This window comes from Lygodium microphyllum, chromosome 3 (genome assembly GCF_053477565.2).
Source record: "Lygodium microphyllum isolate KBCC chromosome 3, Lygodium_microphyllum_v1.1.10, whole genome shotgun sequence".
In the NCBI taxonomy this organism is placed as follows: domain Eukaryota; kingdom Viridiplantae; phylum Streptophyta; class Polypodiopsida; order Schizaeales; family Lygodiaceae; genus Lygodium; species Lygodium microphyllum.
Window position 1 is genome coordinate 97,966,701 of NC_141137.1, and position 72,089 is coordinate 98,038,789.

The following is a 72,089-nucleotide window of genomic DNA, read 5'->3' on the forward strand; positions in this document are numbered from 1 at the left end:
TGGGTCTTATCCAAATCCATTCTAATATCTTCTTCACATACTATATTGCCATGATACCGAATTCCTTTTTGAAAGAATTCGTCCTAATTTTCTTTCACGTAGAGTTTATGATTGCTAAGCAACTTAAAGACTAAGCAAAGATATTCCCTAAGTTTTTCTTCAAAACAACCATAACTAAGAATATATCATCTAAAAAAAACTTTCTTAGATATGAAAGTAAGATATTATCCATTAAGTGTCATGAACTTTGCAAATTAAACAAGTAGAATCAAAAACTCGAATTGCCAAAACACCACTTTAGGTGCGTTGAGTATGCAAACTCAAACCTAATGACACCTTGACTTGAAGTCAATCTTGTTAGTGTATCATACTCTTTTTAAGTTTTTCCTTCAAAACAACTATAAATAATGATATTTCATCCAAAAACACTTCTTTTCTTAGATATGAAAGCAAGATATTATCCATAAGTGTCATGAATATTGCGCATTAAACACGTAGAATCAAACTCAAATGGCCAAAAGACCTTTTTGGACACATCAATTGTGCAAACCCAAATTTAATGATACCTTGAGGTCAATCTTGTTAGTGTGTCATAGTTGAGCAAACAACTCATTGATACTAGGAAGCAAATACTTCTTTATTGTGATCACATTCAAATCACAATCATCAATCCACATATGCATGAACCCATCCTTCGTCTTCACCAACTATATCAATGAAACCCTTAGAAGAAAACCCGATTAAACCCCCCCCCCCCCTTAATAAAGATTATCCATCCATTGCAAAAAAACTTATTTAAATAAATCCTTGTTGGAGATAATCCCACCATTACTTCTCCACTTTTTCCATTTCAATGAGACTTTGTCAATAAAGTGATCATTGGATGGACGTACAACCAAATGCTTTGTTTTCCATGAGACTCTATCAATAAAGTGATCATTGAATGGATTTACAACAAATCACTTTGTTTTCCATCAAACACAAGTAACTCCTATGGACACAAAGGATAATCTATGCACCAAGCTAACAATGGAGTTTAATCAAGTAGGATCCTTCTCCTCCAGCCACCCATCGATTCAAGATTCATGCAAGTATTCAACAAACAAGTCCAAACTGCATGAACACTCGATGTGAACATGGGTGTCCCTACACATGAAGCACCTTGTGAACTTTGAACCCACAACCTATAAGTTGGGAAGCACAAGTTTTGCTGCTAGACCATCATTTTCAGGACATGATTTGCATGTCATCTTCCACATACATAAGCCACGCATCCAAATCATACCAACATTATGCTTGTACACACAAACAAACCACTTATAAGCATGGCCAACATTCCTCAAATAGACACTCGCAATGAATAAAGCATATATATATTCCTCTACTTGTTTCTTACGAAGGATACATTGTGTCCCGTGATCTTCTAAAAGATGAAGATGTAACTACATTAGAAACAATTTTGCAACTTAATCTTTGTCACTTAGCCCCCTTGTCAAGTAGAAAACATACGACAGATTTAGTAGATTATGTAGATCCAAATAGTGCAATTATATTTAAGACTGCAAGAAACACAAACATACTGTTTTGGTACAAGGCGAGTATGTGATGAGACTACAAAGCCAGCCAAAAAATTACTTTATGTAGACCGTATCCCAATGACGTTGCCTACTTTATGATTGAGCTTAAACTACAATTAAGACTGTTAAAATTAAACAACAATTAGGCTCTCTTGACCATAAGTTCATTTAATTTCTGGGGATATTCTTAAAATTTTACAAAAATAAACTTTTCAATTGATGTTTTCCCCGAATAAATGGACCACAAAATTCATGTGAACAACAAATTGCCATAGAACGATTCTACAATGATGTGAAGCTGTGTGTCACATGCTCTTGCTCCCAAAACCATCAGGTTTCTCTCAAGCATTTGTATGTATATAACATCATGGCAATGGGACTAAAGAACTGTAATCAATTGGCCAAGTGCAGCAATCTCAACTTTAAATCTCTGTTATCCCATTAGCTAAGGATTGTCTTAATCTTCAGATGCACCATACAAACTCCAAATAGAAGATATGTGGACTCTGACAGTGTCCATGTGAACAGGTTACGTTATATATGATTTGGATTTCAGCTACCAACTTTACATCCATTGAATTGATCTTCGGCATTGGAATTCCAATACCTCCAGACTGTATGAATTGCACAATAGAATAAAAACAAACAATTATAGCTCCAAAATGCCAACCAAGCACTTAGAGGAGGGATCATGGGTGATCTCACTACCTAAGTTTGATAACTGCTGGGAGGAGTGCCTTAATATTAGCATTTGTTAAAAACGCTTGAAGAGGAACACTTTGATATATTCATGGTTAAAAATAACTCCCAAACGAATGGACAGCCTCAAATGACAAGTCATTTACTGGATCATGAGTTAAGAGATGCATATCAAAGAAAGGGAGCAAAACCGAAGATCCCACAAACAGTCGTGTTTAAGTTTAAGGTTCCCAAAAATCCTGATTTAAAAAATCAACTTTGGCCACAGGGAACTCCCGTTGCACCGATGGGAGTGCATACAGCTCAACTATCTTGCCCACTTATAACTCACCAATAGGTGCAGCTGTGAACAAGCCATCAACAAGTGACCAAACCCAATGAATAAAACCAGGCCCCCCGAACAAATTGACCAAATCTGTAGGTACAGATGACAATAGACCTAAACATTGAAATGTATGGCCTTGCACAGAAAGATGAGATGTCCAAATTCACCTCTGAAACCTTTAAGCAGACAAAGAAGGACAAGGCCAATTGTAACACTGGGCAAACACATTAGAGCACTTCTGATGATAGTGACATCAAGACTTTGAAGAGAGCTTGCAGATAGTGACATCAAGACTTTGAGGAGAGCTGCAGATGTGGGAGGAATCAAAAGTAAAAGAGGCCTTGATGGTATGGTTATCAAATGGACAACTAAGAATTCCAAATAAAGTTTACTCCAAACTCTTTCACATTAAGGCCAAAATCATGAAACAGACATGAGCATAAAAGTAAATGCCCCAATATTATGCACAAGAACAAATGCATAAATGCTTCATGGAAAGAGAGAATAGGCTGCTAAAAGACTGCTGAGAACAGCAGTAAACTCCTTTGAGATGTGTGCATGTGTCCTAGGAAGAACGTTGACCCTAAATTTTCCAATCTTTAACATATAAAGCTTGTTATAGATGGTCTCGACCACAGCAGCAAAGCCCAAGACAGTTGCATAGAAAACTGTTTTGTAGTTGTTTGGAACATACAAAACATATCAAAACCATTTCAGATGCATCTTTAAAAACACTGAAGAGAACAATGCTCAGCAATAAGACAAAACATCCTTGAAAACAAAAATAGATTAAAATGTTATCCAAGACTATTACAAATGAAAATAAGAAACAACAATTTCATTATAAGTATGCTCCTACACTACAGCTTCCAGAATGAAATGCCCATTTTGCATCTTATCTTGTTTGTTAACTGTTATAGCTATACACATAAACATAATATTAAACTTGTCACTTGCCGATTCTTATTTCATATGAAATTGTTTCCTACGCATGAAACATAAATGAAACCTCGTGATTCTGAAGTTATTACCCCCCTTAATTTGACAGTTCTGATCACACATGCTATCCATCCACTCTAATGTTCAACAGTTATCAAGTGGAACGGAACTAACACTCCAGCAGATCTTCAACAGCATGCCGACGCCAAGAAGATCCAAGTCCTTGGATCACAGATAATCACAGCTGGCTCCAGCCATGCAGAGCTAAGCAGACTTAAACCAACTCACCTAGCTGATGCTGTGCAATGAGGCACAAACATCTAGAGCAAAAGAATGAACAATATCATTACCTCCCATGGACTTTTCTTTGGTTGCATGAAGATATTAGAAACAATAGTTCCTAATGAGTCTCCAATGAGTGGGCTAGAGTCCTCTTGAATCCCTCGTACTCCAAGCAACCAAACCAACTGAGCCAGTGAAACCAGTGCCCTTCTTGTATGTAACTTTCTCATCACTACTGCACAACTGCCATTGTCAAACAAGACTACCAAAAGCCATACACCTTTGCACCCCTTCTTATCACTCACAAGAGGAAGTGAAGCTTGCAGGTGTGGAGACACAGAGTAGTCTGCTTGTCTTAGTTGCCGTGACAGGTAACAGCCACCATTTTCTTTCTGCACTTGGATGTGTTCACGTAACACTAGCAACACATCTTTACACAATGTCCTGCAAGTACATTCACACCTCTGATGCCAGCTATGCCTACATGTCTCAGGGAATGGAACAGATATACACTGCCAATCAAGGATTGTTGCCAGTACCACCTAAGATGGAAAAGAGAACATACACGTAGCAGAAATGCAATCTGAAGAAGACTGGGCTGTGATATAGTCAGACTGCACACCTGCACATCTGTTCGAAGTTAACAACAAGAGAGATAGACACAAGTACTCACAACCATGCAACAGAAGCAAATAGGGAATCAAATATAGACACATCACTGCCTTATGGAGCAGATTGTTCTGGATTTGGGATTCTGAGGTGTCCTCTTCGGAGGACTTTAACTGCTTAAGATAGAGCTTACCGAAAGTGCACCTTATTCTTTACATTCCTATGTTTGTCATTGTTTGCATCATCGAGCTACCTAGCATTTTGAATGAGAGACGAACAGGAAAGGTAGCTCTTTCCTATGATCCGAATGGGCCTTTCCACATTTTTATTATTATGCCTCTAGTGTCCGTCTCTGTCTCTTTCACTAGACTTCATGCAAGGCTTCCTAGCATCTTTAACAACAGTAGAATGAAAAATAATGTGATGTTGACCAGAATCAGAGAATCAATTACAAAGATATGGAAGGAGAAGAGGTGAGGTAGTGCAGAGTAAGTTGCAGAGACAATAAAGCTTCCCTTTTGGTACCTAAATTAGATTTCAGTGTCAAACTCCATTAAAAATGGAAAGAGAAAAGGTTTTTTTTTGTTTATGGGTTGGGGGGAGAGAGAATCAATAAAAAGAAATAAAATGAACTTGAGTGACTCATTATTTGATAGGAAACCTCAAATCCCTTTGTGGTCAATCTAGACTCCATGTGTATCATGACTCACTCTTTACTTAAGCCTCTAAGCAGCTATTCAAGAACAACCAGGATACACAAAGCTCTAAAGCTGGTCACACTGACAATTGTTCTCCTCAGCCACAATCACCTATCCGTAACAAGGAGAAAGGGTCATTGCATTTTTAACACTTGTGCATCACCTAGCCACAACATTGTGCAGCCTGACGACAACCATGTACATGTGGGAATGATGTCGACAATGAAGAATCTGATGATGTACAGCAGTATCAGTGAAACAAAGATCTAGGAGTGAAGAAATCAGTACTCATGAAGTCCTTTTAAAAAAAACACGGCAGATCTGATGTTTGTGCAGCATCCAAAACAGGTCATCTGCTGGTAGAAGGTGAAAACAACTGATGGCCCGTCGGACAGCAGGTGATGACCAAAAAGTCTCTGAAATAGCAGGCAATATCAAGGCTAAGCTGGCAGGTGAAATGCAACAGTAGGATGCCGCATGCAGGCTGGCAACAACAAGAGGTTGGCCACAAACAGGCTGGCAGCAACCTCTAGAGCTGAAGCAGATAGCTGCCAGCTACGGTAGCACCTACAATGATGATGGTTGGAGAAGTTTCATGCATTGTACAAACCTTTTGGGGGCTGTTTAATGAGCTAAAAGAATATGATAATTACGAGGCAAGTTTTGGTAGCTCATCATTTAAGAGTACCATGATCATGTTCCAACCATGTACACCAAATTTGGGCTAGGTTGGTTAAATCTAAAGCTGCAGACTTAATCTTTTCTCTCTCTTTATGATTGTCATGACCATACAATATTTCGAATAAACAAATTAACGAAGAAGATTAGGACTGTCATGACCATAAAATATTTAGAATTAATGAGTTAACTAAGAAGATTAGGATTACGCGAATCATCATATACATTAAATTCAGTCTTCTTTTCAAGCTGCGGTAGTGGTTTGGTCCTCTTTTTTTATGCCCCTGTCCATGCATAAACCTAGAGGTCATACAAACATGGGACAGGGTATGGCCAAAGCCAGGGAACTTTTTTTTGGGAGGACTTTACTATACTAAAATACATAACAAAGCACATTTTAAGCTTTAAAAATATCCATTTTTATTGTATTTATTGGCATGTCGCATAATCAACACAAGACACTCAAATGACAAATGATGAACCATATGGACAAACTTTGAAGATTGCTGTATTACAAAGGAGCATCTGTCCACTGACATGATTCATGTGACATGAAAACTCAAGAGCAAACTAAAAACAAATTTTAAGGGACAAATGTCAAAAAAACTAAACAGTAAAAGTAACTGCTGACAATAGATCATAGCATCTAACATCAAATAGGCATATGATTGTGAGGCTGTAACCAGCCATAAAGCAACATACAAAAGGAAACATCAGCAAGGATCAAGCCCAAATCTAGAGGGCATCATCATCATCAATAGCAAAATGAGCATCTGCAACTCTCAAAGTGCTAGCCTCATTATCATGGGTTCCACGTACAATCTCTATACAACAAGCATGCTCCTCCATCTCCCACTAGGTAAATGGGTCAATCAGTGATGTAACACTTTTGCAAAGCATCCTCAAGTTAGCACTAAAGAAGGCCAAGCCATTTGCCTTTCCCACTCTAAGACGATTCCTTTTCTTTGAACCAATATGACCCTAGGTGCCCTATAATTGCTCAAAGCAAGAGGAGCTCACTGCCTAACTCAAGATGTTCATAGCCAACTTTTGTAACTTTGGCCCATTTGATCCCAAGTCCTCCCACCGCAAAGGTGCCCCAATCTTGCAATGGTCCAACTGAGCGTCATCACAACCATAAGAGCCTCAATTTCTCCTATACATAGCAAGCTGATCTTTGAACTTACACCTAGTATCCACATCAAGCATCATGCACTCTAGAATAAGCATCCAATGTAGATTCACCTCATCATCATTTTCTTGATCCTTGCCCTGAAACTCAAGGTCCACAACAAAGGCAGCCGAATGCAAAGGTGAACTATAGCCATTTCACCTTCCAATACATAAATCATATATCTCCTCATATTTCTCAGCATCAGATATCAAATCTCTAACTTCTCAATCATCCTATCCATTGCTTCGTACACTTTGCGAATGCATGGTTGTATGCCATCAACAAGACTCAACAAGTGTACGATAGAATACACCATTGCATCAGATCTTTTTACATCCTCCCAAAAGTCATTGCTCTCTGACTTTTCCATGCATAGCATACCCATGGTAGTGGCTACTAAGAGAGAAGTACTAAACTCATCGCTGACAAATAATTGTCTCACTACACCCATACACTCTCTAAGGTGTCCCAACATCAAGAAGTTATATACAAAGCATGTATCAGAATACTTTAACAACATCTTTCTTGATCTTTTTGTGAACTCATAGCAAAGAAATTGGTGATTCAAAATAGAAGTCACCATTTGATTTGCATCCTGTATCACTGGTTGAACCCAATCTAACTCACCAATATCCTTCAAAAGGTTGTTCAAACAATGTGTCATGCAATATGAAAACGTGGTGTGCCTATTTGCAGGCTCACACCCACAAATCCAACCATGAGATATGGCCCAACTATCTATCAATGGCAGAGATCCACTCGGTTGCAAGTTGATCTACAGACTTCCCAATCCCTCAAGCATCATGGGGTGACAAAAGATAAATCTCCCCTCGTGAGTAAGCCACAATGCCATGGATAGATCTCTTTCTTGTGTCACTCCATCCATCAGCAATGTGTGACAACATTCTTCTTTCAATCTCTTTTTATGTTTGTTGCAGCTTGCTCCACAATATGCTTCTCCTTCTCAAGCAAGGAAGTGCGTAAAGTCTCGAAAGAGAGGGGCACTTAGTTAGGCCCATACTCTCTAACCTTCTTCAACATTGCCATAAAGTACTCAGACATATGGACATAAAATCATAAATGATAATACGATAAGTGTTGGGTATAAAGTCCCTTTAATCTCCGTGTGTATAAACTTACAGGTGTGAACACGCCCTTATTGGTACCATAACTCAATTGGTACACTTATCTTGGAGTTCTCACTCTCACTCTCAACGCTGCTTCTGCTCCATTTTTGTCTCGCACTCCACTATGCACTTGTCTCAGCAAACTAGTATTAGAGCTCTTGGCAAGAGTGTGCGCACTTCCCAATAGTGCAAGTTAGTTTTGTGCACGCGAAGAAGCCGTTCACCTTTTCTGTCAATCATTGAGAGCAAGCCAGCTATCGTTTTGGCCAAACTGGTCAGGCACGCGCAGTCGGCAACTATCGTGACTTAACAGGTGAGCAAGAAGACCAGCTGCGAGACAGCAAGTGAGCACAGAAACCAGCTGCAAAAACAGACGACAAGTCAGGTAGCTGCGACGTCAAGCAGCAGTCAAGGTTAAACGCGGCAAGTTCGCAAGCAACGGCGACAAGCATGACAACTCACGTGAGGCGGGTCAACAAGTACAACACTTCGACAACCCCATTTTCTTCATTTTTTTAAAATTTATTTCCTATAGATTATTCCTTTCTCATTAACGGGGATTCACATGCATAAGCACAACAGCCAAATTTGTGCATATTTATGTCCGAAAAATTGGGGGTTTTCCTAGATCCGATGCTTTTCATACATAACAGTGACATTGGACCCAAAAATTGCAGAAATTGTGCACATTGGCCTTGAAAATTTTGGGGCTTTTCAAGTACTAGTGAAATTGTGCTCAACTGAGCCAAATTTACTAATATTGGTGCATTTTTGCTAAATTGCATGTTTTATACTCTCAGGAACACATTAATGCAATTGGAGCAGATTGGTGAGTGAAATTTTGGGGGTTTTGCTGAAATTTGTGAATTTTGGCAAAATTAATATGGAATTGTTGCAAGTGTATTTTTTGGTGATATTGCTGAAGTGAGAGCCACTTTGCAATGGTATATGCATGTATTATATGCTGAAATCTCAGTTACATTGTTGAAAGTCATTCCTTCTACTGTTATACATGAACTAGGATGAAATCTTACTCTTATCTCCTGAAAGTTTAGGCTAAAATTAGCTGAATATTCAGCCTATAATATTTATTGACATAAAATACAGCATTGGTACCTGGCACTTTGCTGAACAATAGCCACTAATGCTTCTAGCAGCAATGACACTAAATCCCTTCCTGAAATCAAGAGGTTTGATGGCACTGGCTTTGACTTGTGGGAGGACAAGATGCAAGGCATTTTGTTTTGTGATGATGCTCTCTTGGAAATCAAGCCTACAGCTATGACAGATGAGGATTGGGCTAGACTCAAGAAGAAGGCCATCGCATACATTAAACTGGTTGTATCTGATGATGTACTTACAAACATTAAGCGTCTTGATACGACGTATGCCATATGGAAAAAGTTGATGGACACTTATGAAAATACAACTCCAATAAATCAAGTGCATCTCATGCGCAAGCTTGTAAACATGGAGTTGGATGGGTCTTAGCTAGCATCGAAGCATTTGAGTGCTTTCATTGGGATTTTGAGTCAATTGCAAGACTCTGGTTTACAGCCCTTCAATGATAAATCGAATGCCATTTTCTTGTTGATAACTTTGCCTAATAGTTGAAAATCTTTGGTTGTTTCACTAAGCAACAACCCTGTTTTAACCTTTGACGGTGCTAGGAGCTCTATTCTCAATGAGGAGATTAAGGAAATTCCAATGGAGAAAGCAATAGTTCAGCCTATCATCTCAGAGACAGGTCAAAAAAGAGGGGTAATGCAAGAAATAAAGGCAAAAGCACGAGTAAAAGCAACGGCAAAGAGCAGGATGCTACTTGCTATTAATGTGGGTATAAATGGCATAAAAAGCTCGATTGTCGATACTATAAGAAAGAGCAAGAAAGAAAAAGAAGGATGACAAGAAAGATGATAACATCTCTCCCTCAAAAGAAGTTGCGAAGGCAAATGTTCAATCTAGTGTGGTTATTAAGAAGCTCTCTGACACTGAAGAGATACTTGTTGCAGAAGTGATATGCAAATCACCAAAGAGGAGGTGATTAATGACTTACTTTTAGCTCATGATAGGCAAGCTTTACTTGGGCAACAATTATGCATGTGAAATAGAGGGTGTAGGTGTAGGGCCCTGTTAGGCACGGAGATCGAGATAGATTGTCGTTACGCACAGTGAGAGACAGAGAGAATGAGAAAAAGCAAAGTCGAGAGTGAGCACGTTTTTAGGTACAATGACGAGTGTGTACCCTTAAGTTTTTAGATAGATATATATGTGTAAGTACAAGTGCTAAGGGTGTGTTCACACCCGAGCACATTTAAAAGGTACGAGGCCTTTATTCCTAGCAACCTCCCACCTAAAGGCAATGTGCGTTAAGAGGAGAAAAGAATCAACTAAGTCTAGGTATGTACAAAGCTGAAATACATATATCTATCCAACTCCCATCATCTGTCAACAATGAGCGAACCGCTCTGCTGAAAGACCCTTCGTGAGAAGGTCTACAAGGTTATCATCTGTATGCACTTTGACAAGCTCAATGCTCTTGCTGTTAAGTACATCTCTAATGAAGTGGTACTTCACCTGTATGTGCTTTGTCTTTGCATGAAAGACAAGATTCCGTACTAGCATGATAGCACTCTAACTATCACAATGGAGAACAGGTAACTTTGAGATGCCAAGCTCTCCCACTAGACGTAAAAGCCATAAAGCCTCCTTGCATGCCTCAGAGGCAGCTACATACTCTGCCTCTGTAGTAGACAATGCAACACACTTTTGTAGCCTGGAGATCCAAGAGACCGCTCCTCCTGTGAAAGTAAATACATACCCAAAAGTGGACTTCTTGCAGTCCACATGACCTGCATAGTCTGCATCCGTAAAGCCAACAACAAATGCCTTCTGCGTTCCAAAGCAGATGCACAACTCCTTTGTACCTTTGAGGTATCTCATAATACCTATCTCATAATACATTTCAATGCATCCCAATGCTTCTTGCAAGGGGTTGCCATGTATCTGCTAACCACTCCTAATGCAAAGGCAATGTCAGCACATGTAGCAACCATAGCATACATTAAATTGCCAATAGCTAAAGCATATGGTATCTTGACCATTTCAACCTTCTCATCATCAGATGTAGGGTTGTCCTTTGCACTAAGTTTCACATATGGAGGCAATAGAACCCCAATTGTTTTACTCCCCCCCCCCCCTCCATATTGAAATGTTGCAAAACGTTGGAAATATACTCCTATTGAGATAGATAGAGTAAGTCTTTCGATCTATCTCTGATTCGCATGCCAAGAATGTGATTTGCATCACCAAGATCCTTCATGTCAAAGATGCCATGAAAGCTTTGCTTCAATGAATCAAAGGCATGACTATCCCTGTCAGCAATTAGCATGTCATCAACGTACAAAACCAAGATAATCAGGCTGCCATTTGCTGCCTTCTTGGTGTACAAGCAGTGATCCACTTGACTTCTATGAAAGCCTTGGGACTGCATGAATGTATCAAGCTTATGATACCATTCTCTTGGTGCTTATTTCAGCCCATACAAACTCCTTTTGAGTTTACATACCATTTTTTCTTTCCCTTGTTCAACAAATCCTTCAGGCTGCTGCATATATATATATCTTCATCCAAATCACCATGTAAAAACACAGTCTTTACATCCATCTATATGAGCTTCATATCCTCAACTGCAACCAAGTCCAAAATGGTTCTCAATATAGTCATCTTAACTACAGGAGAGAAAATCTCATCAAAGTCAATTCCATGCTTTTGCTTGTACCCCTTTGCAACCAATCTTCCTTTGTACTTTGGTGAGGAACCAAAAGTGACCATCTTGTAAACCCATTTGCATGGAAGCGTTTTCTACCCTTTAGGCAATTGCACCAAGTCCGAAGTGCCATTTTTCTGAAAAGATTCCATCTTTGGCAACATGGCTTTATACCATTTCTTGCTGTCCTGTCTGTCCATTGCTTCCTTGAAGCAAGACGGTTCACCACAGTCTATCAACATGACATAATAATCAGCCACATTAATTGCACCAAGAACAAACTTGTCAACTTGTCAAGTAGCCCTAGACGATCTCCTAACCCAATGGTCATTGTTTGCTGGTTGTTCCTACAAATTTCCATTTTCAACATTCTGTCCTGGCATTTTAGCCTGCAAATCAGCATTAACAGCTTGCTGTCCTGGCTGTTCCTGCATATGTAATGGCTCATTTTCATGGGCAATAGCTGGCTGATCATTTCCTGCATTTATAGGTTCATTTACAGCAAGTATTTTCTGCTGTACATCGGGCACATTTTGCTGTCCAAAAGGTATTTCTTCTAGGATTACAACTCTACAGACCTCCTTAGTCTTTTCGGGTTGTTTGTGCATGCTGTGCATGCGATCTTCTCGAAAGATAACATCATTGATGCGTACTAATCTCCTTTTCTCCGGATCCCACAATTTATACCCCATTTCACCCTCGTCACCATATCCTACGAAAATACATTTACAGGACTTTGGATCAAGTTTACTACGTTTTTCTTTACGAATGTGCATAAAAGCCTCACAGCCAAACACTTTCATATGAGCATATGAAGGTGGCGTGCTCGACCACGCTTCTTGGAGAACTCCCCCTCCCAAAGACCTATTTGGTAACCGATTAATCAAGTGAACGGCTGTCATAACAACCTCTGCCCAAAAACCATGGGGTAATGCAGCATGAGACAACATCGTACGGACCTTATCCTGTATGGTCCAATTCATATGCTCTGCAACTTCATTTTCGAACGGATTATAAGGGGCAGTGAGCTTCCTCTTTATCCTTTGCTATCACAAAATGCTTGAAAGGCCTTGGATACATATTCCCCACCATTGTAAGAGCGAAGACACTTAAGTGCCTTATCTGTTTGATTTTCAGCCAATGCCAAGAATTTTTTAAACTTGTCAAGCACTTCATCCTTGCTACGAATAGGGTAAACCCATACTTTCCGTGTAGCATCGACAAAGATGACAAAATATTTCTTTCCCCCTAAAGATAATCTTGGCATTTGACATACATCCGAATGTACTGAATCTAGAGGAGAAGATTTCAAAGAAATAGACTTTTTGTGAGACATCTGTGTATGTTTGCCATAAATACAATGATCACAATGCTCAAAATCAGCAAAAGGAAGACAAGGCAAGTAACCCAAACAAGAAAGCACTTTCATTCCTATTTGGCTCATGTGTCCCAACCGGCCATGCCACAAAGAAACGCTTGGCTGCTCGGTCACGGCAACAACATGGTCGTGCACACTGGATACATGAAGTAGATACAAAGTATCCCTCTTGCAACCTCTGGCAATAACCCTAGATTCCTTACAAATCTTCAATTTTCCATCACCAAAGGTGGTATGAAAACCATCATCATCTAGCTGCCCTGTGCTAATCAAGCTCTTCTTGAGCTAAGGTACATGCCGTACATGTTGAAGTGTAAAGACAGAGCCATGCTGAAACTGTAAGTGCACACTGCCAATACCTGAAATGTCACATGCATAGTTGTCCCCAAGATGGACAACACTATGTCGACCCCCTGTATAGGCAGAGAACCACTCACGATGAGGGGTGACATGAAAGGAAGCACCTGAATCGAGAATCCAAGTATGCATGTCATCATCTGTATCTGCAAGTAAAGCATGTGCACCAAAGTGTGAAGAGACAGAGAGTACATCACTCCCACTAGCACTGTCATGAATGACTACATTCACCTCTTCAATTTTTACACTGCTCTTCTTAAGCTAACTGTCCTTCTTCTCTTCCTTGCTATCATCTATCTTCTTGCCTTTTCCTTTTTCTTTCTTCCATTTGTAGCAATCACGTTTAAAGTGACCCTTCTTGCCACAATGATGACATTCAGCATCTTTGCCACGTGATTTACTACGTCCCTTGCTATCATATTTACCATTTTGCTGTGATCTACCCCTAGTATACAAAGCACTAGAAGACTTACTGGATGCATGGTTCTGCCGATTCATCTCTTCCATAAGTAGAGCACTCTCTACATCAGCATACAAAAGGATCACATTAGAATTGCTCATAGCAGTCCTGAAGGTATCACAACTCTCTAGTAGAGTGCAAAGCAAGAAAGTGGCTTTAAATTTCTCATCAATCATGAACTTCAAGGCAACCAACTGGCTGAAAATGGAGTTAAACTCACTCAAGTGAGTAGACATTGTTGTACCCTCTTTCATACGCAAATCCATAAGCTTTTTCAGTCAATACACTTTTGCAGCACTATTTTGTGCATACAGTTCTTCCAGCCTAGTCCATAAAGCATATGCAAAATCCAAACATTCAATGTTGAACAGCAAGGCATCAGAAATCAATAGCTCTATGGTTGAGCCTGCAAGCTCATTCAACTCATCCCAATCATCATGTTCCATGTCCGCGAGCTTTGCCTCTTTGGTTTTGATCGACTTTGCATGCTTCTTTTGCAACAGGATATTGTAGCACTGCTTTTGCCAAACTACAAAGTTATGTGCGCCTTCAAGCTTCTTTATATGCATTAGATTACTACTGTCATTGCTGCCAACCATGATTATCAGCCCAAATGTGACCAAAAAAAAACAGCAAGTGCAGGCCCAAAACTGTCACTCAAGTGACCAAGGTACAAACAAGTACAAATCAGCAATAAATGGCCACGCAACAGCACAGATTTCAGATCTGTAATTAAATTTTCAGAAGCACCAAACCATGTGCTACAACATTCCACAACTGATTACAGCTGTTCCAAGGGCATATGCATCACATTACATGAGAAATCCCAGATTTTAGCTGCAATTTCTGTTGTACATGTACCCACAAGCATGAAATTTGACACAAACGGCCAAAAGCCCCCAAAAATTTTGTGCTCAAAGCATCAAACACACATCTGCATTTTCTCTATCATGCATAGGACAGGCCAATTTTGCCAAAACAGAGCAATTTCAGCAAAACCCCCAAATTTTACCAACTGTTGATGTCCAAATTGCGTGAAATTCAACCTGCATGTATATAAAATGACCAAATGCTGCACAGATTTTGCCCAAACTGCAAAAGCCCCAAATTGCACGGGGTCCAATGTGCATCAATGTCGAGAAATTGGGTAAAATTTCAGCCCAATTTGTGCATGTACATGAAAAGCCCCAAATGTCAAGGATAAAATGTCACAAATTCCTGCAATTTCTGAGACAAATTTGCTTGTCCTGCATCAAATTCCCCAAATCTGGGAAAAGCCCCAAATTTTATGGGCCAAGATTGCACGAATCTGGACTTTGTGTTATGCGCGCCAACCCCGGTTAGAGGGAGGGGTTTCAAAAAAAGATTTTAAAGAAAATAATGTTTTGGATGACGAGTCTGTTGACCCGTCCGAACTTACAACGCCCGTTCAGGCCGCACGGGTCTCGTTAGTTGCTGCGTTCGTCGTCAGCGCGCCTGCCAGTTAGTCGCCGTGCATCAACTGGTCGCCGTGCAGTCACCCGTCGCACAGTAGTTCCCCGTCACGTGGCACCGTTACCTCCAGCCCTGTCGCGTACCTTGCAGCCTGCTTCGTTCGCCTGCATTGGGCCCAAACACCAGTCGTCTGCATCAGCACGCGATTGCCCTGTCCTGAGCCTGGAGCAACTATCGCCAATCCACGACCTGTCGGATGCCGTCTAGCAGTCCATCACTCCTACACGCCCCCATCAATCCTGTCGCCCACGCCTGCAACTCGATGACTTAGACTTCGTCAGTCCTTTCGCCCAACCTGCAACTCCGACTCTGCCGACTGACTCAAGCACAACTGATGGAGCATTCAACACCTGCGCTCTGATACCAGTTTGTAGTGGCGGGTTAGGCACGAAAATCGAGACAAACAATCATTACGTGCAGTGAGAGACAGAAAGAGTGAGATAGGGCAGACTAGAGAGTGAGCACGTTTGTAGGTACAATAATGAGTGTGTACCTTTAGGTTTTTAGATAGATATATATGTGTAAGTACAAGTGCTAAGGGTGTGTTCACACACGAGCACATTTAAAGGCACGAGACCTTTATTCCCAACAGGCTATTTACAGCCAATTTGTGGCACACTCTCAATCATTCACAGGTACTCTCTGCAGTTCGTGGAGATTAGATTGTGATCAGGCCTTGATGTCCTCGAGGTGTGCACGTGGGGTGACATCGTAAAGGACATACGCAAATATATTCTCTGCACCCATGTATATTTTTGCATTCCTATATAGCATACTACACTGCAAATTTTCTGTGTTTCACTATCTCCTCTTTCTCTCTCTTCTCTGTTAGGGGAGTTCAGTTGAGAGTAACAAAAGTTCAAGGAGGAGTGAGTGTAAGAGTGTAACGGCTGGAGAGAGAAAGTTAGAGAGCAGAGTCAAGTGTGATTCAATAAGAGTGTACAAACCATGTGTTGGTACACAAAGAATAAAATGTATTTATACTTAGGGCACGTAAGGATACATTCACAGGTACAATGTGTGTGTACTATACACGAGGGGGTTAAACTGGCCCTTTATTCCAACAACCTCCCACTTAAAGGTCCGATATGAACCTCTAACTAACAAACTCCCACTAGTCGTATGCAATGCTCGTGGTGAGCTTTGCTTAGACTTTTAGTGAGAACATTTGCAGGGTTATCTTGTGTTTTGATCTTGGTCAATGTGAGTTGACCATCTTTCAGAATCTATCTGATGAAATGATATAGCACATCTATATGCTTTGTGTGTGAATGATACATGGCATTCGTAGCCAGATACACAACACTCTGGCTATCACATCCCAAAACTACAGTACCCATAGGCATGTCGAGATCTTCTGCAAGTCTACTCAACCATATAGCTTCCTTAGAAGCTTTAGTAGCTGATATATATTCAGCTTCAGTGGTACTCAATGCAGCGATGTTCTACAACCTGGAACACCAAGAAACAGCTCCATCAGCAACTGTGAAGACATACCTGCCGGTGGACCTACGAGTGTCCAAGTCACCTACCATGTCTGCATCACAATAACCCTGCAAACTAAATGCACCCTACCCATAGCAAATACACTTTCTTTGTGTACCCTTAAGGTATCGAAGAATACACTTGACAACCTCCCAATGTGTTTTGCCAAGATTTGACATGAATCTGCTAATAATTCCCACTGCATGAGCAATGTTTGGACGAGTAGCAACCATAGCATACATAAGAGAGCCACAAGCCGATACATAAGGGACTCCCTTCATCGCATTTGCTTCCACGTTATCTTTTGGGTTGTTTGCTTTACTAAGCCTGAGATAAGGAGGTAAGGGTATCCCAAAAGGCTTAGCTTCACCCATGTTAAATCTGTCCAATAGCTTTTCAATGTATTTTTCTTGAGATAAAAACAGCAATTTCTGCATTCTATCTCTCCAAATCCTTGTGCCCAAAATATGCTCTGCATTCCCCAAATATTTTATGGAGAAGGCTGATTTTAGCTGATTTTTGAGAGCATCCAAGCTAGTCTTTCTTTTCCCAGCTAGCAACATATCATCCACATACAAAACCAAGTATGATGGGGCTGCCATCCGTATCCTTTTTCATGTACAAGCAATGATCTGCATGGCTGCGTGTAAACTCATGAGATAGCATAAAGGTGTCAAATTTTTTGTACGACTGCGGTGGTGCTTGCTTCAACCCATACAGACTCCGTTTTAGTTTACACAACATTTGCTCTTTTCCAGGAACTACAAAGCCCTCAGGTTGTTTCATGTAGATTTCCTCATCAATGTCACCATGCAAGAAAGTTGTTTTTACATCCATTTGATACAGCTCTAAGTCCAATACAGCAATGAGAGCAAAAATCACATGTAGAGTGGTCATCTTCACAACAGGTGAAAAGACCTCTTGGAAGTCAATCCCTTCCTTTTGTGCATACCCTTTGGCAACTAGTCTTGCCTTGTATTTGGGTTTCTTATCAATTGTCTTTACTTTGTACATCCATTTCTTTGGAAGTGGCTTTCTTCCCTTGGATAATGGCACAAGATCCCAAGTATCATTTCATATAGATATTTAATCTCTTCCTGCATAGCAAGCTCCTACTTACTACTGAATTCACATGACTTGGCCTCTTTGAATGTAAGAGGCTCACCCTCATTTGTAAGCATCACATAATGCAAGGAATGATCAAACCTATGTGGTTGTCTTCTTACACGTGTAGACCTGCGTACCCAATAATCAACATTTTCAGGAATTGGGTCTACATCTGGAGATATATTGTTTTCAGCATTTATTCGTTGTTGTAAGTCATTTTCAGCATGTTGTTCATGCTGTACAGCGCCTCCATTTTCATTACCAGCACCTGCATTTTCATTATCAGCAAGCCTATCTTGCTGTCCATGATCTCCTTGTGCTCCTATTTACTGTCCTTCATCATCTGGCTCAAAAATAACCAGCTGATCATGAGTTTCAATCTGTGGTACAGCAGCATGAGGCTCATTTTCTGAATAATAGGTGGTTGCAAACTCTGAAATTTCACTTTTTTCATATCTTCATTAGAGGCTAAAGTACCTTTTAGCAATTTTGTCTCATTAAACACAACATTACAGTTGCGAATAATTTTCTTGGACTGAGGTAACCACACTCTGTAGTCAAATTCACCCTCATCACCATAGCCCATGAAAATGCCTTTGGTGGATTTTGGGTCAAGTTTGTTCCCCAACTCATCCCTAACATGCACAAAAGCATCATGGCCAAATATGTGTAAATGGTCATATGAGACCGATTTGCCAGACCAAACCTCCTCGGGGAAGCCATTATTTAAGGACCGTTTGGAGAGCGGTTGCAAATGTGAACCGCAGTTTTGAGTGCCTCTCCCCAAAATTCATGAGGGAGATTAGCAGTGGACAGCATGCACCACACTCTTTCACATAAAGTCCTGTTATATCTTTCAGCCAACCCATTTGAAGAAGGGTTATAAGGGGCTGTAAGTCACAAAAGGACTTGAATTCACTCGATGTGAACTCACCCCATTATCAATTCTCAAGCATTTCAGCTTTCTACCTATCTAAGTGGTCACAAATGCAAGAAAAGTTTTAAAAACAACAAACACTTCGCTTTTCTTTTTCAGTGAGTATATCCAAATCTTGTTGGAACAGTCATCAATAAACCAGATAAAATATGCAGCACCACCCAATGATTTCACGGGCATACTACATACATCAAAATGCACTAAGTCCAAGACATTGGACTTACGAGAGACACCAAAGTAAAAGGAATTTTTTATTTTCTTTCCAAACTAACACTCGTTACAAAAGTCAAGTTTAGATCCTTTTCCATCAACCCTCTTCAAAGAGGTAAGAACATCAAGTCCTTTTTGGCTCATATGGCCTAATTTCTTACGCCATAACTCCAAGTGGCTGCAAATTTCAGCAAGTGCAAGAAACTTGCCATTTAAGGGTTTACAGTGCAAACAATACAAAGTGCCCTTCTTGGTTTCTTTTGCAATCAACATGCAACCCTTTTTTACTTTCCACAAACCACCATGAAACAATGTGGTGTAGCCATGCAAGTCAAGCTGACCAACAGATAGTAAACTCTTTTTAATACCACGCACATATCTGACATCTTTCAACACAAGCTCTTGGCCATTGTCTAAAGACAAGTGTACAATGCCAATCCAATCAATGCTGCAAGCATGGTTATTTCCAAGATACACATTTCCATAACTGCCTACATTGAACATAGCAAAACACTCTAAGCAAGGATTTACATGGAAAGAGGCACCAGAGTCTACAATCCAAGTCTGAGTGACACCATCATCCACTGACAAAAGTGCATCAATCACATCAGCCTTGGTAATCTGCATATCCTACATGTGGCATACAAGGGCATCATAATCAACTGCACATAATACATCAGCCTTTGTATCTAAAAACTTCTCTATGACCACACTAGAGGCCACATTGGCCTTTTCTTTGACTTTGGTTACCTCAGATGCATCTGTCTTGTCTTCCTTCTTCTTTTTATCTCCTGCATTCTTCTTTCTTTCTTGTTCCTTCTTGTAATACCTGCAATCAAGTTTCTTGTGGCCCTTCCGACCACAATGATAGCAAATAATGTCACTCTTTTCCTTTCCTTTGCTCTTGCTCCTGTTTCTGTATCCTGCATTTGCATTTTTCTTTTCAGCCCTACCTCTTACATTATAAGCTGAATTGTTACCTTCTCCACTAGACATACATCTAATTTCTTCATTCAAGATAGAACCCCTCACCCTATCATATGAGAGATTGGGGTTATTGCTGAGTGAAACCACCAAGGTCTCCCAAGAGTCGAGCAATGTCATGATCAAAAAGATCGCCCTCAACTTCTCATCAAAGTCCAAATTTGCATCTTTGAGCTGATTTAGAATCCCTATAAATGAAATCAAGTGCTCAGCTGCAGACTTTGACTCGTCCAGTCGCATATTCACCAACTTGCGCATTAAATGCACCTGATTAATAAGTGTGGTAATCTCATAAGTAGTTTTCAGCTTCTCCCATATTGCATAACCTGTATTTAAATCCTTAATGTCTGTAAAAATGTTCATCAGTGACACCCATCTTTATGTAAGACACCACCTTTTTATTTACATTGGCCCAACCTACATCAGACATTAGTACGGGTTTATCTTCTGCAAAGCATCCTCACAATCCTTTAGGAACAAAATGCCTTGCATACGGTCTTTCCAAAGGTCAAAGCCATGACCATCAAACCGTTTGATCTCCATCAAACTCTTGATGTCTGAACTGGAAAAAGTTGCAGCCATTTTATCACGAACACGAGTAAATGCACTAATCTGCAGAAGCACAAGCTGAACCAGTACAATACACTCATGTTCTTTCTCAACCAAAAATAAATCCCTCCTATTTGTACATGAAACAACCACCACACGGGCAAAAATGCAAAAATCTATCAAATTCCACACAAATCCCCAAAATTTCAAGTCCAAATTTGCATAAATGTCAATCAATCTGACCCAAATGAGCAAAACTTTGCAAATACATGAAAAGCCCCAAATTTCTAGGATCTAATATTAAGAAATTTTGCTCAAAAGAGCAAAGTTTTGACTAATTTGGTAAAATCCCCAAATTAATTGAGGTCACCACTCGCAATGTCTACAATTTCTGACTCGAAAATCACTGACAGACATAAACGATGTCAAATCTAGAAAAAGCCCAAAATTTTTGAGCTAGATCTGCACAGATCTGTGACCTGTGCCTCCAGTGCATGAACTGCCGTTAAGGGAATGAATTTTCAAAAAAGGATTTGAAAAAAAAGTGAAGATTCTTGATTTTACAAAAAAATGGCGAGTCCGTTGACCCGCCAAGCGGGTCGCATGGCATGTCTACCAACGACCCACGACCGTCACTCCACGTTGCCCCATCGATTTCTCCTTGGTCCCCCCCCCCGCGTGCGCCTACGTCACGAATACTGCCTTGTTGAAGCTCGCCAATGCCCATCAAACGTCGCCTAACTATTGCACTTACACTTGCCTTGTCGTCTGACTGCCTCACGTCCGATTGTTGCCTTTTCCTGCTCATCGACCTGCTGCTGCATGTCACCTGCAACCCACTCAACTGCAAGTCACTCGCTCAGTAGTTGTACATCTGCCTCTTCTCGAGCTGACAATCGCCTATTAGTCAGTGGTCTCGCTAAGCACGCACAGTCTGGCTCTAATACTTGTTGTTGGGAAATGAGCACAGCTGAGTGAGATGGAAGTCGAGTAAGAGGGAGTGAGAGAGTGTGACGGCTAGAGAGCAAGAGTGAGAACAGAGTCAAGTACGATTCGGTTAGAGTGTACCAACAATGTGTTGGTACATAAAGAATAAAATGTATTTATATTTAGGGCACCTAAAGGGTGCATTCACATGTACAATGTGCGTGTACTATACACGGGGGTCTCAACCGGGCCTTTATCCCAACAGAAATTGGTTCTTCATCGCATGCAGTAGCTACAAGTGCACGTGCAACCAAGTTACCCTCTGCATGGCGAGTGGCATGGCGAGTGGCATGGCGAGTGGCTGCTCTAGTTCTACCACGAAGAGGAACGGACTATTTGCTGTCCCATAATGTATCTAACAGCCATCTAGGGACTACATTAGCTTCCCGAACAGCAGCCCTCCCATTGGCCACTTCATAATCAACAATGCCTTGATCAATGGGCTGAAAATCAGGCTGTTGTTCAACATGTGTTTGCTACTAATTTTGCTGCTATAAACCCTCAATAGGTTGCTGAAATCAACCAAAATCAGGTTCACCTTGCTGAAATAAAGGCAACAAATTGTCAAACATGTCCATATGGTCTACATTGAGCTGATTGTTGCAGTCCATGAAGGGCTGACCAGCATGTTTCAACAAATACCACATCTCTACTAACAAAAATCACCTTGGTGAAGGGTTGGTATAAGTGGTACCCTTTACTTTCTGCACTTTAACCAATAAAGATACATCTGACAACCTTGTCTTCCAATTTGTGTGTTCATGGTTGTGGCACTAAAGCATATGCCAAACAACCAAAGACACGGATATGTGACACCACTAGTTTCTAGTCATTCCAAGCCTCATAAGACGTACTATCAGCCAATGCTTTAGTTGGGCTGCAATTCAAGACATACACTGCACACATGATAGCATCAGGCCAAAACTTTGGGGGTAGCTTATTGTGTGATAGCATACAACATGGCATCTCCATCAAAGTGCGATCTTTTCTTTCAATCACACCGCTTTGTTGAGGTGTGTAAGGCATAGTACACTAATGGATAATACCCCTTTCAGCCAAGGAGGAGTTGAACTCTTGTGACATACATTCCCCCCCTCGATTAGTACATAGTGTAAGAATCTTGTATCTATTGCCATTTTCAGCCAAGGCCAACAAAGTTTCAAAGCATACAAACACTTTAGATTTGTGCTTCAAAGCATATGCTCAACAATGACGAGTCATGTCATCAATGAAGGTAACAAAGTACAAGTATCCTTCGATGGATTTGACATGCATGGGCCCACAAACATCACTATGCACAAGCTGTAATTTCTGATCAACACACATAGTATCACCCTTAGGAAACAAAGCAAAATGCATTTTGCCAAATACACAACTTTCACATACATTGTGAGTAGGTGTTTTCAACGGAGGGAGATTGAGCATCATATTTTTGCTTCTTAGACATAGCAAACTGCCATAATTAAGATGACCAAACTAAGCATGCCATAACTCAGTGACATTCACAATGGTGGCATCAAAATGTAATGCATCCTCTAATGCTCCTCTCATATAAATCAAGCTGATAAAGTCCATTCTACAAAGTACCAGTGACAATGAGGGCATCTCCATCACTACAATCATAGACATTGCATCAATCCATGTGAAGTGTAACCACAAAGCCAGCACATGCAATGGCTGAAACTGAAAGCAAGTTTTTCTTTATGCATGGTACATACAAGACCTTTTCAAGCATGATAGTTTTTCCATCCAGTGCAATAATGGAAATCTAACCAATGCCTTAAATAGCATATGAAGCATTGTTGCACATACAATTGATCCCCCCTTTTGTGCATTTGCATTTGATACAAACAAGTCATGAAAGGACATTTAAGTGCTTAGAAGTGCCACTATCAAAATACCACGTGGTGCAATTTTCAACAACTAAAAGAGCATTCTCATGTAAAGAAGGATCATACAAACAACGCATAACAAAAGCATAAGATTGTTTGACCAATGTCCAAGCTTGCCAAATGTGTGGTTGCATCCTTTGCATTTGCTCAATTTTCAACAACACACGTGCCCATTTGTTTCTTTTTTTCACTTGCCATTCTCTTTCATAACATGCTCCTTCTTCCTACAACGATTGCCCCCTTTTCTTAGCAACATCATCCTTGGTTCTTGGGAAGACCATAGAAGAAGTTGTTTTGCCTTTTCCTTTGGAGTTTGAGACTGCCATGACTTCCCTATGTTACAATGGCTGGCTGCAAATGCTTGATTATCCGTACTTATATTAGAGCGATTTAGCCTTGATTGCTCTTCTTGCAACATAGAGATACCAATGCATCAAATGTGTAAGCATTAGCATCTCCCTTTACAAGTAAATGTAGTGTAGTGGCAAAACTCTGATAAGTATCAAGTAGACTAACCAAGACCGTAGATACAAGAGATACATCGGAAATGATTTCATCAATATAAGCAAGCTGCTCCATAATGTCCTTAACATGTATAATGTAAGCATCCACAAAATCACCCTCTGTCATATGCTCTATCTCAAACTGCTTACGCAAATAGATTGCATGAGCCTCATTTCGCACCTCATACAATGAAGCAAGCTTATCCCAAGCATCCTTGGTTGTTGTGCACAACTGAATATGCGGGATAACCTGCCGTTTGCACCAGAGTGCAATCAAAGCACGAGCTTGACATCCCATTTCAACTATATGCTGTGGGAGATGCAAAAGAAGTTGGAGTTGAAGATCCATTGGTGATTGTGGATGAGCTAGAAGAATCTATGGCATTTTGTGTAGCAAGACCTGCACGCCTAACTTCTGAACCACATACATAACCCCAAAGGTGCTTGGCAACAAGTACATGCTTCATCATGTATGCCCACATGGGATAATTAGTGCCATCTAATTTGTCCAAGTCCCCAAACATGTTGAGCAAAATCTTTTGCCCAATCATTGCTCGCTGAAATTTCTGGCTTTTTGTGTGATCAACTCCTCTCCCAAGTACAAATGCAATTGCAACACTAAAATAAAGCAAAGAAAATACCGAAAACTCACAATTTTTTGAAAATTTGATGGCATGGATGGAGAATTTTCAATCAAAAGAGCTCCAATGTGTGAGAATGTCGATGTACAAGGTATAATTGACCTCAATGTCGATGAATTTGAGGAACTTTTGCAAAGCCCAAAATTTAATTTATGAAATTTAGTGAAATTGAAGCTCAAATGTGAAAATCCTGAATTTTAGGACAAGATTGAGCAATTTCTATGCAAAATCCCCAAAATTTTTCGAGATTCAAGGTTTTGAAGCAAAAGTCCTAAAATTTTGTGCTTCATAGGAGCATTGCACGTGAACACGAGAAACTTAAAGTTAATGTTAATTAAGGCTAAAGGCAACAAATATTTTAATAATATTTATGTCGAGCATCAAACAAAAATACAGCACGTGTATTAAATCAATGCATGACAGAACAAGAGCTATCGTAAGTCTGCACAAGCAAGCTATCGGCACCTTTAATGAGGCAAGTGTAATGTGGCAGACTTGTTGGGGCTGACTGGTGTGGCAAAGGTTGCAAACTATGTGGCGTCAAGCAAAGGAGTTGACGACAAGCAACAAGTGAGATGTCGTGCAAGATTGTCAAATGCTAGCTGTGGAGTTTGTGCTGCAAACAAAGTGGCGTGTAGGCCACGAACATGACGAGATAGAGCTACATGAGGGGAAACTATTGTCATGCAAGTTGCACCAGGTTTTGCAAGTAGAGGCAACAACCACGTGCGCAAAGATCTGCAGCTGCACACCTTACTGTCAAGTCTAGTCGACACAATGGCAAGCTCAAACAGAAGGTAGCACGCAAACCAAGAAGAGGGAGACCAGCCAAGCTCAAGGCTCTCAACGCCACCTATGGTGGCATGCAAGTAAAGTGGCAGCTGCTAAGAGAAGGTATACCTTTGATACAACTATCAGGTTAGGGTCAACAACACATGCACACCCACACACTCTGTGGAAACAAGTGAACAATAAGAGAGGAGACTACTAGAACGTCACACCCACTATGTGAGAATGAATGAGAATACAATCCCTAAGGTACTAAGTAATACACTCACTGACGGCTCGTCAGTACCTTGTGTTTTATAACTTTAACCACGGGTGTTCACACGAGGAAAAAAACCCTTCTCCAACTAGAAGATAAAAAGTGGCTGTGAGATGAGGGAGCCTTCACACTAAAACTTGGGAGGAAAAGAAGTGTAACACTCAATGTGCCTTGTATAAGCATGAAAAACTGGATTTCTCGCAACTGCCACCATGGCACTCTCACTGTCAATATAGATGGGAATGGGTGACTACTATCTCACACTAAGATCAACCAAAAGTGTTAAGAGTCATACACATTCCAATATAGCTATAAATGCCCTACCATTCCTAGGCTCCATCAATGCAGAGAGGCAAGCTAGTCGACATGTCACAAATGTGACATGGTTGTGCAAGTATGAATAGGCAATAGGCAAGAGACTAATTTGACAATGAGCAAGTGGGATTGTTTGGTGTAAAGCATGTTGCTCGATAGGCTCGAGCAATTCAAGAGGGTAGTTGACTTGTTATTAACAAAGGACAACAAGGCATTGCACTATCTGCTATCCCTTGAATAAGGATCCGTGTCATCAAACTCCAAGGAAAGACCTAGTGTCTGATCCTATACATCCCCTAGTATAAGATCCAAGAGCGGCGCCACTAAATGTGGGAGAGTGGGCCTCGAGATGATGAGTTGGAGTGGGATCCAAGAAAGTGGCTTTGGACAAATACAACATTTGCCAAAAGCCATAGCGCATCTTGGTCTACACACAATGGATTGGCCAACGTGTTCAAATAGCGGAGGAGATCAACTGGGCACCCTCACACAATAGACACTAGGCATATCACAGTATCACTAATGCTTTTTCGCTCAACATTCTAATGATGTCTATGGATAGGCATCCAAAAAGAGCATCCTACTTCATTTGGCTTCACGCACATGGAAGTCTCACAGTCATGAGTTAGCCCATCTGGCGTAAATGGCATAAAAAGGAATTTGTCATCTTCTTTGTTGTGTGGCGCTCAGTACCAGTCTGCATGACGGCTGGAAGCCTATGCGAAAGACCCAACCCTGTTGCATTCCAAGTCTCCAACAATAGGCAAGAGCTCCTAGAGATCCTAGGATATCTCACCGACAAGTTGGCTGGCAATCCAGCAACGAATCTCAAGCCACTCCTAGATCTCTTGGACGACCCTAAATGCCAATGGTCTAAGGTGCACGATTTAAACTTGAGGTACAATTGGGCTTTAGTCCCTGATCAACAAAAAGAGACGTACCAGAACCTGGAGAATGATAAGCAATCGGACAAAAATAGCTCTGACAACGAATATGAAGACTGTTGTTTCTTCAATGATGAGAGCGAAAGGGAAATAGACACCATAGACTATGACACTGGGGAACGTGTAATCGAATAAATACAAGTTGACTCCAGACCACAAAAACACAACGTCTTTAGGGTAGGGAGAGAAGTCATGTGCATGGACTGTGACCGAACCTGGTTGGAGCACATAGGCACAATTGACTATGAGCGGGCAAGCCTAGCCCAACCAAGCGACACGCCACTACTAAAAACGGACTCTTCTTTTGAGCTGCGCCCACCAGGAGAGACTCCCTCTTCTAGCGAAGATGGAGAGTTCAATTCTAAGTCGGAAGTCAACTCAAATAGTGATCTTGAGATGCCTCGACCTTCCAAGGCTAGACGCATCAAGGGAGACCTACTCGTCCACCTAAGACGTCGACAGTTAAGGGAGGCACGATGGAAGCTGCCTAAGGAAACGCAAATAGAAGAGCAACGGAAACCGCAAGACCTACCAAAGTGATTCACGAAATTCAAAAAAGGAGATGGGGTAGTGATCTTGCTGGGAGCCAAACGACAAGGGCAAGCAAGTGAACCAATCAAAGGACTCGCCAAGATCAAGGAGGTCAATTTAGCCAGAGAAAAGGAGACACCCCAACCTGTCTTTATAGCCAATGACTTAACTGAGGAAGAGGAAGCAAGTCTCACTGCTCTCTTACAAGAGTCTATAGATGTCTTTGCTTGGTTACTAGAGGAGCTCAAGGGGGTAGACCCAAGTTTAGTGACTCACAACATACCCATGACACCTTACGCAACGCGGGTCAAGCAGCAACCATATCCCATGAATCCAAGCCACGCCCATACCGTCAAGGAAGAAATTGACAAGCTAATGACAGCAAAATTCATCTATGAAATTGAGCACACGGACTGGGTTTCACCCATAGTCATTGTATGGGAAGATTAGAGTGTGCATCAATTACAAGAAGGTAAACGCTGCCACGAAGAGAGAGAACTATCCATTGCCGTGCACTGAGCACATGCTCAAAAGGAGTGGCTAGCAAAGAGGCCTACAGCTTTCTGGATGGCTTCTCTAGATACAATCAGGTGCAATTACATCCTAATGATAAGCATAAAACCGCATTCGCCACTAAGTGGGGCATCTTCACCTACATAGTCATGCCTTTCGGGTTGACTAAAGCACCAACTACTTTCCAGCGACTTATGTACATTATATTCAAAGACATGCCTAGAAAGGAGTTAGAAGTCTTCGTAGATGACACGTGTGTTCACTCTACTTAAAGGGAACACTTGGACAAACTCCAAGCGATCTTTGAACGGTGTCGATTATATCATCTCTTGCTGAAACCCTTGAAGTGCTAGTTTTGGGTAAAGCATGGATGCATCTTAGGACACGTAGTATCGAAGAATGGCATTGCCAAAAACTTTTTGAAGATCAACGTCATTATCGATCTTCCACTCCCAACTGATTACAAAGGCGTTCAATGCTTCTTAGGCCATACAAGGTATTATCGGCGGTTTGTGTTGAACTATGCATCGATTGCTAGACCTCTATACAAGCTGTTGATCTCTCACTAAACCCCTTAAAGTGCTAGTTTTGGGTGAAGCAAGGGGTGTATTTTAGGGCACATTGTGTCAAGGAATGAGATAGCTACAAACTCCTCAAAAGTTAGAGTGATTGTAGACCTTCCTCCTCCAACTAGCTTCAAGGGAGTTCAATGCTTCTTAGGCCACACAAGGTGCTACTACTGATGGTTCATGCTGAACTATGCATTGATTGCAAGACCTTTGTACAAGCTATTGATAGTATTCGAGAGGACTGAGGAATGTCAGCAAGCCTATGAAAGGCTTAAATAGGCTCTAACTTCAGCCCCTATCTTAAGAGCCCTAGATTGATTAATTACCTTCCACGTGCATATTAATGCCTCAAAGTTTGCCATGGTGACTATGTTGTACCAACCTAGTGAGCATAACCTCAACTATCCAATGAGTTTTGCTAGCAGACAACTCACTGATACTGAAATGAACTACTCCACAACAGAGATGGAAGGGCTAGCCACGATGTTCGCCATAAAAAAGTTTAGACATTATCTTTTAGTGACACCCTTTACTACATGACACGATCTTCATCATCTAGGCAAGTTCTTGCACTATGGTTTGCCTGGATGTATTGCCAATCCGCTTGGTATTAGAGCCCATGGCAACATGATTAAAGGTTTGGAAGATCATTGGAAGCCTCACAAGGTGGCATATTTAGAAGGCACACTACCAATTGACTTTAGGTGACAAGGGCCTCTCAATTTACACGACCTTGACAAAGCCCTAGGTTTCCATCATCCATTCACTCCCCAACTGTTGAAATCAGCTACAAGGCAAGTCTCAAGACCATTAAGAGCTTCAACAACAATTCTTACTCACATGGCATGGCCACAATTTGTTCTTCATGATACAAGTAGGCATCTAGGTGGTGACCAATGGCTTCTTTCCCCCATATTCCCCAAACCACCTTGTGAGGCTTGCTGTTGATTATTTTCTGATTTTGAGCAAGCTCCAGCTAAACTTTTGAGCACATGTACTTCTTTGTGTAATTCTTCTGAGTAATATGATAAGCAACATTTTTTTAAGTATATGCAGGAACCCTCTCTCTTAAGCTAAATGTAATTGTCATCAAGTTTACCATGTGCAGAAACGAGCAAACCACCAAACACAAAGTCAATGAGGTTGAATACAAGTGCAACAGCACTAGTATGCTCAATGAAAGCAGGAGTAATACAAACACGAGTGAGAGACTGAAAATGCAGAGTTATCAGCATGTAGAGGTGAAGAAAACGTATCATCCTTAAACCTCCAAATGAGGTCACCAACTTGGGCGAACGTTGCGCAGATCAAAGGAAGATTGGCAGCAATATAACAGAAGTTTTTTCTGCCCTTGGAACAATAAACACAGCCTGTGGTAGACCTAGATCAGTAGTAACAGTAGCACAAAATGCCACTAGGACCAAGGGACTGGTTGACTCGTACCGTGTAAGGATGAGAAAGGCAACAGAAGCAATAGAACATATTTGCTAAACACTAAATGAAATAAACAATGAGAAGCAAGAACACAAAACTAGGAGAATGAAGTAAAAGGCCACGAAACCCATGTAGCAAACCATGAGAACAATGAATTACAAACCATACAAATAGAGCTGACCACCAAAGTGCCTCCAACCTCCTCTCACAAGACACGCATGAAATGATGAGATATGATATAGAGAGTGGAGAGGAGCCTCGATAGATGAGCAATAATGGGAGCCACCTTATGATGAAGTAGGCCAACTGTAGGGTGGCCAAAAAGAGGAGCACTCTGAAGATATGCTAGCATTTGAGCACAAAAAACACTCAAGAGTATACGAACACAACTAAAACACAATGAAAACAAACAAGAATGCAAAAGAAAGGTGACTATGTAATGAATGAAAGAATGAATGATAATGATGAAATGAATTGAAAGAATATGATACAAATGGAGCTCGTGGATATGTCCAATAGTCATTGTCTCACATGAGGAAACTTGAGGGAGAGTGCTAGAGGGTCATCAAAAACCAACCTTTCTTGACAGAGAAGGGTGGTGAAACCCTAATTTACTTGTGATTATAGCAAGCAATTTTAATATAAAGAAACAAATTAATTGGAATTCAGCACTTTACAAACTTTTAGCTTGCCCTCAAGAAAGGAGACAAGTTGACATCGATATGCCCCAAAACCTTGGTGCCCCTTCCATTATTTCATTTTAATTAGCTCTAGAAATTGATGAGTTACAACAAGGCCAGAGCTTTGAAATTGGGAAGATCAGGCTGAGAACTCAAAACCCCTCCAAGTTCTATCAATCAAATCTCCCCCAATCTGCAAACCAAGGCTGAATCCCTCACAATTCCAAAACAACTTGCCGTGCCATTGCCTAGACTCAATTTTAAGTCTCCAAAACACTATGAACCTAAAAGTGTTGAAACTTTCCACAAACCTTAGTCCAAGACATTAAAGAATTTAATTCTCTAACCCCCGTGACACCAAAGTCATTCCCAAGGGCTATTCAATGTCATTAGCCAAGATTTATCTCAAGATCCCACTCACACCTATCCCCCATGGCTTCTACCAATGTTCCCCATTGCCCAAATTGGTTTTGTCTGACACCTGACTCCATTTCAACTTAATTCACACGTGCACAACTTAATTGTCCCAAGAGAAATAAGTTAAGATTCATGACCCAGTGACATTGTCCTTCGAGAACGGATCCCAACTGCACCAATACAACAAATTTGGAGTACATGGAATCAATTAGAGTTGAGGGTGATGTGAGACAAGATCATGGGCCAGTCGGTGAAGTCAATGAATGGAAATATGATGTAGAGAACTAAGGACAACAAGGCGGCAGGCCAGATGTTGAAACACATCAATCTCTAGGGCTGGAATGGCATTCCTAGCAATATGCAGTCTGGCGATAGCTCTGGAAGTGTCAAAGGGATGTCGATGACGAAGAATCTAATAAAGAGGGTGTAGAAACAGCAAAATGCAAATCTGTTGATAATGATGTCAGCAAATATAGCATCTCCAACCAAAAACAGAAACTTGAAACTGGTCATCCTGCTGCAGATCAGGTCGCCAAGTCAGAAAATGATGTCACCCAGCTGAATGGAGTAAAGACAATGTTGTAGAAGAGGTCGTAGCAGCTGCAATGGGGCTGGAATACCTTCAGACTGCAGCAGGAGGATGGTGAATGAGTAGAAGATGATGAAATGCAACTGTGGGGAAAGGGATGAAGAGCCATATGCACACCAAGTCCTTTTTATAGAATATGCTGGAGCCAAAAGATCTGTCTAGAGCGTTGTACAACTATCTAGAGTGTTGTACAAAATGGCTACAAAAAGCCTTTTTTGGGCCTGTTTTAATGAGCCGAAAAATGCCATAGAAATATTCAAATTGAGAGGCAAGTTTTAGTTGCTCAACACCTCACAGCCAGAAAAATAGGTCGCCCACATGACTAAGCGTCCACCCCTGCTGCCATAAATGGCGCCCACAAAAATGCCCAATAACAGCCCATAAAACCTATGAAATGCCAATTTCTAACGCCTCATCTTTCATTCTAACTTGATAATAACATGATCTTAGATTTATTTTTTTGAACAATTACACCCTATCTAATTGATCAAAAAGCTCCTCAAGTCCTAGGCATAGCAATTTTATTCTTGGCCATTATCTTATTTAATGCAGGTTTAATAAATCCCTTTTCTATATTCCTTAATTTGCCTTTCTATTTCTTGATGTTGGGTTTCACTATGATTATAAGGTGGTTTTGAAATTTGGTGAGCATCCCTAATCAATCGTATAGGATGGTGACTGGTCAATGTCGCCCCTCTCCAATGGCAAACCACCAAGCAAGTAAATAGGAAACACATGCCTAAATTTACCTTACAATTGTTGTAATACTTTACTGCTTTCACTTTCAAAAGCACAAAAAAAACTATTGACCTAATTCAAATTGGAAAATAATTGTTCAATAGGCAAAGACTCAAGAATATACCTCAGCTTGTTTCCTTTTTTGCATCAACCATTGTAATCCAAGTGAAAAAATAAAAGGAGAGTTCAGCATATCTTGTTCTGCTTGGATTACAACAATTTGACCGTCTTTTTCAAATTCTTGCATATTATGATGAGTACTTTTTTTAAAAGATAGATCGAAACTCCAAATATCCTCTCCCTATGACTACAACTTTACACGGATCAGATCATCTAGTCACACCTCATAATTTGATAGACTTTTTGTTCATTGGAACTAGAAGTCAAGATTATGGTCACTATCCATATTCATTAGTAAAAATTAAGGTTATCCTTATACCCTTGGATCTCTATGTGCAATGTCCCTATGCAAAACCTCTAAAGATTTATATTTTTCATGTCCCTGGATTTCCAAGGTTTAGACTATATGAATTTATTTATCATGAGGGACCCCACAAACAAGTGGACATGCTATACCTATGTACGATGTCCCTATGCAAAAGCTCTAAAGATTAACATTTTTCATGTACCTAGATTTCCAAGGTTTACACTATATGAATTTGCTTATCTTTCTTCCATTCCTTGCAAATCTACAGTAAGAATCTATTTATCTTTATCTTCCTTCTCTTTATCATAAATTTTATATTTCCCCTTTTTTAGGAGAATTCCAAGCAGAGTAATTTAGTGACAATTAATCAAAACACAACTTTTATTTTTCTTGCCTTTTCATAATCTTCTTGGCCTACCTTATGTTTTGTTTCTTAGAAGAAATCGGTGGCTTTTTGTCTTTAGTGAAAGGCTCGATACCATAGCCTTAAACTCAAACTCAATGGGACTCACCTTCTAAAGTCTTAGATACACATCTTCTAACTTTTCGATGGGTTTAGTGCTTGATACCATTGCCTTAAGACTCAAACTTGGTGGGGCTATTGAATGCTATCATGGGGATATGAAATTCTGATCCTTTGCTTAGCATTTGATCAAGTGTTAATCAAACGTGCAAACGAGAGCAAACAAGAGGTGAACATGCGATAAGCAAGTTAGTTATCTCACAATGTTGGGCCAAGGATCCCGAGATATTAGTTAGCGCCAAAGGCAAGAGTTGTAATAAGTTGTACTTAACAGGTACTAGGTGGTGTCAATTTGGACCTAGGACAATTATTTGACCAATAAGTGTGAATGGTGACACTAGGAACTAAGCATTAACTAATATATTCATGCTAGTTCAAGGGTCAAATAATGCATAGAACCACTTGGGGGTCAAAATGGCCTAGCCAATTTAATTGTGGATAGGCACAATTAGTTTTTTGGGCACAAACAAAGGGCTGAATTCTTAAAATTGATTAAATCACTGAAAATTACTGAAAATGGATTAGAAAGGCACTTGGGCAAAACTTTCCCATTCAAGTAGGGAGAAGGCTATTGGAGATTGAAGATAGTTGATTCCAGCCATTCAAAGCTTATTGAAGGCTTTTTCTTCTTTTTTTTTTCGATGGGGGAGAGAGGAGAGAGAGAGAGAGAGAGAGAGAGAACAAGTTGTACTAGCAATTGAGAAGCCATTACCGTCATCAAAGGAGGTGGAAACAGCAAATGACAGCCCAAAAGGCATATAGCAACAAGCAATAGCCTGATGTTAAAACTTGGTAATTTTAGGTAGTGCCCAATATATTTCATGTGGTGTGGATACTTATTCAAGTGTCAATGTAGTGTATGTACCTAGTGGAACTAGAGTAAGGGCCTAACTCCAGTTAGTTTGTGGAAGGCTGGTTAGGTCAACCCATAACCTAAACTACGTCGTACTTTCACTCTTTCAGTTCAATTCGGCAAATACACTTTGCTCACTTGATGCAACTCACTCACTATCACTATCTCATATCTTTCACCTCCATTGTTGGTCCTATTTTCTTACAGTACCATCCGCAACAATAATAGTGACTATCCCAATGCCACATATATAATAACTACTGTTGTTTATATGTGACACGCTTCCTAGCAGCAACCAAATACAAAGAAGTAAACAAGTACGTTGTCATGAGGACATGTATTTTTGAAACCTCACTCAACATGTGGATTGATTTTTAATCACATGATTAAGTAAATGATACACATGTGAGGTGCAATTGGGGTTAAAGTAAATTTACGATCTCGAGACCCAAAGAAATCACAGGATGTCAAAGGCAAAAGTTACTATAAGTTATGCCACACAGGTACTTGGTGGTATCTGGTGCCAGTTGTTGGCCTAGGTCATCCATTTGGCCATAAGTGTTAGTTGGTGACACTAGAGAAGTGGCGTTTAATGGTACCTAACGCCAATCTAATGGTCAAAGATGGCGCAGAGACACTCGGGAATGGAAGTTGCCTGGTCAATTTAATTATTGGCCAATCATATTATTTTTCAGGGCATTGAAATAATTATTAGATTAATTTTTAGTATTTTAAGACTAAAAATTATATTTAATTATGAAAAATGTTGAAAATCCCATTTGGGAAGGCTGCCACTTGTGAAAAATGCCCATGCAAGACTGAAAAACGTTTTTGGAGACTGGAGAGAGGCATTTCTAGAAATTCAGCCTGCAAGAGAGAGGGAGGGGAGGTTGTTGGTCTGATTTGCAGCCATTGGAGGACCTTCTGAGGTAGCCAGGGGCAAAAGAAGACCAATCAACAGTAGGAGACAACATCTACAGGTTGTTGAGGTAGGGCATCAGCAGTAAATGACTGATTTTCTTCAGTTATTTGCATCTACATGCTGTTGTGGCAGAGCAGCAGCTGCACTTGACTAATTTTCAGTCATTCTTCGCGACAAAACTCTGAATTTTCTCTCTCTACAGCTCTCCCTCTCATCTCCCAGCCATATCACAGCCTTGCTCTGAAGATCTCAGCATTTGGATCCTTGGAGGCTGAGAAATTGCAAATTTCTGTGCTGTAAACCCTAATTTACAGCAGAAATTAGGGTTTAGCAACAGCCTTGGGAAGCGTGCCAAAAATTGGAAGCTCCAAGACTTGGATTCAACAAGACTGAAGGTGAATTTCAACTGAATTCGGGTGGAGGACTAGCCAGCCATTGATTTTGGGGCATTTCCATCGTCTATGAAGTGGATGAAGGCCAATTGAGTGCCCGAATCAAGGAGCAAAATAGATTGAAGACTTGTTGGTCACTTTGGACAGCAAGGGGAGTTGAAATACCGAAAGGGATTGGAAGAATCCCATTGTAAGTCAACTTTTTCTTCAATAAAGCTAAAGAAATACCGAAAGGGGCGTCAATTTTGGGGCCAATCGGCTATGCATTGTCCAAGATCAGTAGGTAAATTTGTATTTTCAGATTTGCATTTATTGTTTGCTGCTACAATTAAGTTGTAATCAAGGATTTACCACCCTATCCGAGGAGAAAGGCTGGTTTTGCACGTCTTGGAAGTGATATACTTTGAAGCACCACTGCCAAAATACCATGTTTGCTGCATTTCAGCAACATTAAATGTTGAATCAACCATAGGAGAATCATAACTACGTGTGAGAAATGCATAATCCTCCTCTAGCAACTTGATCTGCTGATTCACTGGTTGATGCCCCTTGGACAATCAAACCGGAGTCTTTCTTGTTCTCCTTGGCCAATCTCTTTCAAAACTCATCAATATAGTGACCAGGCTTCTTGCAATGATGGCATTCTCCCTTCTTTTTAGACTTATCTAAGTCTTGGACAGCCTTGTTTAATGGTTGTCCAACATCACCCTTTTGCTAATTTTTACATTTTGCCTAGCTTTACCCTTGCCTTTAAACTTGGAAAGCATAGCCACATCACCTGAACACAATGCAACATTCTTCCAAGTCTGCTCCTCTTGCAACAAGAGGCCTTCCAACTCCACAAAAGTAAGGGGCTGCTGCATAAATTTTGGTTAGAAGGGCTTCAATGTGCCAATCGTGTATTGAATCATGCACCTACAAAGGCTTTGAAGACAACCACACTGTTTGAAGCTTAGCATGTTCATGGAAAGCTTAATGATAGGGCTGTAAAATGCATATTTATTAGCTACAGTTAAGAAAGCAAAGGCTATCGTATGTATGACCCATGCACAAAGAAGGTGTTTGTCAATAGGCATGTCATGCTTGCTAAAAATGCAGCATTTTCGAATGACCAATTTCAAATGCCAACCACACATGACATTGGTGATGTTTTTTAAGGCCTTTTACCACTTTCTTTGGAGTCTGTGCCTGCCGTAAATGGCAGGACGGACCTATTACAACAAGTTGTTGCTACTACATATACTCCCAAACAACACGATATTGATGAGGGATTGCCACATGCAATGGAGGCAACAGTTCAACGTGAAAGGGCTACTATAAATGCAGCAAAAACAGTCCTAAGATAGCTATTACAAACTCTCCAAGAGAGTAAAAGGGATGCCCCATTACCTCAGCACACTAGAAGGGTTGCCAAGCATGTAGCACATGATGCAAGGGGGCACACTAACTCTACATCGGATCTTGTGGATCTACCACCTAGCAAGAAGGCCATTGGTACTAAGTGTGTTTTCAAACTCAATGGTACAATTAACAAGTACAAGGCACAGTTGGTAGTAAAAGGCTATGCGCAAAAGAAAGGAATAGATTATGAGGAAACTTTTGCTCCTATATCCCGTATAAATACAATGAGATGTGTGATTGCAATAGCTACACGTTATGGTTGGAAAGTACATCAATTGGATATTAAAACAGCATCCTTGAATGGGGATCTGCGTGAGGATGTTTATGTCTCCCAACCTCTAGTGTTTGGGATTAAAGGAAAAGAGCACATGGTATGCAAGCTGCATAAAGCTCTTTATGGTCTTAAATAGGCTCCTCATGCATGGTACTCAAAAATTAATGCATATTTAGCCAACAAAGGATTCAAAAATAGTCCAACTACTCCCACTCTATACATTAAGAATGAAGGGGGAAACTTGATTATTATTATTCTTTACGTGAATGACATGCTTCTCACTAGACCTACAGAGGGAAAATTTGTAAATTTTAAGGCTGAATTAAAACATGCATTTGCTATATTAGACATGGCAAAAACAACCTACAGTGGTTGCCTCATCTTGTGAGGATGAGTACAAGGCAGCCTACACAGCAATAGTGAAATGTACACGTAATCCTATGTTTCATGCTCACACAAAACACACTGAGGTGCATTACCATTATGCCAAAGAGAGATGTTATACAAGAGAGATCAACTTGATGTATGTACCCACACGACAAATACACACGACAATGTTGCAAACATTTTCACCAAAGCATTACCACGAGAGAAGTTTGAGGCTTTTTGAAATTCCTTAAACTTATTACCCTTTGGTGATTGATCACCCTTGTATTTCATGACATTGCACTACAATGGGATGTTAGAATTTGGTAATTCTAGGAAGTACACTATGTATTTCGTGCGGTGTAGACACTTATTCAAGTGTCAATATAGTGTGTGTACCTAGTATCTTTAAACATTAAGTTAGTGACACTAGGAGCTAGAGTAAGTTAGCCCAACTCTAGTTAGTTGGTGGAATGCTAGTTAGGTCAACTCATGACCTAAACTAGATTGTGCTTTCAATTTTTTGCATTGAGTTGAACAAGCACGCACTACTCTCTTGCTACAGCTCACTCACTATCACTGTCTCGTTGCTCTCTCCTCCATTGCTAGTCCTGTTTTCTCACGCCTAGAAGGATTGCCAAGCAGCCAATAACAGCAGCTCGGACTGGCAACGACCATTTTGGAGCTCCCATGAAGTGACAGCATATAGAGCAACTTTCATCAGGGCAACAACTGATTTGAAGGTTTCTAGCAATAAAACTCTCAATTTTCTCTCTCCGCAAAATTCTCTCATTTTCTAGCCTTTCCTTAGAATGTCTCAACAAATCTCAGTCATTCATAGCAGAAATCAGCCAAGTTTGGTGGACAACACAAGTGTTTACTACTGTAAACCCTAATTTACAGCCCTAATTTATAGCAGGGATTAGGGTTTAGCAACCATCTCAGATCCCATGCTCGAAATTGAAGACCTAGTACTTGGAACAAGGCTGAAAATTGTGTAATTTCAGCATTTCCAAGAGGTCAGCCCATCCCAATCAGATTTGGGGCTAGATTTGATCTGCCAATGTCAATTGAAAGTCAATCCCTTGGCGAATCAATGAGCAAACTGATTAGAAGGCTGCTGGCTACTTTTGACAGCAAGAAGCATTGTAAAGCAAAGGAGATTGGGAATTGAGCAAGAAGCGGGTCCCTCTAGGTGACAAGATGATGACTGTAATGTCAAAGTGCAGCAAATGTGGAAGCATATGGACACAACTGAAAGACAATTAACACGAGAGAAGAGGGGAAGAAAAAAGAGACAATAGAACATAGAAATCTGCAGTAAATGAATGCTGAAATGAATAAGACAGATATACAACAGGCTGTCAAAGTATCTCCTCGAGCCAATATCACTTAGCACTTGAAAACACAAGTGTGTTGTGGACTGATTGGGGCTGGGCCTAAATAGCTGAAAAACAGCCATCAAAATGACCACGTCAGCCAGCTAATCTGGCCGACCAGCTACCAAAACTGACCAACTAGCTAAATATAATATTCAGTAAAATGCAATCTGATCAGAGATGCCATGTGGCACTGCAGCCTGCCCATAGACCTGCCCAGAAAAAAAACACCCACTCCTAGTGACTATTGGAAAATGCCCATAACTAACAAGAAATGCTTAACTATGCCCAAGAGAACTATGCCCTAGATGGGGCATAAGACTCAAGGATCTAGAGAGCTATCATAGGACGACCTGAGGAAACACCTTAGTCAACAAATCTGCCAAATTGTCCTCTATCTTGCAATAAACCACATCAATGGTCTCATCCAAGATCTTCTCCCTAATGAAATGGTATTGGATCTCAATGTGCTTTGACCTAGCATGAGACATAGGATTCTTTGCCAAAGCAATGCAACTCTCATTGTCGCAATGAAGTATTGTAGGACTTGTCCGCATGCAACCAAGCTCTCCTAGTAACCTCTAAACCCACATTGTCTCTCACGTGGTAGAAGACACCACTCTATAATCCACCTCAATAGAAGAAAGGGCATCATGGACTGCTTCTTACTTCTCCACAAGATAACACCTGCGGCCCAAGTAAAGCAATCTCTTGCTGTTGACTTCCGTTGATCGACATCTTTGCCCAATTTGAATCCATCCAACATGAAAGAAGCAAAGCCGAATCACCAATACCTGCTAGGTAATGAATAGCAAGATCAAGGGTCCCTCTCACAAACTGCAAAATCCTTGTAGTAGCCTTCCAATGAACGTTCTTGGGTTCACTCATGAACCTTGCAAACAAACCTATAGAAAAGCACAAATCAATCCGAGTGTTAAAAAGCCATATACGACCCAAATCACACCATTGTTGGGAGATAAAAATCCCCCTTAGAGTCTACCAAATCTCATGACCTATAAAGAAGTGGAAAAGGCCCATATCCGTCATCTCGAACACCTCATGTCATGAGGACATGTATTTTTGAAACCTCACTTAACATGTGGATTAATTTTTAATCAAATAATTAAGTAAATGTTGCACATGCGAGGTGCAACTCGGATTGGAGTAAATTTACGAGCCCAAGACCAGAGAAAATCACGGGATGTCAAAGGCAACAGTTGCTATAAGTTATGTTGTACAGGTACTTGGTGGTATATGGTGTCAATTGTTGGCCTAGGTCATTCATTTGGCCATAAGTGTCAGTTGGTGACACTAGAGATGTGGCGTCTAATGGTACCTAACGCCGATCTAATGGTTAAAGATGGCATAGGGACACTCGGTAGTGAAAGATGCCTAGCCAATGTGATTATTGGTCAGTTAGATTATTTTTCTCGACACTGAAATAATTATTAGATTAAATTTCAATCATTGAAGGTTGAAAATTAATATTTAATGATGGATAGTGTTGGAAAAACCATTCGGGAAGGCTGCCACTTGGCAAACTTGCCCATATAGGCTGGTAAAAGGCTGAAGAAGAGGAAAAACGAGATCATTCTTACTATAGCAAATGAGGGAGGGGAGAGCTGTGAGCAGCCATGGCCAGCCAATTTTCAACCATTGCAACCAGCCACGAGTGAGTTTTGAGGAGGCGATTGCAGATTCGGACCTTCGATAGCTGGGCATTGCATCCAAGTACAAGGTGACAGCTAATTTGGATGTCTCAAGGCGACAACATTTAATGCTGTTATGGCAAGGCAACAGTTGTATTTGACTGATTTTTTAGTCGTTCTTCGCGACAAAACTCTGAATTTCTCTCTCATTTCCCACACATTTCACAGCCTTGCTCCGAAGATCTCAACATTTGAACCCTTGGAGGCTAAGAAATTGCACATGTCTATGCTGTAAACCCTAATTTACAGCAGAAATTAGGGTTTAGTAACAACCTCAAGAAGCGTGCCAAAAATTGGAAGCTCCAAGACTTGGATTTTTCAGGGCTGATGTAACCGGCCTGTTCACTGGAAAGGGCCGTAGCGTACAACCAAAATATATAAATGCTTTCACCCAATTTAACAGTCGCCCACTTTACCTAAACTTAAAGACACAGAATCAAGAAGACATACAGGAAGCTAGAATGCTCCTGTTGCAACACATACACCCTGTTGGCCCCTAAGTTAGGCGCCCCTTGCGGTATTTCTTTATTATTAGAAAGAGAAAAAATACAATGGGCCGTCTTTCACCTATTCTGGGTGAAATTTGGCAGCATAACAGTACAATTACTGACCCAAATCAAGTTAACCAGGAGGGGAAACTCTGCCCAAGTCTGAAACTTCTGGTTGGAGTGCAGAATTGACCATTTCAGTCTGCTGTAATTACTGGTTCAGACCTGTTCTAAAACCTGTTTTCAACTCATACTGTTCCCTGTACTGTTCAGCCCACTGTAATTACTGGTTCAGACCTGTTCTGACACCTGTTCTCAGCTCATATTGTTCCCTGCACTGTTCTGCATCATCTGGGCCAAATGCCCCTTGATTCTGGCATCAATTGGGCTCTTAAATAGCCTCTGAACAGTCCAAAAACAGTACTGATTCAGTGTTGTTTCAGACACTTACTTGGTGAGATTACCACCCTCATCTGTCCCTGCTGGGACAGCATACAACTGCTCCTGTTCCTGGAGAAAGGAGGGTCTTGCCTCATGCAAAAACAACATATTCCACACAGTTGTACCTGAATCAGAAGAAAGGCCCTTGATTCTACAGCAAAACCATACTGTCAGGGAGAGAAAAAGAGAGAGTAGGAAGCAAGCTCAAGCCTCTGTGCATCATAGACAAGGTAGACCAGCTCTCAAGAGCTCTCCATCTGCAGCAATCCATCTCCCTTTCACAAAAATTAGTCCCCCCATGCATTGAAACTCGTTTTTGTGCTGCCCTCTCTCTCTCTTTTGGGAATTTATGCCCAAATTGTGACACATGGCATACATGTAACAATTTTCCTGTTTAAACCTTTCGGTCTAAAATTCTCCATCCTCGGTTCAAAATTTGACCTTGGCACAGACCAGAGGATTAATCCTCGTACAAAAACGAAGATAATGACGCGAACAGATTCTAGGGTCCAAAAATAGTAACTCCCTAAATTTTAGGAGTTGCTTCCATTGCATCCCACTAGTCTTCTGACCATCTTTGCAAACTATGGCTACATCCAAATCTGTAATGTAGCTCAACTGAAAGTGAATTTCCACTGATGACCCCGCATGGCCTAATCTCTTGAAGATTTGTCCATCTTCACTTTGAACTAGTCTCTTCCAGGCTAGTTCTTCAACACACTTGTCCATATACACTTTCACAAGTCTCTTCCAGGCTTGTTAATCTACAGTGCCAACAGTCTCTTCCAGACTTATACTGGACCTTAACTGTCCAGTCTTGACTCACTAGACATTCCTGTCCGTTTCACATACTGGCCATGCAACTCAGGCATTTAGATTTCAAGAGGGATCCTTTCAAAAAGAAAAACCAAATAAAATATGGAATAAAGAAATCAACAAAAATGTAATAGTTGTCACAGTCTTGTGACAGCTGAATATGAATTTCAGCTAAATTCAAGTGAAAGACTAGCCAGCCATTGAATTTGGGGCATTTCCATCGCCTATGAAGTGGGTGAAGGCCAATTAAGTGCCTGAATCAAGGGGCAAATCAAATTGAAGACTTGCTGATCACTTTGGACACAGCAAGGGGAGTTTGGATTGCGAAGGGGATTAGGAGAATCCCATTGTAAATCAACTTCTTCTTCAATAAAGCTAAAGAAATACCGAAAGGGGCGCCAATTTTGGGGATAATCAAGTGTGCATTGTCCAAGATTAATAGATAAATTTGTATTTTCAGATTTGCATTTATTGTTTACTGCTGTAATTAAGTTGTGATCAGGGATTTACCACCCATCTACGGAAGGAAGGCTGGCTTCACCTCATGTAGTGTCTCCTTTGCTTGCTTGACCCTCTCAACATGCTTACCTGTCAAGATGAGATCATCCACATTAAGCATGAACAGCGCGTACCCTCTAGCTAAGGTGTGGACATACAACTGGGAATTGAAAGAGATTGTCGTTAACTTAGCTTTCCTTTGAGAAAGGAGCCTACCCTCTCATTCCAAGCACATGGACCCGGTTTGAGGCCGTAAAGAGCCTTCTTCAACCTGTACACCTTGCCATTGGATGAGGAAAAACCAGAAGGTTGCTCAACATAGATCTCCTCCTTCAAATCTCCATTAAGGAAAGCAAACTTCACATCAAGATGATAAGCTAGCCATCTCCCATAGCTCGCTAAGGCAAGAACAGCCTTAATGGTAGCCATCTGAGCGATAGGTGCAAAGGTGTCATGGAAATCCACCCTTGGTTGCTATCCGAAGCCCTTTGCAACAAGCCGCACCTTGTGCTTATCCCAAGTGCTATCACTACGGTACGTAGTCTTAAACACCCATTTGACTACAATCGCCTACTGATGAGCAAGCCAAGGGACAAGATCCCAAGTGCCATTCCCACTTAATCACATCCAACTCTTACTTCATAGCCCTCTTCCAATGCTATGACTACAAATCCTCCTTCATAAAGGTGGGCTCTCTATCCTTCATGGCATGAGACATCAAACAATAGTTAGTATAAACAAGCTTGGCAGAGTGTGTACAATTTCTCCGAGAGCACCACAGGCCATCCTACAATTGCCACTCCTCAAGGACTCCCTCAATCCCTGAATCACGAAGTGTATCACATGCCCAATGAGGCGGAGGTTGATACTCCCCTCACCTCTCTGCCTCTACCAAAGTCTCTGGAGTGCCATCAATGCCGACGACACGCATGAATCCAATGGTGAAGCGATCTCCTCCTCCACCAAAGGTGGAGCCTCAATAGTCAAAGGCTCCAAATGCACTTAAGCAAATACCCAATTGTCGCTTGGATCTCCAAGTACAGGATGTTCAATACCCCTCTCTACAGCTAGAAACTCTAGGAACCAAACATTGCGACTCATGTATACCTCCCCTGAAACAGAATCATAAAGCCTATATCCCTCGAACTACGAGCTTATAACACATGAACACCCATCTTTTGAAACCCAACTCAACCTTATCCCTCTTTTTCTTTGGGATGTAAACGAAAGCATCACACCCAAACACCCGAAAATAAGAGACATCCGACTTTTAACTAAAGTAAGCCTCAAAAGGTGTCATACCAACCACGGCTAATGTAGGGGATCAATTAAGGATGTGGATAGCAATAACCATTGCTTTGGCCCATAGACACTAAGGTATCTGCCAATGCTCCATCATAGTCGGTGCCATCTCAATAACCCTATGATTCTTCCACTCCAATATGCCATTCTCCCTAGGTGTAATGGTGTTGGCAAACTCCTGGTATATGCCACAATCTATACAAAACAAAGTTAGCTAATGGGAGACAAACTCTCCCCTCTTTATCAAAATGCAAGGACTTTAAGTTTCCTAGCAAATCTGTTCTCCTCAACTATCAATCAATTCTTAAAGTGCGAGAATGCTTCTGACTTTGCTCCAAGAAATACGCCTACGTCCTGCTAAAATCATCAATAATTAGCATAAAATACAAGCTTCATTCTCATCAGTCCACATAAGTCTGTCAAAATAAGCTCCAAGGGCATCTCTATGCTACTTGCCACAAATGCAAGATACACATGGCAGGTGGCTCACTGGTAATCAACACACAAGCTGACCATGAGCTGCATTCTGAAGATACTCGTAGTTGAGGTGGCCAAACCGAGCATGCCATAGCTCAATCTAAGTTTGAGAAGAAAAAGAAGAGAAAAAAAGATAGATGAGATCCACATCTTATAGAGTCCATTCTCCTCGTGACATGCACAAAGAATCTGTTGAGATCCTATTCCACATTCACTTTAGACTCCAATATCCGTGACAAATATAAATAAACTACTTGTTGGCCTAATCTTTAATTTAGGGCTTTAACTATTGAACCAGGTAGGGAAGAGAGAGTGTGAGCTGCACAATTCACCTCCCAATCTTAGTATGATACATTTTGAGTGATTAATTACATTAATCCTAGCGAGTGTATGCATGACTGCCTATAGTTGCCAAGAAACCCATTTCATAAGGTTAGAAAACTCATTTCATACCTGGGCATTTCATAAACGCAAGTAACACCTATTTTAAACTTTCACAAATGCCCTAACTTAAATGTCTTGGGACTTTTGTAATCATAGTCTATCATGGATTCATTTAACATGTTGACATGGATACTGGCATTGATTGTTGGAATTTTGTTTTGAGTTGTTGTTCATGATGATTGCATTTACTGATGGCTCCTTTTACAACTAAAGTTCAAGTTGGGCATGGATAGTGGACCGTGATGCTTGCAAATATTGATGCTATGTTGAATGTTCATTTGCATTGTATAAAATAATAAATAATGGCAATCCACATTTTCTGTCACATGAGTTATATAGTATATGTATATAAAACTTTCACACTTTTTTCATCTCCAATGAAACTCGTTTCTAACATTTTACAAAACTCGTATGAAACCTACGAGACCTGTTTCATACCTCCCATTTCAAAAACCCTTGGCAACTATGTGCCTACCACATCACCCACTTACTTGGCTATAGCCCTTGTGCGCACACATTAAGATCCTCATTTTAGATGGCTTGAGCCTTTGGTCACACATGCCACTTATGTGTGATCTTAGGCGGGCAATCCTTGAATACGTACGTATATATTATATGATACATACACAATCAAAACTCCTTACAATATTTCCCTATAGATTTCACATTAATTAATTAGCACTTTAATTTATGTAACAATCTAACTTCTCGAAATTACTAGTCTTGCCATCGTGCACCACAAACACAACAGTGCTTCTATTTTACCTGATCTAGAACAAGACCTAAGAGACCTTTGAAATTGTAAGTCATGACATGTGTGGCCCCATTTATTAGTGTATCCTCTTAATTGGAGAGGCCTCTTAAATCCATAGAAACATGAAAGGGGGAACGGGACGGGGACGGGGACAAGGACGGGAACGCCAAACCTAGAAAATGGGGACGTGGGAACAGGAACGGCATTTAAAAAATCAAAATTCATGAAAAAAAATTAATATTTCACTCATAATCCATGTGGACTCTGGAGTGTTAAAACTTAAAACCAAGGTATATAATCCACAAGGACAAATCATTTTAAGTTTTAACTTTAAGATATCATGTATTATTCTAAAACTACTCATTAGAAATTGAATTGCAACTTACAAGGCTCAAGAGGTAAGCTATTCAATTATAAATAATAAAATCCATGATACGTATGCCAAAAATGATAAAACAATGAACAATGAACTAAACTTGAAAGTCTAAGCTAAAAGAACATGCCTATGATACCATTGCCAAAAAACTTAAAAGATTACAAATATGAAATTGAAGTCTAATCTTTAAAAGAACATGCTCATTGCCCTAAAAAAAACTACAAATATAAAGTCTAATCTCTAGACTGAAGCAAAATGCGGCATGCCAAAATAGCCCAAAGGGCAACTGTAAGACTGCAAGACACAAGTACAAATATAATATCAGCATGGCACAACTGTCAACAGCCCAAGTGTCACACTGTTATCAATGATCATAATATCATATATAATGTAAATGTGTCATGTATCATGAGACTCGTGATAAGTAAACTAAATCAAAGATCATGATCATGATCTGAGGCTGCTCTAGCCACTCCTGAAGTGCTAGCTTCATCATCATGTGTACCATGAATTGTTGCATCTCCCTCAACATCAACATGTGTCTTCTCTTCTTGGTACATCTTCCACTCTGTGAATGGATCAGGCTTTGTTGTCATATTGTTACATAACATCCTCAAATTAGCACTAACGAATACTAGATCATTTGCCCTCTCCACACCAAGACGGTTCCTCTTCTTTGAAGCAATGTGAGCGTATGTACTCCACAATTGCTCCAAACAAGAGGAGCTAACTGACTGACTCAAAATACAAATGGCTAGTTGCTGCAACTCAGGACCATCCGAACCATAGTCCTCCCACCACAAAGCTGCCCCAATCTTACAACGATCCTGCATTCCCACAACCAAAAGAACCCCGAAAGGCCCTATAACATGAAAGCTGATCTCCGATCTTTCGTCTAATGCCATGATCAAGCACTAGACGGGACAATATAAGTCTCCATGCATCCATAACCTCAATGTCATTCTCTTGAACCTTGCCCTAGAACTCAAGATCCACAACAAATGCAGCTGCATGCATGGGTGAGCTATAGAAGTTCCACCTCGTCACAACTAAATGGTGTATTTCCTTATACGCCTCATCATTTGGTGCCAACTCCTGCAACTTTTCATTCAGCCTATCCATAGCCTCATATACCTTGCCAATGCAAGGTTGCATAGCATCCATAACCCTCAATAAAAGTACAATGGGTGATACCATAGCATCTATCTGCTTTACATCATCCCAAAAAGTGGAGTTATTTGCTTTTTCCAACCATAAGATACCTGTAGGAGTATCTGCCAATGTTGATGAGGTAAACTCATCACTAAGAAATAACTACCTCAAGGCACCACTGCATTCTCTTAACCTGCCTAGCATCAAGAAGTTAAAGGCAAAACTGGTATCAGAGTATTTTAAAAGTGTCTTCTTCGACCACAAAGAGAAGTGATGGCGAAGAAACTGATGATTCAAAACAAAGCTAACCATTTGAGCTCCTTGCTCTATGACAAGTGCAATCCATAACAGATTACCAATATCCTTTAGTAGGTTGTTCAAGCAATGAGCCATACAATATGGAACTGTGATATGCGGATAATATCCTTGAATGCACCCGCTGCCCTATTTACGAGCTCTTCATCTGCAACAAATCCCACAACATGCTCTGGGCCAATAAGCTCAACACCTGTAACCCACTCTGCTGCAAGTACATCTGCTGATTTTCCTGTTCCCGATGCATCATGTGAAGATATGAAATATATTTCCCCACGAGAATAAGCAACCATACCATGAATGGATTGCTCGCGTGTATCACTCCAATCATCAGCAATCAAGGAAACTCCATTTTTAGCCCACATGCTCTTTCTAGTCACTGCTGCTTGCTCAACAAGGCGCTTTTCCTTGTCGAGCAAAGTGGTGCGTAAGGTCTCTGATGATGGAGGTACATACGAAGGGCCATACTCACCAATCTTCTTGCACATCAATTAAAATACTCTGACCTGGCTGCACGAAATTGAATGTGATCATGATAAATAAGCGTGTCACTGATGTATCCACCTCTTCCTTCTTCTTGGGATTCCAACTAGCATCAAGTGTGCTTTGTCTACGTGCAACATGTGGCGTTGATGCCATGGCCAATGCAATGCCTGCAGTAGGTGTGGAGGTAGCACTTCCTGATACTGACCCTACTCTAGATACATCTATTGGGAATGGTGTCACAAAAGTTGCAGGGTCAACTGCAACACGTCGTGGTCTAGATGCAAGATAAGTTTGTTGACCTGCTAAACGGTCACGAAGCTCCCTTTGCTTCTCCAAGGTCACATTCGGACAAAATTGCACCTCTGAATTTGGCTCATGTAGGAGATGAGCTCGGACCTGATTATGCATAAATATTAAAATGGAACAAGTAACAATTGGTAGTCCATATTCTAATATTTAAGTGACTTTAAAAAATTAAAATCAATAAAAATTTGAAATACAAATGCTCGGCTCAATGGATTACCTTGTTTGCTCCACTAGTTCGCTTGTATGGACAAAGCTGTCAGAAGTGGAGCAGCGGTGGAAGCATAAACATGTGCTGAAATAAACTGCTGAAACACAAGACAAAAAGAGAAAAGAAAAAAACACGATACAGATGAAAACTCTGATGTATGCACGGGAAATGGAATCCATATATCTGAACACGAGACAGTGCCATACAACAGTGAGTCACTGGCTGCGTGGGCACTGGCACTGGCTCCTCTCTCCACAGAGTCTGCAGATGGTGAAATGAAGTGACTGACTGAGGAGGAGCCACTGAGTATAAATAGGCTGAAAAAGTGGGGAGCAATAATGCTGGTCGGACAGCATTTAATGCTGGCCGACTGGTGCATAAAATGCTCCACTGGCATAAAATGCCACACCAGAAAAATACCTAAAATACCTTTAAAAAATGCCCAGCCCAGATCAAGCTCAGACTCACACATGAGCTGACAAATACTCTGCTAACACTCTCTCTCAGATCATGAGTGATCTGATACAATACAATAGTACAATGAAAAGGGATCAGAAACTATATAACATAGAACCACCAAGTAGAACCATGGATACCCAAGCAGTGGGTGATCAAGCCACCACCAAGGTGCCTCGGAGAGAACCTAATGTCGATGTCGATCGTACCAAACACCTGAAAATAGAGAAGATCATAGCATGTCTCTGTGTCCATCATCAATGTCTCGCAGTAGCATACAAGACCATCCTGTCAAAAATGCCCCTGAACATAGGTGACCATGGATTCCCTGCCTTTGGCCAGACCGCCAAAGTGTCCCCTCATGTGAGCTCCAAACGAAAGCCTCCAGCTCTCTGTCAGATAACCAGCTCAGCATGAACCTGGATGTCAATCCCAGCTCCAGGATTTGATTCCGCCAGACTGAAGTCGATGCGTCAGGGACGTCTCTCTTTGGAACCTGTGCACCTGTATAAAAATATAGATGAGGCGCGGCTGCCCCATCTGAACACCCGCTCACTCCCTCTATGGCACAAGAGAGTCGTGAGGGGTGACCTCATCACCACCACTAGAAAGCAGCCGAGGAAGGGGCCACCAAGCCCTTCCCGCGATCCGAAGAAGAGGATCCCTTCCGACCTTGGACTTCACCTTGGTCGGAGGATCGGAGTCGGAGTTTGATGAAGGAGAGGACTCATCGGTAGAGTCAGCATCTCGCTTCGTCTTCTGCTCCTTCTTCCTGGAAGCCGCTAACTTCTTGCAGTCCTTCCGCAAATGTCCCTTCTTGCCACAGTGGTAACACTGGGCCTTCGACTTCTTCTTCCCGTCACCCCTCTCTGAAGCTACATAAGCCTCACCTCCATAATGTGCCGGAAGCCGCCCCTGTAATCTCAAGGATGCCTCATGCTCAAGAAGCATCGAGGTCATATGTAACTTATCATCAGTGGAAGTGCGCGGAGGAGCCATATGGAGAGGATAAGAAAAGAAGTAGAGAAGAGATAGAATTGAGAGAGGAAACACAGCCAAAACACAAGCACAGACTGCAGAAAATGAGAGTTCACATGCAATATAACCCAAAATCTGATCAATAGAAGACAAAATCTGCTGCAGAAAGTCAAAAAATCAATCAAAAACTGCCAAAAACAGCAAAAACGGCCTGAAGTAACAGTCACCCAGCCACGAGAGATGCTGAATCAGCAAAACGCAGGCTGTAAACTGGAGAAAAACAGGTAGAAAACTGTCGCCAGCAGCTGCAGATGAAAAACGCAGGCAGCAGAGGGTGCGGAGGCAGCAAGCAATGGCAAAACTGCAAAAAACGCAGGCTGAAAACAGCCCCAAAACAGGTCGCCTGGCTGCAACAGCAGTCGTCTGATCAGCAGGGATACAAAACAGTCTTGAAATCAGCAAGAAAACACAGCAGAAACACAAATCCAAAAAACTGATACCATGTCAGAAGTGGAGCAGCGGTGGAAGCATAAACATGTGCTGAAATAAACTGCTGAAACACAAGACAAAAAGAGAAAAGAAAAGAACACGATACAGATGAGAACTCTGATGTATGCACGGGAAATGGAATCCATATATCTGAACACGAGACAGTCGCATACAACAGTGAGTCACTGGCTGCGTGGGCACTGGCACTGGCTCCTCTCTCCACAGAGTCTGCAGATGGTGAAATGAAGTGACTGACTGAGGAGGAGCCACTGAGTATAATAGGCTGAAAAAGTGGGGAGCAATAATGCTGGTCGGACAGCATTTAATGCTGGCCGACTGGTGCATAAAATGCTCCACTGGCATAAAATGCCACACCAGAAAAATACCTAAAATACCTTAAAAAAATGCCCAGCCCAGATCAAGCTCAGACTCACACATGAGCTGACAAATACTCTGCTAACAAAAGCTTGCAAGTCCATGGTCAAGACCCTCCACCACTCAAAGAGCGGTCAGCATTTACTTCTTCCCACCATGACCAATCATCAGACCTTCTTCCTCGACCACCAACCCGATGAGCGAGGCGGGAAGATGAAGCCATTTATGATTTCAGGCTGAAAATTCAAGGCTCAAGAGTCGAGAGAAGGAAAAATTGAAGGCTCGAGAGAAGGGAGAAGGCTCAAGAGTCAAGACTCACTCAAGAGTCGAGAGAGAAGAGAAAGGGAGAGAAGGGAGAAGACGAAGAAAATAGGAGAACTTGGAACTTGGAAAAGAACTTAGAAGGAAGACTCGAGAGAAGAGGAGAAGAAGGAAGAGAAGGAAGACGGTTCAAGGAAGAAGGAAGAAGAGAAGGGAGAAGTGAAGAGAAGGTAGAAGGAAGAAGAGAAGGAAGAGAAGAAAGAGAAAGAAGAGAAAGAAGAAGAACGAAGAGAAGGAAGAGAAGGAAGAGGTTGGAGGTGGGAGGAGAAAGAAGAGAAAGAAGAGAAAGAAGAAGAAGGAAGAGAGGGAAGAGAAGGAAGAGAAGGAAGAGAAAGAAGGTGGCTGGGAGCAAGATACAGGCGGGAGTAGGACATAGGCCAGGACTGGGCGGGAGTAGAACGCAAACTGGGCGCGCAGGCGGGAGTAGGCGAACTGGGCGCAGGCGAGAGCAGAACGCGGTTATAGATCATCCACGCAGGATAAGCGGGCGGCCGGCTGCAGGTAAGTTGTGCCACGTGGCGTTCCCTATCTCAAACGGGACAGGGAACGTTCCATCAATTGGAAACGCAGTCCACGACGGATACGTGCCGGGAACGGCGATTCCACGTGCTGGGGGGCTGTTTCGGCCGTTTCCTGTCACTATGCTTAAATCAATAGAGCATACTTTCCCTTTTATGATGGCCCAAATTCCAAGCTTGAGGAACAATCATAGCTAATTGTCTCTTATCATTTTCAAGCTATGACCATATTGAAGATACATGTGAAGTGTCAAAAATCAAGGACCGAGTTTTGACCCAATTGCAGCTCTTACTTCAAAACTCTCATTTGGCCAGTCAATGTAACCACCATTGGCCTACATCTACTGCTGATTAAACACATGCCCAAGCATCACTCTATACCCTCTAGTCAAGCAAATCCTAAATAAACATAGATCCTAACTCATGTGAGCTTTGGCTTGCACATGAGTAAGAAGAAAAGAACCATCTTATTGATGGAGTCAAGATCTCACTTTAATCCCCACCTCCCACCCCCAAATAAGAACTAGTACATCCACTACCTCAATGGGAAGTTCAACTACACATCATCATCAATTATTACATAGCTTCTATTGCATAATGTCTTAGCGTTCTTATCCAAAATTATAGAGTTCCAAGCTTCACGATGGTCTATTGAGACCTACAATAAAATATGACATGGGATGCGCTACAACATGCCAAGAGTTGACCAAATTGTTTTGAACAAATATGAAAATATGAGTGCATAGCAACACTTAGCTATCAATGTATGTCCAAATTATTTTGAACAAATATGAAAATATGAGTGCATAGCAACACTTAGCTATCAACGTATGTCCAATTTTCTCACCATTGCAATACATGGTGAAAAAAGTCTCAAATTGCTTTATATTGGGCATTTGCTCAATGTTCCCATATTTCCTACGTTAGAAAGATAGAGTCTCCAAGATTGACCACTGGAGGTTTCTATATCTGGAGCTTTTGATTCTGTCTACTTGTCTAGTGGAACCACATAGACCCATGCACAAGGTGTTTCTTAATGTGCTAATTGGTCAACATGTCCCTTGTAGCTTCATTACTCAATCCAAATAGGTAGGAACTGAACTCTCCATACCATTGGTCTTACCTCTACATCCAAACTGCCCACCACATCACAGCACAGTAAACTACCACTCACGTATGTGGCATACCATCACCATAGGTGGCAGATGCACAATTACAGTCATTAGCAAGTCACAAGTTAAAAAACTTGAAATAATTCATGAAGAACAACAGAATTAAGACCAGAAAACATACTTCTTGTGATGAATCACTTACCTTAATATAACTCTCATAATTTTCACAGGTCATCGTTCTTCCCATCCCTCGCATGGCAGTCCTGAATAGCAAGCACACATTTGATAGTACTGTACACATAGACAGCTAAGTAGACGAGGGGGATGACATCTAAGGAAGACACTACATACATGAGAAGTATGGGCAATCGCTAGCCCCTCAATGCAGTTCATGGGCAAAATGGTACCCACTAAAAGATAACGCTTTCCGAAATGTGAATTGAATTTTAGCAAATTCCTGACATTCCAAGAGAGCAAACAATAGATGGATAAAGCAGCAGCTCACAAGTTTCTCTTATAATGGTTAAGCTTACAAATGAGCACTTTCTTCACAACAGCATTCAGCCATGGAACCAGCTCCTAGTCACCCTACCTCTCTTACGCTGCCTTCAACATGGGAATTCCTGATTCATAGCAGACAACCAGTTGAGTTGGTATGGCAGTGCTTTTGAGATCATGTGTTAGAGATCTGTGAGTCCACCCTTGGCTTCTTTGGTGGTACCGGTCCCATGCTTCCACCTTCTGGCTTCCGCTTGATTCCAAGAAAATGTTCCACTTTTTTATCACCAAGCATTGGTGTTAAACTGCCAATAAGTTCTTTTTCCACAGTCGCAAACCCACTTCGAGGATCACTTGTTTGTCCAGGCTTAATGTGCCCACTGATCACAATGTAAGGAAGGTGCATTTTGGCCTGAGCCTCTCTCATTTTCTCCATGGACATCAACGGAGTGTCACCAGAATTCATCTGCTTTAACTTCAGCTCTTCTTGATACTGCTTCATCCGTTTCTCCTGTTTTGATTTGCCTGGCCCTTTACCATGAAACTTGTGTGAAAGCTTCCTGAATGCCTCTTTCGGTGTCATTGTCCTGCCAAACTCATCAACTCTGTCAAGTAAAATTTCTCTATTCCTGAACTTCTCATCTTGATCAACAATGCCAACAAGCTTACTTTTCTTCTTATCCATGTTCCTGCCACCCCATTCTACAGTCTCTTTGAGACTTCCCCTCTCTTTCAGTAGTTGCAAAGCACCAGCTAAGCCTTTTCCAACACACACCTCTTTTATGGGTTCATCAACTTCTGCATCATCCTTCTCCTCATGTTTTGGTATTTCATCTACAACAGCTTCTTCTTTGACTTCCATCCAACCACCATCTAGATTTGGGTGGTCCTCAACAGGATTTTCATTATCTTCTGCTCCAAATGCATCATTTACGGCAGGCCTCTTCATGATGACCTCATCAAGCTGCAGACTTCGGCAAAACTCCTCTGTTTCAGTGAAAACAACCATACCCTTGTCTTTCTCCGAGGCATCATCTGCAGATCCTTTTTCAGATTCCTGCTCATTCAGCTGTTTAATGGCAGAGACAACAGAATGGGGGCCTGTGCTAAAGCTTCCATCCTCAGCTTGTTTTTTCAACGCTGCCTTCCTGGCCCGTTCTAGAGACCTCTCCAGCTCATCATCCTCTTCAGCCCCAAAAACAACAGAATCTTCATTGTCAAGATCCATCTTCTGAACAGTAGTCTGTAGTTGCAACACTTTAGATGCATCTACAGCTTTGGAGTAGGCATTCATATAGGCTGCTTTACGAGCTTCTTCAGCAGCCTTCTCTTCTTCCTGCTTTGCAGCTCTCCTTGCACCTGACATTCTGCTTCCAAGATCACTGGAACCCAAGCCTTCTGCCTTTGCCTCAACTTCCAGTGCATCAATATCAAGAACCTCCTTCTTCCGCAGCTTTTTCTTCTTCTTGGGTTTGTTAAACTGTAACATTTCTTCTGGTGTGTAATATTCTGAAGTAACATTACCAGCTCCCCCCAAAGAAACATGGGCTCTCTCACCTACACCTTGCAGTTTTAACTTCAGCTCTTCCAATCTCTTACGACTTTCCTCACTAAATCCTCCTGTCTCATCCAAAACCATGCCTGCTTCTTTCATCTCCTCATCATACTGCGGAAGTATTGTTCGCACAGCATTGATATCATTCTGGAACTTATCCTCATACATCCCTGTAATTTTCTTTGCTGATTTGTAAGCTTCATCTCGAGCACGTTGCTGTGCTATTTCTAGATTCTCAAGTTCATCTAATTCATCATTCACATCATCCCCAGCAAGAATAGCCCTATCCTTCAAGGTAAGGACTACAGCACCCCCTTCCATCACCTTGTCAATTCCATGAAGGACTTTAAGCCCGGCAAGATCTTTCCCTGTGTGAGCAACTCTGTTCTCATCATCGCCATCAGAATCTTTCCCAGTGTCCTGCTCTGCCAGCATTCTTGCCATGCGAGCCGCCTTGATTCTTTCTTCTATTTTCTTCTGATCTTCCAACTTCCGACTTCTATTGACCCAGTTAGTAATCTCACTGCCAATATCACTCTTCCCTTTTTTGCCATCCTGAGAGGGTTTTCCTTGCTGCCCTTCCTCTTCCATCTTCTCTAATTGATCACCTGATTCCCTTGGCTTTAGTATGTCCTCATTTTCCATATCTCGATCTTTTTCTAGCTCCTTTGTCTTCTCAGGTTCCCTCTCTCTTTCAAGATCCCTTTCCAGGGCCCTATTGTCATATTCTCGATCTTTCATCCTTTCCTTCTCTCTCTCTCTTTCCCTGTCCTTATCCTTATCTTTCTCCTTCTCCATGTCACGCTCTCGCTTATCTTTCCTTCTCTCTTTTCCATAATCAGCATCTCTCTCTCTGTCCATATCGTAATCCTTTCCGCGCTCCTTCTTCTTATCATCCTTTTCTCTATCCTTGGTCCTGGAGGCTTCCTTCTCCTTGTTCTTTTCTCTTTCCCTGTCTTTCTCCCTTTCTCTGTCCTTCAAGACCTCCCTGTCTTTGTCTCTGTCTCGTTCTCTTTCCTTCTCCCGATCGCGAGTGCTCTCCCGTTCTCTATCTTTATCTTTCTCCTTCTCTCGGTCCCTGTCACGATCCTTTGGTCGCTCTTTCTCGGCACGTTCCCTATCTTTGGCCTTCTCCTTCTCCCTGTACTTCTCTCTGTCAGCATCCCTGTCTCTGCCCCTCGGTTTATCCCTGTCTCGATCCTTCTCCTTATCCCCTTCTCTGTCTTTCTTGTCTCTGTCCCGCTCACGCTCGTGAGAATCCCACTCACGATCACGCTCTTTCTCCTTCTCTCTGTCCCGATCTCTGTCTCCCTGCAGACCCCGCTCCCGCTCATGTGAGTCGCGCTCACGATCGCGCTCTTTCTCCTTCTCTCTGTCTCTGTCTCGATCACGCTCCTTATTGTTGTCGCGGTAATCACGAACCTTGTCGCGGTCCCTGTTGCGGTCCCGGTCTTTGTCTCTCCATGGCTCCTCATCATCTCGATCTAGGTCACGCTCGCGGCGATCCTTGTCTTTTCTGCGGCCTTTATGGTGATCCTCGTTTTCAAGCTCGGAACGAACCATGGCAGAGCGTGCAAAGATCTCAGCGAAGCAGACGAGCGCTCAGGGCTAAGCGTTCGCGATACCTTAGCCCAGCGAAAGCTAAAAGCGGTCACAAACAATAGCAATAAGCACTCGTCCTACGCTCCACTGTGCCTGGAAGCTAGGGTATGGGAGCCCGAATCAAGTCATAAGCTTCAGCACATTATTTCTCCTGGCGTTTAAAAGAAAGTCTTGAAACCCAAACGCTTATGCGGTACTGTTCAACGATGACATTAGGTCCTAGGGCAATAATGCTAATTAGGTCACTTAATGGCATTTTTGCTGTCTTAAAGCAGCAAGCGAAGTTATCGTGCATAGCTCAACAATTTATTTCTCATCTTTCTTTTTGTTTTTTATTTTTTAATTCACTCTCTCTCTCTCAAATTTCCCATATTTAATTTTCTCTCTTTCTCTTTGCCTTCTATTTTAGTTTATTTTTTCTTCTTTCCTGGTTTTCTCTCTCTTTTTATTATCTCTTCTCTTTTCCTTCTCTCTCCCTCTCTCCTTTTTTCCTTTTTTTTCTTCTTCTTCTCTCTCTCTCTCTTCTTTCTCTTTTTAAATTTTTTATTCTCTCTTTCTCTCTCTCTTTATTCTTCTTAAAGTGTGTGAAATTTTATGTTTGAAATCTTTTTAATTTAAAAAAATTAAAAATTTTAAATTAAAAAGTTTAATCTAAGAGAAAGACAGAGAGAGAGAAACTTTTGATTTAAAAAGGGAGGGAGAATAGAAAATGAGAGATTACATGTGAGAAAGAGGGAAGGGAAGGAGGTTATGATTGGAAAAGGGGGTAGGTTCAGGAAGCCCTCTGGAGGTTCGGGGCTTTCCGAACCTATAGCAAAAATAATATAGTAGTAAGTCTAGCACACGTATCTCTTTGCCTAGTATCAAAGTCGTGTTTCTTTGTTGTTTAAGCTGCCAAAGATTGTAAGTGACATGAGATTTCTTTACTCTGTCTAGCCTTCTGTACCGTTTGTCATGGCCCGTGTGTAAGGCATGAGGCATTGAGGTGCTAGCCATTTGTACGAATGCATAAATCCTCTCTCATTCCGTAATCCCTACGACTTCTTCAACTCAAGGTGCTTTTACCTCAACTTTCAAGAGCTTGTCTCTAGGGAACTCCATGATTATCATGGATGAAGCTAACCAAAGTGCAAAATGGATTCTTTCATAGATTAGTGTTGCAAATATCTATGGAGAGAATAGTATTTTCAAGTTTTGAGCTTCTACTATGTATGTTGAGGATCAATATATTTTGATTATTGGTGATTCCATCTCAAATGACCAACATGTAAATCTTTTGTCTTTGGTTATGCATAAAATTCAAAAAACCCACCAAAAATATCCTTACCTACATCTTGGATATATAGCAATATGCATCATTCCCTTATTCTGTCGTGGTTTGAATGTATCATGTATGGCTACTGTGTTAGATTCACGACATAAAGAACTTATGGATATGATAGTAGGTGATGCAATTTCTCCTCTCTCTAATGGCCCAGTCTTTTTTGAGCTCCATCCTAACTATGTTATCTCTAATGGCCTAGTCTTTTTTGAGCTCCATCCTAACTATGTTATCTCTACAGAAGATCCCTACCATAGTGACTTACTCATTCTTCCTGTAAGAACTTTTGGATTACATATGAAGACTACATCTACTCATCTAGCAATTCAATATAGGATGGTTTTCCAATGTATGTATTTGGCTATACCTAAAGTGTTGGAAGGTGTAAAAACAATGATAAAGACAAGGGGCAAACAATAATAATGAAGGCTGATGAGAGTACACGGAGATTTCTACTAGAGTGTGTCAAATGGTCTGAAATCACTCTCCCTCAAGAGTGGCAACTAGACATCTAGTTGCTTTAGAAGAAGAAGCTTATTACTCCTAAACCTCTGACAATGAGAAATATAAAGGGAAAAACACTTGTTTTACCCCATGATCCTTCGCTTTCCTCCAAATTACATGACATTCTTGTTTTACCCCAACAACAACCCACTTTGAAGGTTTCTCCTTCACAAAAAGCTAATGCTCTAAAATTCCTTCCTCATGTTCAATGTGCCCATTCTTAGATTACTAATGGCATTTGTTTGCATTCTAAAAAGTTGATTGAAAACACTTCGGTCAAAGTTTTAAATGCACTAAAACTAAATTTGAGCATGAAGGCAACACATATAAGGTTGCTCCTTATCTTCATCCCAAAGATAGCACAACATGGTCTGCATAATTGCAAAGCATGAACTGTGGACACATCTAGCTTTAACTAGTTTAATTGAAAGACTTGAAATGTTGTATACTCTGTGTGAAGCATCTTAGGATGTACTACAAAAGATAGAGCACAAGTTGTTTCTAATAGGACAACAAAGTCAGCCATTCGTTTTGCAGTTAGTCCTAGCAATAGATTTGTCTCTACTTGTTGATTGGACAAACTTTTTTAAAAAAATATTGAAAAAGGGTTGGACTCCCTTGTTTGGAACTCCCACTAGAGGAACTTTATATGTCCACTTTGTAATCCAAAATAATGTTAAAGGCAAAGAAGACACGGAAGAATATGAAATGGATTCCCTTCTTCTAAACATCCAACAAATCTATGTGCCTCAATTACTCACTACTTCTGAAGTGCCTTTGGATTTTGATGATGAAGATATTCTATTACAACTTGCAGTTGTGCATGCAACACATGATTGTGAAGTAGGACCCTCTACAACTCCTACTACATACCTTTTGGCTGCATTGGTAAGGCCAAAAAGATCCCTTTAAGTAACAAATATAATAAATTGGCTGAACACGAATTGGATGAATACATGCAACTAATGTTCAATGATTGGACTATTGAAGACTATCAACAAGCATTTGATGAAGTGGATCACCTTGCATTCAAGATGGTACAAGAGAAAGAGGACCAATTGATTCGTGTCATGCCATTAAAGATTAGTTCTAAACATATGCATAGATAAAGATGACATTGGCAGATATGTCCAAAACAAGTATGATTCTCGCATGATGGGAGAATCTTTGGAGCAAACTCTATCATCATACATCCTTGCTTGGCATATAACGGATAACAATGTTAAGCAAAACAATTAATATATAGTAAGCACCCAACAAAAATCGGCAATTAAAGATTACTCTAGTGGTCTCTCTTTTTCGATGAGTTGGATGTGACGTTTGAGCACATTTCTGGAAAAGATAATGTCATTGTCAATTTACTTTCATGCACTCCAAACATTGCACCCACTTAAGCCTTGTACAATATACCCACTATTTGAACATACGAAACGCCAAGCCGCTTCGCGCTGTTGTGAAATGGCAAGCGAAGTTGTTGTGCTACCCCATGGCTCGACAATCCATTTCTCCTCTCTCTCTCTCTCTCTCTCTCTCTCTCTCTCTCTCTCTCTCTCTCCCCTTTTTGTTTCTTTTCTCTCTCTCACTCTCTTTCCCTATCTTCTCTCTCCTCATTTTTCTTTTCTTTTATCGCTCTTTTGCTTTTCTTTTCTCTCTTATTTTTACTTCTCTCTTCCCATTTTTTCCTCTCCATCCCCCCTCTCTCTTTTCTCCCTCCCCTTCTCTCTCTCTCTCTCTCTCTCTCTCTCTCTCTCTCAATTCCTCCCCCTCTCTCTCCTCGTTTTATTATCATTCTCTCTCTCTCTCTCTATTTTCATTCTCTCTTACTCACTTTCTCTTTCTCTTTTCTCTCTCCCCATTATCTCTCTTTTCTCTCTCCTATTTCAACTCTCTTTCTCTCTCATTCTCTCATTCTCTCTTAGTCTCTATTTTCATTCTCACTTTCTATTTTCATTGCTCTCTCTCTCTTTATTTTCACACACACACATGCAATCTCTCTCTCTATTTTCACACACAAACACACACAGAGTCTCTCTCTCTCTCTCTCTCTCTCTCTCTCTCCATTATCTCTTGTTAGAAGATATTGTTAACCTTTTCTGGAGAAAGGGTGTTAGAATGATGATATGTACTCATATAAACATGTACTCTAGGAAGACCATATCTAGATATTTAGGAGAACTAGATAAGATAGATCTAGAATATGTGAAGGATACTTCACTAAGAGAACCTACCATATCCACACCTTTATTGTATATATGTATGTACTCTCACCTATTCCCATGCAAGTGTGTAAGCAAGTGTGCAATAGAAATATGTGACTCATTCTCCATCTCATTGTCTAATGTCTCTCACTCTTTCTCTCACCATCACTTTCACTATATGGTATTAAAGCACACCAAGCTCCTGAGGGACTAGGTTATTAGTTTCCAGCTTTTGTCTACTCAATTAATCCTTCGATTCATTTATTGCATGCAATACAAATCAATTACTTTGTATGTAGAAAGTACCATTTGAATCCATGTCAAGGTAAACTAACCTTATCCACATGCACCTAATCTTTATTACTCGATCTTATTTTATCATGTCCGCTTACTTTTTATCTATTTTTCACCTACTCTTACCTTCTTCATTATCACCTCTCCTTTATATATATATATAGTTTTCCTCTTAATCATGATTATCATCTTTGAAAACTTATCTACTCCTTCACCAACTCTCTTTCTTTCTTTTTTTTGTCTCACCTACAACCTACTCTCTCCTCATTTAATGCACCCCTAGTCTTGGATCCCCACTCCAAGCATGAGACATTTTTGCATTGACAAAAACATTGTTACTTTGGACAAATGTAGTATAAGTACATATAGATGGTAGGTACAGAGAGGTACAACTTACTAATACCACTTCTCTTCGAGATTGGGGTCTACAACTCTTAGCAAACATCGAGTTTCCTTGACGAGCTTTTCATTGACACTATAGTATGCCTCACCGCACTTGGTTCTATACTCAGAGTCAAAGAGCTATGTTTGTTTATGTTTGATCGATCGTGCTGCCATATCATACTTGTCCTATGCTTGATAATTAGGGACAACATCATTGCATTAGGAAAAAATGCATCAGGAAAAACATTGTTAAGATAGCTTGAAGAACTACCTACCTTCCACATAACATGGGCTAGTGCAATCAATGGTGCCTTGTACCATGTGGGAATGGGCGCCGACTTTTTGTGCACTTGCACCCATGCCTTTGCCTCATCAATTAGCTTGTCAAAAATAGTTACGTGGTCAGCCTGGCCGAGCATCCTTGCTTCACAAACAAGGTCTGGATACAAGGTATGGACAAGCCTCTTTTGTGCCAGCCTGCGTACATTCTATATTAGGATCTCATGAATATGGGTCCATTGCATACCTATTTGTACAAGAAATAGCTAACAAAATATCCCCTTCTACCACACTTGTCACTTTCACAAGGCGACAGTCAATGCACACATGCTGCCTCGCATTATCTGGAAAGGTTGTTGCAAACAATCAATTATGTTAAGGATGATGTAAAATACAAACACATTATAGAATGTTAAGGTCCTACGGTTTAGGTGCATTCACATGTGTGTATCTCATTTATCCATGCTATGAGCCGATGGCTACCATCCCAAATATAAAACATGCAATTTGACAAAAAGGCCCAATTGGTGCCGCTGATTTTTGCCTCGAAGTCCGCATGCTTCTTTGGCCAATGGGGATCCCACTCAGTTCTGATCATATCATCAACCTCCTTGCACTGGTATCTTGGAGTCTCTAATGACACTATGAATATATCCATCCCTCTAACATACTCGTTGCTAAAAAAGGTTTCTAAGAGTTGCTTGTACCTCGATGTGACTTGACTAATTGTAGGCATGGAAACCAAATGACATAGTGGGATGGGTGGCAAAGGGGTTGATGTCCTCATCTGATTGAGATGATAAAGTAATTAATGTCCAATCAACATAAATAAATAAAAACCATAATCTAAATCATGCTGCCATCTCTTACAAGTACTCACCGTCAACGTTTCCAACTAGTCTTCTATGCATGCTTGCACAATACATTTATCACAAGTGACTATGAGAGCCGTCTTGCTAGTCGTTTCATTGGCATCTATCATGCACTTCCTTTTGGTTCTTTCTGTTTGGGTTGCATAGGCCACGCCCTTGTTGTGCACTAAAGGACTCGATGCTTTGATGGTCATTGCTTTCCTTGTCAGTATCACTCTCCGATAGTACAAGCTTTCTCTTGCCCTTCCTTGCCTATGTCATCGAAGTGTGTCCACCTTCTCCTGATATCACTCCTTCCCCACATACAATGGCAACGGTTGCTTGTAGCTCAGTAGAAGTCAATGATTGCATTTGTGTACTCTTCCTCTCACTCTTGGAGGGCGACTCCCCTCTTGTGATTGCATGTTGTTGATGACAATAGCCTATCATCCTATTGTAGATCGTGGAGGCAAGTCAGAGTCCTCGGGAGACTCGTCCGGTCATTGCTCTCTTTCTTGCAAACAATGATTTGAAATAGGATAAGAGGGGGAGATAGAGCAATCGTAACAAAAATCAAGAGAGGATTGTAAAATATTACACGGCGCAGCGAACAGAATCTGAGAAAGAGATAGAGAGTACACAACAGATAAGAGAAGAATCAGTAAATTCTTTAACTCCAAACAACTGATACAAAGATGGCTCTGTCCACCCGTGCGCTTCCACTTTGTGAAGCTTAGATGGCGATCTAGACAGAAGATAGGTGAAGTGTTTAAGGCTAGCTGGAACAACAACTCTGACTGGGTGAAAGATGAGTGAATGATGGCTGTGAAGGGGTTTAGCTTTTATAGCCCGCGAAGGTCCTTAGGTCGGCCTGCTGACCGACCTACCATACGAGCCTCCACTAGTCGGCCAGGGAATATTCCAGGGAATATTCCCTTTACCATCGGGCCGGGGGCGCTGCCCCCGGACCCCCGCCAGGGGGCCGCTGGCCCCCCTGGGACCCCCCAGCCAGGGGCCGCTTCCACAGCCCCCGGACCCCACAATAGGGGCCCCTTTTAACTCCCTTACCACGCAACTCAATGCAATGTGCCTCGAGTTGCTACCAGCTTAACCACTTCGTCTAACCCAAAGATTAGACCCACAACAGTCACCTTTTTGCCATCCGGTCACATAGACCTCATCTGATATACAAGTCAGGACTCAACCAATGTCCGGCCTCACATTTGGCTTCTCCTCATAATGGGGGCCTTACAACTTTGAGCACCATGGATCATTGGTAGCACCTAATGAGGGTGGGGCATTGATCATATCTAACAAGGATATGCTTACCATCTGTTCAATTGGCCATTACACAATTGCATTTTCCTCAACGTCAATCTCAGTATTGCCTTTGCCACGGGCCTTCACACCCCTTTGATGCACAATGGTGATAAGAACTTCCACTCGTCCAGGGAGCAAGCTCGGTGAGGGAAACGTTGTCTGACTAAACCTTCTGCAATTCTTTCATGCGGCTCTCGTAAAGGGTGACATGATCTTGCCTTTTGAAATTAGATTTGGCCATGATAGAGGGGCTTATGTTTACTTCTTATATATATATTGCTTCCTCAATTTCCTGCCAATGAAATACCAATTGTAAGAGAGAGAGAGAGAGAGAGAGAGAGAGAGAGAGAGAGAGAGAGAGAGAGAGAGAGAGAGAGAGAGAGAGAGAGAGAGAGAGAGAGAGAGAGAAGGGGGAAGGAAGAAATGACATTGGAGAGAGAGAAAGAGAGGGGGGGAAGGAAGATATGACATTGGGATAAGAGAGTGAGAGATAAAGAGAGAGAGAGAGAGAGAGTAAGAGGCAAATACATGGAGAGAGAGAGAGAGAGAGAGAGAAGGGGGGAAGGAAGAGATGACATTGGGAGAGAGAGAGAGGGGGAAGGAAGAGATGACATTGGGATAAGAGAGTGAGAGATAAAGAGAGAGAGTGTGAGAGGCAAATACATGGAAAGAGAGCAAGAGTGAGAGCAAGGGAGAGGGAGAGAGACAGAGAGAGGGGGAAGGAAGGAGGAGATAGAGTGTGGGAGGAAGGTGGGGGAGAGAGAGAGAGAGAGAGAGAGAGAGAGTGTGTGTGTGTGTGTGTGTGAGAGAGAGAGAGAGAGAGTGTGTGTGTGTGGGAGGGGGAGAGAGGGAGGGGAGCCTGGGATAGAATGGTGAGATAGAGTATGTGTGACTATGTTAGAGAGAGAGGTGTGGAGAGAGAGAGAGAGGGGAGGGAGAGAGAGACTGAATCGTACTGAGGGTAGGGGACAGAAAATAAGAAGTTGAATTGCAAGGGGAGGGGGTCCTTTTAAAGACAAATGAGAGAGAGTGAGGGAGGGATAGAGAGAGAGAGAGAGAGAGAGAGAGAGAGAGAGAGTCATATACCGAGAGTGGAACGATTTGCAATGTGAAAAGGGGGGATGGGTCCTTTTATAGGTGAAGGAGAGAGAAAATAGGGGAGAGAGAAAGAGTGATGAAAGAGAGGGGGAAAGAGGGAGAGTATGTGATATGTGTAAATTTTTCTCACCAGAAAGGGGTCATCGGTAACCCCTTGTCGGACGATTTATTTTTTTGATGACCCATTCTTGGATAATAAATTTTGGCCCAACAAGATTTGTGGTTTTTTTTGGCCATTAAGGGGCTATTAGCGATCCCTTTTTCGCGAAAAAACAAACCATAGATCCAAGAATATACAGCATGGGCCCGGAGAGTCCACATTATAGAACATGTAAGATACCATGTGAGTTCAAAAGAAAGGGTATATTTATTATGTTGACTTACAATTTTTTAAAAACAGAAGGGGTTTATAAATGTGCTCAATGTAAATTCACATTATGGGTTTTTTTATTTGAAAATTTTTAGAGGCACAATTGGGGGGGAGGGGGGATGTGTCATGAGGGGAGGTGTGGGGTGCGAGAGGGGATGGGTGGGGGAAAAGAGGGGGAGGGGAGTCAATACTTAGACTTGGTTCTCTCTATGTGTGTTGTGCCCTCCCTAGTGAGATGTAGACGTAAATTTTGAGTCAACTCCTCCACGAACAAGGAAAGTGGTAGTACCCACCAACATTGATGAAGTCTCTTTAAATTTGATAGCATTTATAATGTAGTTGACCCAGGATTTGGAAAACAGAATGTCTACAATCTCAAACTTGGTTTAGACTCTCTCGTCATTACATCCATTTCTCAAGCATTTGCAGAACAATGCGAATAAAGAGTTGGTCATATTGGATTGGGCAAGTGTTACTTACCAGCTCTACACAAAAAGTGTATATGAAAATGAGATGCCTCCAACATATATCCTAGAGTTTTAAGAATCAACCTTGGTATGCTAACTTTATAGATGAAGACTATGTGCATTAATGATTTATTATAATTTATTCTATATATTATTTATAAGTTTTTCCCTCGGGGATCCCGAACTAACTAGAAGGCTCCCAAGTCGACGCGGTATAAGGAGGAGAAGTTTCAAATTGATATTCAAGAAATAAAGATGGCTTTTTCTTGAAGGGTGAGTGGGGATTATCTTTACTCTCTCTCTCTCTCTCTCTATTGAACACACACACACACACACATACACACACACACACACACACACACACACTCTCTCTCTCTCTCTCTCTCTCCTTTTATTTTTAAATTCAACATAGGTCAATTGAACACATGCACATATATACTCTTTTTAATAAAGAAATACACACATACTCTCTCTCTCTCTCTCTCATTAAATTCAATGTAGGTCAATTAAACCCACACACACACACATATTTATATGAGAGAGAGAGAGAGAGAGAGAGAGAAGACATGGAAAAAGAAAGGAGAGAAAAAGAAAAAGAGGAGAGAATAATAACGAGGAGAGTACTTACGGGCTCACATGTATAAAACACATACACATAGGCACACATCTAAACATATATATGAGCGATAAAAAATAGAGAGAAAAATAATAGTGGAGAGACAATGAATACACTCTTACAAACACACACACACACACACACACACACACACACACACACACACACACACACACAAATAATGAGGGATTACAAGAGTAAAGCTTCTTTGTTGTCTCACATTCTTCTTCCATAGTTTGGGAGATGAGAGATGGAGTCCATGTGAGGTTGGGATAGCTCTTCTTTTTCTCTACATTTTCTCTATTTTCTAGAGCACTCAAGGAGTGGATTGATTGCAATAGAGAAGTGGAGTGGATTGAAGGAGCCACACTTGGATCATGAGGCCATCAACAAGTCTTTGAACACATTTGGGCTACAATGTAAGAGGACAAGAAGGTGAGTCTATTAGGAGATCTTCACTGCTTGTCTTCTTATTTGCTAGGGATAGTGAGGAGAGAGTAGATGGCTATGAGATCATATTGCAAGCAGTTTGTGTGAGGGGTAGTTGAGTCTAAGCACATTGAAGCTCTTGAAACAATAGGAATTGGTCCAAATATTACATGTTGTGTGTGTAGCTCTATGGATAACTTGCTCAATTTAAATATTAGAGCATACGCACAAGCTAAAGAGCGCTTATAGTTAATGAAGCTAGAAAATTTCATGAATGTTTCTCTCTCATAACCTATGTTGTCCTCTCGATGAATAGTACCATGCAAAAGATTAAACAAATAAATAAGAAAGTTGCTAGACTTCAAAGCAATAGCTTTGATGTTCTCATATTTTTACATAATAATCACATTACAACTTTGTAAGAGTAAGATATTATATATAAGCATACAAACATGCTATCTAAATAGCATGTCAAAGAGTTGGTGCAAGTCTCTTTAGAAAGTATATGTTTTGTTTTGTTCTTTATTCATTGCTATAGAGATTAGTAGAAAAACAAAGTTTCAAAAATATTTTCCAACATTAGGCAAGATTGGAACTCTAAGAATCATTTGTTCTTTGATAGTGCCAAGTTTACAAGCATGCCAATGAACTAACTCCTAGTGGAGTGTACATCTCCTAGGGGCAACAGTCTTTGCAAGAAGGTGCATTTCATTATTTTATGTGAATCACATTTTTTAAAACTAGTTAATGTTAGATATACTCAATGCCCCACCCTTGTAAGGTGCTACCAATGATCCATGATGCTCTAAGTTGTAAGGGCCCCATTATGAGGAGAAGCCATGTGTGAGCTCAAGGTCTTGACTTGTATGCCAGATGAGGTCTGTAACTGGATGGCAAAAATGTGGTGGATCTAGCCTTTGTGTTAGATAGAGTAGTTATGTTGGTAAAAACTCAAGGCAGAATGCATTGAATTGCAAGGTGTGGGAGTTATCAAGGGTCCCTATTGTGGGGTTCAAGAGCTGTGGTAGCAATCCCTAACTGGGGGGTCTCAAGGTGCTGGCCCCCTTGGAGGGGGTTTGGGGGTAGCATCCCTAGCCCGACAGTAAAGGGAATAGTCCTTTGCTGACTAGGGAAGGTTTATAATATGGTTGTCGACCAGATTATCTTCTTGGGCTATAAAAGGAAGACCCCTCTAAATCCATTTTCAATCCATCTTTCACCTAGTCAGAGTTCTTCCAACTACCCTAGGCTCTTCACCTATCATCTCTTTGGATCTCCATCTAAGCTTCATAATGGAAGTGCACGAGTGGATAGAGCCATCTTTGTATCAGTTCATTTGAAATTAAAGCAGTCTTTGTTCTTGTCATATTTATTGTGTGTTCTCTACTCCTTACTTAGATTTTTTCCACTATGCATGTAATCTCTATATGGCATTAGAGCCCAGGGGGTTTAAGGAGTGAAGAGTATGCAAGAGATAAGGGCTTCAACAGCAAAGAGGAAAAATGTCGTCTACTGTATCAAGTAGCAATGGTGCATTAGGTGGTGGTGCTACTACTGTATTGGCAATTCAAACATTGAGGATTCATCCACCAACTTTCAGTGAAGGCAAGTTAGATATGGTACAAGATATACTTTATGCAACTTGAAAATCACAACTATCCTTGATTCTTATGAACTTTTGGAGACGGTGCTGCTGGAGATTGACCCAGGACCACAATCCACCCTTGACCCATCAACTTTGAGGGTTATGATTCCTCCAAATCTTCAACGAGCTTGGAAATGAAGGAATGCAGATGCATTGTGTGTCTTAGTTACAAGCTATTTTGATAGTGTTTTGACCTTGATTTAGTACACAACCAAGGCATCGAAGGCTTAGAATGTATTGAGGAGTCAATACAGGAATGTAGAATCAAACTTCAAAACTTGGAGAATTAAGTAGCAACAAAGAAGTTTGTTGAAGAAGAGATAGTTGAATCATTCATCACTTGGATCAAGAATCTGCACGAGTAAATGGCTAGTGCTGGGATACAACAAACTAGTGAGGAGCTAGCTTGGAGGTGTCTTTGGATTTATCCACTAAATTTTGATGGACTAGTAATACCCTAAATACTTAGATGATGAGAGTTGGATTTTCGGACCCGTTTTTGAAGCGTTTGAGCCCATTCTTGGAGTGGAAAAGTGGCCGGGAGACATCAAGAACAAAAATTTCATGCAAAATTGAATGGTGGCAAATGGTCGATCTAGAGTTTTCCAAATAGGATTTTGATGCAAGGAATCCAAACAAGTCTCTATTCGTTGATTGGAGGTTGTTTGACCCCCCCCCATTTAATCCTCGCAAGGTTTAGTGCTCTAAAGCAGTTATGTGATTCGAGAGCCAAAAAAGTGCACAATGGGATCAAGGTTTATAGATTGCGACGTCATGAAGTCATCTGTTGAGTCGGATCACAATTTTGAGTCCGTTTGCCCCTTCAAACAGGTCAAAAATCCTTGCAGAGTAGTGTAAAAGTAGTTTTCTCAAAGTGTACATTTAATAAATGACATGAAATGAAATGTAAATGAAAAAACATGGAAATTCTTGCCCGACAGGGGGAGGGGGTGTCTTTTGTTTTGTGCCCCATTTTTGGATGAATTTGTGCCTATTCAATATAACCCGATCAAGAGAGAGAGAGAGATAGAAGCCTAATCTACATGCCAAGAGCAAGATTTTGACTGTTAGCATGTGAAATATGATCAAGGAAATGAAATTCTAATTTCTTAGTTTTACTCTCTCCTCTCTCCTCTCTCCTCTTATTGTCCGTTCATATGTTTGATTTTATGAGAGAAGGGGGGTGGGGTTTGATGAAAGATGCTGATGGAGTGATGGTGTCGGAGTGAAAATAATTGTAGATCGGGTTGTGTAAGAGTGCAGCAACCAAGAAAGAGTGTCAACAGCCTCCCAACCTTGAAATATGAGTCTCAAAAAGTATATTTTTATGTGTAAGCGATTGTTCTACTTGTTTTATGATATATTTGGTTGAAATTGTCTGAAAACGATTGCCTTTGGTTGTTAATGTTGTAATCTATCAGAGATGCTAAAGAAAATAAGAAAATTCAGTCACATAATAATTTATACATAAACTTACAAAACCTACAACTATGCGATTTTAAGGAAAATGAACAATTTTGGGATTTTGTGGTGTTTATGGGGTTCATGTGGATAAAAAATGATATAAAATTAATTCTTCGTACACATGATTAGTACAAAACAAAAAAATAGAAAATACCATATTTTATACATAAATAAATATGAAAAAATAAGAGAAAGGGAAAAAATAAGTTTTTGTGCATTCGAAAAATAAGAAAAATTAAGATTTATGTGTATGGATGTGTGACATGGCTGGAGCATGAGGGATGAGCCTTAGTTCATCCTTGTCTTTCCGTTAAAGTGGAGTCTTTATCTCTTTTATAAAAGAAAAACACATTAAAAATGCTTCCTACACCTATCAGTGCATGCATAACCTAAGCAATAGGGAGAAGGAGGGGTTTTGGGGGTGACTAATTGCTGATAAGATTCTAACTTCTGATCTTTTACTAATGCATGGTATATAGGACGTTTATGGTTTAAGTTTAAGAGGGTATAACATCACGAGAATGCTCGGTGTGCTGACCCTAAGCAACATAGCATTATGTGTAGATTAAAATCATTGAAAGAAATGTCTTTGCACCTCATAATGCCGATTTCTAAATGATAAAATGATTGAGCACTATGGTTCATATACAATTGCATTGTACACAACTCATGGTATCATTACTAGATGCATTGCAATTGTATTCGTGCATATGACCTACATTGAATATGTGAGATATCCCAAGCTATAGCTTTAGAAAATCGGTTTCCTTGGGGACTATTTAGTAAGGAAAATTTTTATATCTCCTAGAATAATTGAGCAAAAGAGTGGATTTTGTGATGTATGTGCTATTTGTGTTAGTGGCGCATCAAGGGGCCAATCCTTGAGGTGTTGGAGAGCCGTAGTGGGGCTGCGGCATTCAGCCGAGGGGTGCCTCCTCTATCTATGTTTATGTGGTATTTTACATTGATATATGTAGGGACTCCCTTTGAGGAGTGTGGGAAAGGCTTAACCATTGGATTAAAATAAAAAATAAATGTGAAATTTATGATAGAAGTTAGGGTATTGTGTCCCTTAGACGCTCCTAGTTGCGAGGCTGAGAGGGTGTGTTCTTTGAGTGTAGAGAGGCCCGGTTAGTGCCTAGAGAGCCAGTGTCGGGCCCATTTTGGTCTCGATAGGTGGTGCATTTGCTAGGAGCCACTTATAAGTGGTGGTCCTAAAATCTTGGTTGTCTAAGGACTGCACCATTTAGCCAGTTTATGCCAAAGGATAGTGAGATTGATCCATTGTTTACTGATGCACACTGTCGAGCTGAAATCCAAAAGCAAGAAAGAGCTAAAAGAGCTAGGCGACGTGGTGAGATCCTGAGGATGTATTTCCCTCAATGTAGTAGTCCAATATTCCTACGAGTGGATCTAGTGGTCCTAGAGCCACAAGTAGTCCTCTAGTGCTCCCCTTCCCCTAGTAAGTCAGCCTATATCAAGTGTGTTAAAATCCACCTTCACCAAATCCTATTGCAAATCCAATCATCATTATGGCGCAATCTATCACAATTTGTATTGGAGAGGTAGAATTGCCAGCCTTAGGTTTCCCCCTACCCATCTTTAATGGGTTAGTGGAGGAAGATGCGGAGCTCTACATTAGGGAGTTTCAAAAGTTGATGTTCAACTGTCGTATCCAAGATGAAGGACATTTAATGATGTTCTTTAACATGACTCTTAAGGGAAGAGTTGCAGTATGGTATCTGTTGGGGGTAAAGGTGTCTTCGCCTAGCCGCCCATGTATTACTACACTAACAATACCCACACATACACACTGGAGGCAGCGAGCGCCTATCACTGTCACTTCATTCTTTATTCTTTCAGTGACATTTGAATAAAGGGAAGGCTGGTCACACATTGTGACTATTGGAGTTCCCACATTTGGTATCTCTCTCTTTTTTGCTCTTGCTCCATCCACCATAGCTCTCACCTCCGTGCTCTCTTGCTCAATCCTTCTCACC

At 41.0% G+C, this 72,089-nt stretch overlaps 1 protein-coding gene across 7 annotated transcripts; it reads right to left on the reverse strand.

The window, feature by feature from the left end:
• Positions 1-1,128: 1,128 nt before the first annotated feature.
• DOT2 (SART-1 family) lies at positions 1,129-56,986 on the reverse strand. Of its 7 annotated transcripts, none has more exons than XM_087674044.1 (4): positions 53,787-56,986; positions 53,546-53,651; positions 53,397-53,457; positions 1,129-1,146 (listed from the first exon to the last, which is right to left on the reverse strand). In XM_087674044.1, the coding sequence occupies exon 1, from the start codon at positions 56,808-56,810 to the stop codon at positions 53,868-53,870; it is 2,943 nt and encodes a 980-aa protein (XP_087530170.1). In that variant the 5' UTR covers positions 56,811-56,986; the 3' UTR covers positions 1,129-1,146; positions 53,397-53,457; positions 53,546-53,651; positions 53,787-53,867. The 7 variants fall into 7 exon arrangements, with proteins under 7 accessions (XP_087530170.1, XP_087530150.1, XP_087530149.1 ...); XM_087674024.1 differs by lacking the exon at positions 1,129-1,146 and adding an exon at positions 1,186-4,452; XM_087674023.1 differs by lacking the exon at positions 1,129-1,146 and adding an exon at positions 1,187-4,444.
• Positions 56,987-72,089: the final 15,103 nt, after the last annotated feature.

Excerpts from the sequence above, each read along its gene's own strand:
- DOT2 (XM_087674044.1), bottom strand. The coding sequence starts at position 56,810 with ATGGTTCGTTCCGAGCTTGAAAACGAGGATCACCATAAAGGCCGCAGA.